At 33.7% G+C, this 72,089-nt stretch overlaps 5 protein-coding genes and 1 long non-coding RNA gene across 6 annotated transcripts; 3 read left to right on the plus strand and 3 right to left on the minus strand.

Moving 5' to 3' along the window:
* The first annotated feature begins 3,082 nt into the window (after positions 1-3,082).
* Positions 3,083-3,862, plus strand: LOC126691450 (UPF0481 protein At3g47200-like). Its single transcript, XM_050386496.1, has one exon. The coding sequence runs from the start codon at positions 3,083-3,085 to the stop codon at positions 3,860-3,862; it is 780 nt and encodes a 259-aa protein (XP_050242453.1).
* A 1,932-nt stretch (positions 3,863-5,794) lies between these two features.
* Positions 5,795-7,894, minus strand: LOC126693533 (lycopene beta cyclase, chloroplastic/chromoplastic-like). Its single transcript, XM_050389511.1, has one exon. It carries the CDS (start codon positions 7,373-7,375, stop codon positions 5,864-5,866), a length of 1,512 nt encoding a protein of 503 aa, XP_050245468.1. The 5' UTR covers positions 7,376-7,894; the 3' UTR covers positions 5,795-5,863.
* A 4,728-nt stretch (positions 7,895-12,622) lies between these two features.
* On the plus strand, positions 12,623-16,500 carry LOC126693534 (uncharacterized). The gene is made up of 3 exons (XM_050389512.1): positions 12,623-12,958; positions 14,811-15,075; positions 16,024-16,500. Exons 1-3 carry the CDS (start codon positions 12,703-12,705, stop codon positions 16,256-16,258), a joined length of 756 nt encoding a protein of 251 aa, XP_050245469.1. The 5' UTR covers positions 12,623-12,702; the 3' UTR covers positions 16,259-16,500.
* Positions 16,501-20,575: 4,075 nt separating this feature from the next.
* Positions 20,576-39,070, plus strand: LOC126693535 (L-galactono-1,4-lactone dehydrogenase, mitochondrial). Its single transcript, XM_050389513.1, has 7 exons — positions 20,576-21,346; positions 26,231-26,481; positions 27,010-27,195; positions 28,036-28,450; positions 30,516-30,656; positions 31,244-31,418; positions 38,678-39,070. The coding sequence occupies exons 1-6, from the start codon at positions 20,672-20,674 to the stop codon at positions 31,400-31,402; spliced, it is 1,827 nt and encodes a 608-aa protein (XP_050245470.1). The 5' UTR covers positions 20,576-20,671; the 3' UTR covers positions 31,403-31,418; positions 38,678-39,070.
* Positions 36,342-37,927, minus strand: LOC126693537 (uncharacterized). Its single transcript, XR_007645394.1, has 3 exons — positions 37,593-37,927; positions 37,400-37,487; positions 36,342-36,815 (listed from the first exon to the last, which is right to left on the minus strand). It is a non-coding gene; the product is annotated as an uncharacterized LOC126693537 (long non-coding RNA).
* A 20,551-nt stretch (positions 39,071-59,621) lies between the features above and the next one.
* LOC126693538 (BTB/POZ domain and ankyrin repeat-containing protein NOOT2) lies at positions 59,622-62,919 on the minus strand. Its single transcript, XM_050389514.1, has 2 exons — positions 62,129-62,919; positions 59,622-61,057 (listed from the first exon to the last, which is right to left on the minus strand). Exons 1-2 carry the CDS (start codon positions 62,594-62,596, stop codon positions 60,044-60,046), a joined length of 1,482 nt encoding a protein of 493 aa, XP_050245471.1. The 5' UTR covers positions 62,597-62,919; the 3' UTR covers positions 59,622-60,043.
* Positions 62,920-72,089: the final 9,170 nt, after the last annotated feature.

Below are 72,089 nucleotides of genomic sequence, written 5' to 3' on the forward strand. Positions count from 1 at the left end.
TCTGGTAAAACCGAAATAACCTGTAAAAACTGGTCAAGAACCGGGAAAAACCGAGAACCACACCCTTTCCCGATTCTTTAACCATTCCGATTTTTAAAACCATGGATATAGTTCTTAAAATGTTAGCAGCATAACAAACAGTCCTTTTTTGTCCATGAAGTAGGTCTCAAGAAATCAATTATGAAAAGACTTTGAAATTGTCTTTAGTTCTCTTCGTAATGGTGACATGTTTCATTCTGCTTTTAGTCATTTAGTAAAGATTAGTATGTCTTATGTCAACTCTTTATATAGCTTTTGTTTTTCTCATACCTAGGCAAGGTAATTCTGTTGCAGATGCCTTAGCAAAGAAAGCTAGGTTTTCTTCTCTGTTTTTAGTTTGGATGGAGTCTATTTCTCTTGACATTAGTAGTCTTGTAACAACTAATTTACCTATTTTTTTGGTTTATAAGACTTTGATATGTTTCTCCAAAAAAAAAAACACATAATACGCATCAAATTGGCATCTCAAGGGCAAAATAACCACTTCTTGCACTAAAATTATAAGTTTAGTTCAAAAAATACCAAGGTTATGTTTGGATTGGACTGAAAAACCCAGCGCGTCTGCATCTAGCGTTTTTCTTTTTTGCTTTTTTTTTTTTTTTTTCACGCATTTGTGAGACTTATATAGCTACTGTTCATGCACTCTTCATGAACAGTAGTTACAAAGTTTAACTTTTCTCACCATTTTCAGCGAATCACTGGGTCTGTGCACTATTTACGGGACCCACAAACCTCACTTTTCAACAACATTTTCATTAAAAATGGGTCTTATGGTACTATTCACACATTTAAAAATTATTTTATTACAATATTTTTCAGTTTTCAGCAGTATCCAAACGGACCTCAAGTCTCTTTTTATAATTCAATAACTAGTGGAGAATTTGAACTTTGACATCTCAATTGGTTGAAGAAGATCATTTAGATAGACTTGAGCCTACAATGATAATTGATTTTTTAGTAAAAGGCGAAAGAATAGTTCACTCTGTGCTCACCATGTGGTTGCGTCAATGTTAGTCATAGGAATGGCAACAGGTCGGGTTTGGGCCGGGTTTTTGCATATCCAGACCCGACCCGCAGGCCAAGACTCGCAACCCAAACCCAACCCATCTACTAAACAAATTTTTTCCTCGAGGCCCGAACCTGCCCCCGGGCCCCATTAAGCCCAACCAGAAAGGAAGCTTTTTTTTGAAACAAGCCCCAAACTCAACATCAAACCCACGGCCAAACAACCAATCCCAAAAACCCCTTCTTTTCAAATCTCCACAGCACACCCAAATTAGAAAAAAAAATCACATTTTCAATCCTCAAACCCAGAAATAACCAAACCAACGAAGGAGATTTCGGATCAAACAAAAAATAAATATAAAGAAGAAGATAAAAATAAAAATGGAGAGAGAAGAGAGTTTGGCCCTGAGTTGGAGATTAGAGAGAGAGAGAGCTTGAGGTCTTCGGCCTTGGGTTTTAGATCTAGAGATAGAGGGAAGAGTGTTTGGGTCCAGCCATGGAGGCTTAACCTGGGGCTGGCTATTGAGCGAGAGAAAGAGACAGAGCTGCCTCAGATGGTGGCTCGCGGCGGCTTGTGGTGGCATCAAGTGGGGACGGGACCAGCGGTGAGAGGAAGGGAGCTTGGGCGGCGCCACGGCGATGCTTGAGAGTGAGTGTGTAAGCTGTGAGACTGAGACGGAGTGACAGAGTGCTCTTGAGTGACTTACAGAGAGATTGAGCGTGTGAGGCGTCAGTTGAAATGAGAGGTAGGTGGGTTAGGGTTTACAATTATATATATAAGGGTTTTTTTTGTAATTTCAGAGAAACCGGGTCCGGGTTTCGGGCCGGATTGTTGATAAAACCTGGACACGGTTCGGGTTTTTTTTAAAAACTCATACCCGACCCTATTCTTTATCGGACCAGGTAAAATCCAGCCCATTAGGGTCGGACCGGGCAAGTATCCGCGGGTTGGATATAAATTGCCATCCCTAGTTAGTCACATTGTTGCGTCAATGTTAATTGATTTTAACGGGTATTTGATAAGAAAAATTTTAATGAATTAAAAATTTTAATTTTCAAAGGTCCAGACTCCAAATCAAGGAAAAGAAATAAACATGCATACACGTCGCATGCTATAGCAACCTAAACGATTTTTAGAAATTCACAATTATTAAATTTGTTTTTTCTTCTTAGATGAGTAATTAATTTGAAAAGTCAAAAATATAACTCTTTTTAGGGTTACCCAGTCTTTTGACTAGGGAAAACCGAAATCTTCTTTTCTAAATGAATCCTTACCAACGCATAATTGCCCCATACAGACACCCATATCCAATCAAATCCCCCAGCTCAGTTTTGATCTTATTGCAAAATTGTGTACAATATCAAACTTGCTATGCGTAAATATACTATGAAGGAACCAGCCTTTTTTTTATTGTATCATTTTTAAAATATATATATTTTGGGGTCTTTTATGGGAAAAAATTATCCCAGTAGGATTCATTTGGGACAGCTTATTTGTTATTTTCTTCAAAAATTAAGTTGAATAAAATTACAACCGCACATGAAACAAATATGGTTTTAAAAAGCTATAGTGAACTCTCTCTTTTATGGGAAAAAAACTATAATAAACTGACGGTGAAAATAAGTTAGATTTTTTATATTAGTACAAAAGCAAAGATTTACATGAAATCAAGCATGCTAAATACCTAGCTTGCTCAATAGATAATTAAGACATAAAGCTAGCCATTAGCAATAGTTTATTCATAAAAAATTGCGCAATGTAAATGAAAGCTATAAGCAAGTAACACTTTCTTTTATATTTTTGTTCTACATATCTTGTAAATTAAATTCCAAGCTTGCATGCTTACCAAGTTATAAAATATTGCTGCTTCAGAATAAAAGCAACCGTCCTAAATTTCTCAAACCAAAGTTTCGAAGTATCATCAAGCATGCATTAAATACTAGAACAAGAACTTAAGTTGCTTTGGAGGGAGATTGTTAGAAGAGAAGCTTGGTGAAACAAACAGCAGCCAAGACCAACCTGTCATTGCCGCTGACAATGCCCAGACGCAGAGCAGTTCAATACAAATCACTGCCCTCCTTGGAGGAAATGTTTAAAATGGTAAGGGAAGCAGGAGAAAATGCAAACAATAGATCTCCAACCGCAACACCAAAGATACAAACTATACAAAGGTTTGCATTCCTGCAGCGAGAGAACAAGGGTTTCAAGAAGTACTATGAGCCAAGAGCGCTATCACTTGGTCCTATCCATTATGGCAAGCCAAAATACCAGCTAGCAGAGAAGTACAAGCTTATATTGGCCTCTGAGTTCATCAAAAATTGCGGCAAGGTTATAGACGAATTATACAAGAAGATTGAGGACAACATCAGGGAACTGAGGGAATGCTATCAGGAGGAGGCGACGAAAGACTATCCGGATAAGGCCCTCACTTGGATTTTGTTTGTGGATGGCTGTGCAATACTACAATACATATACAGTGCTTCTACTAACAAGTTCAAAGATTTGAACATAAAAAACGACTGTGCAGCCCTTGGACAACAGGATTTGTTTTTGCTAGAGAACCAACTTCCTTATTGTCTCCTGAAATGGTTGATGAGGTTGAGTGTGAAGGAAAAAGAGTTGCAGGAATCGATTAAGTTTTTCATTGAAAGCTTGTCCCATCGACAATCAGAGGCACATCAAGCAGAAAGCAAGAAAGGGGAGAGCCTTCATTCAATGGAGATCCCGCATGAACAAAGATTGTCAATGGATGGAGAGTCAGAGCCCATCCATCTTCTCCACCTTCTGAGGACAACTCTCTTGGATAATCTAAAATAGGTTAATAACAGCAGCACAAACAATTCAAAGAAGCAGGATTGGCAATCCTATCACAACTTGAAGGACCTTAAAAATGCAGGGATCTGGTTGAAGCCTAAAACTACCTTCTTAAATGACATTTGTTATAATCCTTCATGTTTCATTGGATATCTTAACCTTCCTAAGATTTCAGTGGACAACTCAACAGGGCAAAAGTTCTTCAACTTGATGGCCTTTGAAATGTGTCTGGACTTTGACAGCAATTTTGAGATACATATGCTTCCTTAATTCACTCATGAATCATGCTGACCATGTTATGGAGCCAAGGAAAGCGGGAATACTCCACAACTTCCTTGGCAGCGACCAGGCAGTGGCTAAACTCTTCAATGAGCTTGGCACCAACTTGGTACCAAACCTCAACATATATTCAGCTGTAAGAGCAGACATCCACAAGCACCATCAAACATTGTTGAGTTGTACGTTTCAATTCTATCATGACTATTTCGATAGCCCCTGGTCGGTTCCAGCCTTTTTTGGCATATTATTAGAGCTCGTTTTAAGTGTCATCCAAGCTTGGTTCACAGTCAAGCCAACTTCACTCAGCTACTGAGGTAACTTATCCATAGTATCTTAATGATAAACATTACTGAAAATTTGTTGTGCTGCTGTTGCATGCACAGATTCTTATACCTCTTATACATGATTTCCAAATAAATGGTATCTGAAGAGTTTCTTCAGTCTTTTCTAATGACACTTAGGCATGGGATGCCTAAGGTACATCCAAAGCCATGTCATGCACTTTTTCTTGCTTTAATCTTGTGAGTCTAAATAAGTCAAGAGAATGTATGTAATTTCTTAAATTATGTAAGCGTGTCTAAGAAAAACAAGAGTTGGATTGTGTCATGCGTGGTATTTCTTTCTTATTTCATAGTTGTTATAGTTGTTTGAGTGATTGAAGTGATTGAAAGAGAGAAAAGAGAAAAGTGAAAGCAAATATTTGACATGGTTTGGCTTGACAGCCTACATCCACAGGAAAAAGCCCTTAACAACTAGTTGACTACATCTTTGCTATTCTTTTTTCTTCTTCTTTTTGATAGACATAATAGAATTTCAACTTATAGAGTCTACTTCATAATGATTGTTTTTTATCATCATGCCAAAATATCAACTGATTTTTGGTGTATGGTGCAGACGAAGTTCAAACCCCAAATCTTTTATTCAATAACAAAAAATTTTACAAGTTGACCTAATTATAACCCACGCATTTTTTCTATTCAAGTTGTATTATAATGAGTCCAATGTAAAGTTTATATACTAAAGAAATCTAGGCTTACCCTAGACTAACCTAAGATTAGTTTCATTGTTGTAGAGTACACGGGCCTACAATATGTATCTCCCCCCCCCCCCCCTCTTTTCTCTCTTCAACTTAAGATGAAACCTTGAGTTTGTAAGATCTTGAATGTATATTAAACATTAAAGAAACAGACTCTGGTTGTCTTTCTTATCTTGTTTGGTTGAACTACACAGTCAATAATGTGCTAAAAATATTATAATTAAGAAGCCAAGAAACAGAGGAGGCATGTAGGCTTTCCAGCAAAAAAGGTAAAAAAAATGAAGAGAAAAAATAAATGGTAAAAGCAATTGATTTTATTGACTTGTTTCCAATGCTGTTACTAAAATAATGTGATGGGCTTCAAATCGCATAACAGAACTTTTACTCAACAAAATGGGTATCCAAACAACAACAAATAAAAATAGCCTCATTTGATGTGAAGGCATCAAACATAAACAATGTTTGCTCACATGTATGAATACACTTAACAAAAAACAGACATTGGCTCATCTCGCACAAGGAACCACCACAAGCTAAGAAATGCACATGAGATAAGTAATAGCAATAGCACAGCAGCAGGTCATCATATTTACGGTATAGAGAATATAGGCAATGGAAAGTAAACTTTAAGGAGCAGCTACATCAATACAATTAGCATAGAATGTATGGATATCCAATTCCCAGTCATCTTAACTACTGTCCTTTACCAAGTTCTTGATCATGTTTACCAAAGGAACAGTTCCCTTTGCCATAATCTCTACTCTAGACATATTAGAAGCATGAGAGAATAGTGAAAGCCCAAAAACTAAAAGCTCAGGAAGAAACAGTCGAGATGATAAGAATCCATGCCAATAGTGAGGTTCTAGATCGAAAAATGCATTAAAAAACCTCCTTGTACCTGGTAAATCAAGCTTGAGGAGAATATCCATACCAAAACAGAAGAACTCCCTTTGTCTCCTCCTTTGTATGGGCCACAAATCTTTCCAAATTTCAGCAGACAAGTCATTTCCTGAAAGACCATCAGAACCAAGGTATTGAACTATGGCATTCGCTACAATTGGAGCTGCTGCTAAAGTCCTTGCTACCATATACCCAGTTGAGGGGTGCACCATCCCGGCAGTACCACCGATTCCAGCAACTCTTTGGGGGAGCACGGGAAGGGGCCCACCCATTGGAATGACACAACGCTCATCCTCTTCAATGCTTTTCACTTTTATGCCCAGGTGCCTTAATCTAGCCACCATTCTTTCCTGGATATCTTCCATAGGCACTCCAGGCCGAGCAACTAGGGAAGTTTCCTCAAGAAATATCCTGTCAGAGGAAAAGGGCATTGCATATAAAAAAGTGGGGATCCTACTATTTCTCTCTTTTAACTCCACATTGTTGTTCAGATGTGAATCTCTCCAGTCCATGAAAACCATTTTATCTACATCAAATGGGTGTTCTTCAACCTCGGCCAAAATCCCATAAGCCACTTGGTAACCAGGATTATAGGGCTTGTCATACTGAACAAGGCATCTAGAAAAGCCAGTCGCATCAAGAACTACGGCAGCCTGAACTGTGACACCATCATTGCAAATCAACAAAGATTTAGACTCCTCATGGATAACCTTAATAACTTTAGCTTGGTGAAACTTGACGCCATTTGATATGCATTTTTGCAGCATTTTCGACTTCAGCTGCTTCCTATTAACCCTTCCATAAGGTCTATCAAGGTCCTTCTTTGATTGATCATCAATGAACACAACAGCTCCAGACCAGGTAGTGTCAAGGCAATCAAGCAAGTCCATGGCCTCAAATTCATCCACCCAAACACCATAGTTATTGGGCCAAATCAATTTGGGCGACGGGTCAATCGCGCAAACTGAAAGCCCTGCCTCTGAAACTTGCTGTGCAACGGCTAACCCAGCAGGGCCACCCCCCACAACTGCTAGGTCCACCACAAGGCCCTTTGATGGGTCATACAAAGGAAGCTCAAAGTCAAGATTCTCCTTTTTAGTTTCAGGAACAAGCTCTAAGAGAGCACTACCACTAGCCTTAACACAACCACTCCTACCCCATCTCATATGAGACCTCTTGGGACCAAATCTAAACTCCAGGTTTTGAAGCTTTGAAGAGCTTGAATTGCTAACTTTTTCAGAAAAGCCATGAAGTGGGTTAAAAAATTCAAGCTTGTTAGGTGTTTTAAGTAAAGTATCCATGAAATTCCAATAAGGGTTCAAGATATCTCCTCAAAATCTTAACTGGGTCAGGAAAAAATCCTAAAAAGACAATCTGGGTCCAAGGAATATCACAATTCCAAGTAAGATCAAGCCCGGGTTTTGAAATTACATAAACATTAACTAGTTTGCAGTGGAACTCAATTCACTACTAAATAGTTGCAAGACTCCAAGCAATAAGGAAAGCAAAACGGGGTGAAACTGAAAAGGGTATACAGAGTTTCTGGACTTTTGTACAAAGCACAAGAACTTCTACAAAGAAGTGCAACAATTGAATCTATTAATCAAAAGAAACATAATACACAAAGCGGATGGCTTACCTTTGAGTTAAAGAGAGAGAGATCAGTCAGATAGAAAAGGAAGCATTTTTGAACTTCGGAGCCTAAACTTACAGAAGCTAATAAGAAGGGAATCTAAGAAGAGATCTGGTGATGGTAAAGCATATGTGGCCCGTTCTCAACGACAAACGGAAGTGGGTCTACGTGAATTCTCAAATAATACAGCTCCAAGCATAAAATAATTATCTGCTACTGTCAAAAAAATAAAAATAAAAATAAAAATAAATTTATCTGCTACCTAGAGAAAATATAAATTAATAAAAATGGATTAATGGTGTGACTTGTGACTCTTGACTGTGAGTGCGGCTTTGATGAGGCGGTCTCATTCCTCTTCTGTGAGTTCAATTTGGGAAAAAATTAAGCGTAAATTACTATTTTGCTCTTTCAATTTTGTCAAAAAAAAAAAAAAAAATTGGTCTTTAAACTTAAAAAAAAAAAAAAAAAATTATCTCTATACTGTGTAAAGAATTTTTTCAATAGTTTAGAGACAAAAATAGGGATAAAAAAATAATTTTTTTTCAATATTTTAAGGATGAAAAACAAATTTTTAATAAAATTTAAGGACATAAATAAAATAATTTCAATATTTTGGGAATGAAAACTGAACTTTTTAATAATTTAGAAATGAAAAATGAATTTCTTAAAGTTTAGAGATGAAAACCAAACTTTTGATAAAGTTTAGAAACCAAAATAACATTTTACCAAAAAATTAATAGATGTGTAAGAGTATTAGTTTAAGATATATTTAAAAAAAAAATTATAGAAAAAGAAAAAGTAATTTTTTTAATGATTTTTTATATTTCTCCTGATGTTAAAATTTTTCTAAAATTATTTATTAACAATTGTCTTAAAAGTACCTTTTAATCAAACCCAACATAAAACTCTATGGACATAACTTTTAAAGAAATAATATGTTCATAATATTTTTACAACAAATTATGGATTGTGGATGTAGCATTTCTCTAGCTTTTATCACCCCCAAAAAAAAAAAAGTCTAAATGTTGATACGTGTGATTATGAATAGGGAAAATGATATTCAAGCATGCTCTATGGTCTATACATAACAAAGATTAGCTGACAACTATATTGTTTTTTTTTTTTTTTTTTTTTTTTTTTTTTTTGTGAAGACAACTGTATTAATTTGAATCCTGAAGATCTCAAAATCAGGAATTCATCCTATTTTTAAAGTGTTGTAAAATAAAATATTAGAGACATTGCCAAGAAATTTAAAAATGACATGGTATATAAAATTAAATTCTTCAAGTGGTCATCTACAAAAATACTATAAATTTGATTGACACGAGTGTCTCAAAGTTTTACAACCTAGATTAAACGAGTGCTATAAGAGCATAAGAGGCTGATTTTTATTAGAAATAAATAGTTATTTCTTATACAATTGAAAATTAATGGTTAAAATCTTTTTAAATCACTTCTTAAAATTGTTTGTAATCGTAAGCCATTACGTGGATGTTTATGTGAGGATGTTTTGTGGGAGTAAAATTTGATAGATACTGAATAGTTTTAAAATTTTCAATTTTACTTTTGTATCTTTAATTAATTATTTTGTCTTGTTGATAAATAACTTTTACTTTGGTTTTTTTTTTTTTTTTTTTTGGGGGGGGGGTGTTGGAAAGTATAAAAAGTGGATAACATGACTTCTATTCTCTTGATAGAGAAAAGTTAACAGAAATCTTAAGATAATTAGTTTGGAAAATAATTTTAGAAATTTTTTATAAAAAAAAAGATTTTTTGACAACCTTTTATATTTCTTATAAAAATGTTATCAAAATTTTCTTAAAATTGTTCATTAACAAATAACTTATGGCTGTTAACTGAACCCCTCTTAATAATAGTATAAATATATAGTTACTCCAAGTTGAGTGGCAGACCTAATGTTTAACCCAAAACAAATATTGCTTGGTTGGGTGACACTCAATTGTTGTGTGAGACAATTGTGTCACCCAAGCTTCACAAGACTTCTCCTTAGATGACTATTGGCTAAGAATTTGTCCCATTAAAATTTTGAGAATAGGAAAAATTTAGTGGGAACTAAAATTTATGGCGAAGGGGTGGGGGGGGGGGGAAAGTACAATATGCCTTCACATCTCTCTCTCTCTCTCTCTCAACTAAAGCAATAGTCATGCTAAATTAAAGTAGCTATATATTATTTGTTACGTGAGATACAAAACTTGGATGTTTATAAACATATAGTTACAATATTATGGTAACCACATATACAACATATTATATTCTGAGAGGCCCAAATCGGTTGTAGGCTCATGTATTTGTAGAACAACAAAATTAACCTTTGGTTAGTTTATAGTTAGCCTATGATTATTTTGAGTTTTCTAGTATATAAATCATATATGGCCCAAACCATGTAAACCTTTTTGTTTACTCTTTTTTTCACGCTTTCACTCATCGTTCATGTTAAAAATATGTACAACATACAGCAAGGGGCCCATTTTCCCTAGGCCCAAACTTAAGTGGACCCATGAACAATACCTGCCCTTAGGGCCCACCATTTCTAATGGGTAACCCTTACGCGGCCCAAAAGCATCAGCTCATCATTTAGGAGTTCGGTGGACGACATGACGATTTTTGTGATTAGTAGGTACATCGATGATGCTTGGTTATACCTTGACAGACCAGAAGTGCTTTGGGGGACTCCGCTGCCGAGCAAATTTCGACGGCCAGCACTAGTCCCAATGTCATAGCTCCTATTCCCAACAAAGCATATTTTTGTCAAGAATAATCAAATTGGATCCCACTCACACGAGTGGTATCAAAGGGCAATCATAACTCAATCCACTATCTTCAAGCTATAAATAAAGGAAGAAAGGGAGGAAAAAGGGTTAGACATTGATGAGATAAGATAGAGAGAATAGTCGAGCATACGAAAGAGAGTTTTTAAAGAAAAAGAGAGAGGCTAGTTTCTGTATTAGACACTTCAACGAGCCTACCTAGGAATTACCCATTATAGGATACCCAAAACCCACTAAACAAGTAAATTGTGAGCTCAAACACAAGGCTCAATCTTTTGTGGAAAATTGGGCTCGCACAAGATATATTAGCACACAAGGGAGGATTGGGCTTCAATCACATAACAACATTAACGGTAACAATAATCAGGAGTCAGGATTAATTGTTTTGTAGGTTTCTTCTCATTCCATCCTTAGTCCCTTTTTTGGTAATCAAAGAAGTCCAAACTAATTAACAAACATGGCGAATTTTCCTTGTACAAATTGGAGGCTCATTCTAATGTCAACAAACAAACAATCTTCCAAAGAATTTAATGTGATAAAAATAAAATAATCGTGGATAGTCATGTGAGTTCCATTAAACTCTTCTTGACATTGCCAATTAAATAACTCTTTTAGATGTTGCTTGTGTGAATTCATCCTAAACATGAACCTAAGAATACACCACTAACTTAGAGGTTAGGGTGGAGAAATGAGTTGTCACATGGTTACAAGTCTAGGAACCAACTTTAACCTTTACACGAAGATCTAATATACCTAAACCATGTGTCACATGTCTTTATGTCAAAATTTATTTTTTAGAACTTCATTTCAGGGTTTTTCTTAAAGGGGGGGTTGGCTGCAAGTTGTGTCTGCAACCTTGAAGGTTGAGTACAGGGCCTTCATAGATGCAAAAACTCAATTTCCCCCAACTTTGAACAACTGTCTCTCACTAATTTCTCAACAAGAAGTTCAACACAATTTTGAATACATTTTGATTCCTATACAAATTACAATTAAGGGTGTACAGCCAACCTACCAATTTGTTAAAAGCAACCCAATTCAACCCAACGTAACTCGCGCTGGTTGGGTTGGTTTTTAGGAGTTGATGAGTTGGGTCGGATGCAAGTTAGCAAATTCAAAAATCTGCCTAACCCGATCCAACCCACCTATATTTAATATATATGATATGGTCTTATTGTTTAATTAGTATATGGTTCATTTACTAATAAAATAGTTTGTACACTCTCAAAAAAAAAAAAGTTTTGTATTGATTTGGTGCTATGCTTAAGTTTGTAAGGTTAAAAACCTGTTGTTATTTGTGTTGATTTAGTGCTATGCTCAGGTTTGATTAGTGCATCAAACCAGCACAAATAAGATTATAAATATGCTATTCTAATGCTCATATAAAAAAAAATTATGTATATTTTAGTATAAAAACCTACTTTTTCTATTTTATACAACCGGTTTTAAAAAACACTTATATTAGATAATCTATTTTACACGATATTTCAATTAAATTTTTTTTCATTATTATTTTTATTATTATTATTATCTTAAATGATCTCTTCCTATTTTGTGTATATGAATAAAGAAGTATAAAAAAAATAAATTTGCATGTAAATAGTAAATATGTAAATATATATAATTATTATAATAACAATGTAAATATACACATTTATAAATTAACTAATTTGAGTAGTTTTTAGGCTTTTTTTTTTCTTCCAGTTCAGAGGTAATTTTTAGACTTAAATGTATAAATTTAACAAATTTTTCTATCATACACACATTAATAGGAGTGTTTTTTTTTTTTTTTTTTTGATAGTTGATAGGAGTGCTTTTATGTTTTTTTTTTTTTTGGTAAACCATGGATAGATATACAAAAAGATAAAAGTCTCTAATAGTTGAATAAGAGATCTAGAGTTCAATCTCTATCTACACCAAAAACTATTTGGTATTTTTATCTGATGATAATGATGATAAATAGTTATCATTAAGAGCAAACTCTAAAGGTTAAAAGAAAAGTTATCGAGCTTTCGCTCTCAATATTTGGACTATTTCTCGACAGAATTCTCAGCCTAACCTACATCCACACGTGCAAATTCCACGTACGATTCTCAGCCTAACCTGCATCCACACGTGCAAATTCCACGTACGATTCGCCCACAATCCTATTCCTTCCCAAAACAAATTGCGAGAAAAAAAAGCGAGACAGTGAAAGAAAGCAGAAATGGCTGCCTCATCGGACGATTTCTCGGTGCTGGTCCTGGCTTCTGATCTTGGCGTAGATGCTCGACCCTTCTTGGCTCACGGTCAAGGAGACAAAGAAGAAGAAGAAGAGCAAGAGAACTGGCATGATTGCTCTGACCAGTACCTCTTTCCCGAGGAAGACTTCTCCGATCTCGATCTCCTCCAGTTCTTTCGCCTCCAAGGCTCAGACAAACACGGCAACCGCATTTTCCGTGTTGTGGGAAAATACTTTCCTGGTAAACAAACATGACTAAGACCTCTCTCGCTTGTTGCTTCACTTCGTTTTTGTGTTTTTGTTATCTGGTTTTGTTTAATTTGTGTATCCATTTTTTGTTTTTATATGATGATTGATATTGATTCTTATTGTTTTAAGCAATTTGAGCTAGATTGGCAACTGGGTTTTTGTTGGTTTTGAAAAAAAAAAAGCCTCTTTTTTTGTGGTGTTGTAATTTGATTCGAATTTAAGTGATGTTGGGAATAAATTTTAGTTTATTTGGCATCTGGGTTTGTTTTGTTTTCATGCTTTATACGGAAGATAGTTTATTTTTGCTTAAGTTCTGATTAATCAGGTAAGGGGTTTGTTTGGTTCTATCTGAATGATTCGTTAGTGAAATGGGTTCTATGTGGTCTTTTGTGGAAGCTGACTAATTTTGATTTGAGAGCTTTTTCTTTTGCAGCATTTGTGTGATTTCTGTTCAGTTCTCCATATTCCCGAGACACAAACAGTGTGTTTGATAGGTTCAATGTTGAAGTTTTCTAAACAAATGGTTATGGCATATGGAGATGGATCAACATTATAAGCTTATGAGAAACTCTAAACAATGGTGAAGGACTTGAGAGAGCACCTAGCGTTCTCTTGATAATGTTGAAAACTTTTCGTGTTTTGTTCTGTTAATTGCTTTAATGGCTGAAACTGGTACCTGGAAATTACTTTTCTTTACAGGAATTTGTCACCTAAGTTCAATATATTTTTACTTATGGAAAGGATTATCTGATGTTTCTATAATATTCAAATACTAGTTAAATAAAGTAATAAATTTCGAACAACTTGGGGACATCTGTATGAATTCTTTTCATTAAAAAAAAATAAAAATCTATATTGGGGGCTGCTGTACAGATTCTTTTCAGTCAAAAAAACTATCTTGGGGTGCAGCTGTATGATTTTCTCATCAATGTTTTCTAGATTAGTTGTAAGATATGAATCTATTCTCTACACCTCATTCTTTGTTTTTTTTCTCTTTCATTTTCCTCTCTTTTTTGTTTTGACCCCTTTGTTTCCATCTAATTTCTTGTGAGTTGTGACTTCTTCACATTGAACCTATAGCACTTCCTTTCTGTTGCAGTCTAAGTTCTTGATTATATATATATATATATATATATATATTTAATTTGTTTATTTATTATCATTTTGTTTCCAATTGATTTTTACCTTATTCAATGATTTTTTGTGTCACTGCTTATTTTTCTTATCATTCTCATTTACTGGTACTTACATTTAAACGCATGTTACATCTTGAATAATCAACATTCTTTGAATGTTTGGGCTTATAGCCATATTAATCTGATATTTTCATGATTTGTTCCCATTGTCTTACAATACTTTGAATGCAACTTTCCTGTTTATTTTTTGTTTCTAATCATATTAGCTGCAACCACCTCAACTTCTTCTTTGTGTATGTTACATTCAAGTTATAGAAACCATACTTATGGATATCTTTTGGTTATTAATTTTTGCTGTCCCCCCATGTCTACTAATTTATTTCTCCATAGCTTTTGTTTTTATACCTTAGCACTAATTTATCAGCTAAAATGATTTTGTTGATGAATACATACAGTGTGGGGGCAGTGTTGTAGATGTTTGTGGTGGTTCACATCGTACCATTCAAAACAAGGCTTTTTTTCATAAAATCAATTGTATGCCATGAGTGATGTAAGAGAGTATCTCCTGTTTCTATAAGAAGTTTAAAAACTTAAAATTTTCTTGTTTGGGCAGTTTTATCTCCTAATGTTGTTGGATAACCTTTTTCTAAATGACATATTTTAATTATTTGATACCCTAATGAGATGCCTCTTTCTTTTATGGAGCAGCTGTGGTTGTGAGTGGAGAGAGGCTGAAGAAGTATATTTTCCACAAAATATGCAGTGAAGTGCCAGAAGGGCCATTCTGCATTGTTTACATGCATAGTACTGTGCAAAAGGAGGACAACTCCCCTGGAATGACTATCTTGAGGTGGATTTATGAAGAACTTCCCTCAAACATCAAGGAGAGGCTTCAAACTGTTTATTTTATTCACCCTGGGCTTCGCTCAAGACTAGTTTTTGCCACTCTTGGCAGATTCTTCCTTAGTGGAGGGTGAGTGGTTTTGTTTTGTTTATGAATGTTATAAAATTATTTGGCAATGGGGATAGCTTAAAATTGGAATATCCGGATTTGGAACACAACCTTGTTTTATAAGTTGAGAGAAAAAGTTGAACAACTTATCCAAAAAATTCTGCATTATACTTAAATTTTCAGTAGGGCATGTTTTAAATAATTAGGAATGTTGACTTCTGATGGTCATCAGACTTAAGTATGCAATATGCTTATTGATATCAGGCCACAGTTGAATTAAAAGTTACAAGTTGCATGGGCATCGCCATGGTCTAATTCTTTAGCCAATTTTGTTAAAGTAAAAAGGTCTCATGTTAGAGATTGTGAAAAAAGTATGTTCTAAGCTAGACAATACTCCATATTCTTATACTTACAAAGGTCTCTGAAATTTTAAATTTATTATTTGAATGCAAAAAGTTTTGTTGTTTCTTTATTTATTTAATGCACGTAAATCAATAACTGCAAGTCATACAACAATGCTGATGTAATTTGTAAAGTAACAGTCCTAGAAAGTTGGGTGAGCTGCAGTTGATGATGATAGAATATGGAAAGGAAGTAATTCTGGGGGACTTATGTCTCTCAGGCCATTAGAAATCATTCAAATGCCTACCAGTATCCATTTTACTTGAAATTGATTTGAAATACATATTAAGCCTTAAACTAAAACTTTAGCATGTAGACAACAAGTGAATTGCTTTCTGATTTGGTAGTTAACATGTGAAATATGCATAAATAACTCTGGTGTTGCAAATGGCCTTAGAATTTCTAGTCCCAAATTATTATCAAATAAAATTAAACATGCATGGTTCCCTGGCCTTGATATCTTCAATGCATGTCACTGCTGTTTCCAAATTAGATCCGTGTTTGAGCTATGCCCATCAGTGGTTTTGGGTGCATTTTTTGTTTCATATTCTCTCCTTTTGTTTGTAGCTTATATTGGAAAATCAAGTATGTAAGCCGCCTGCAGTACCTTTGGGAAGATATTAAGAAGGCAGAGGTCGAGATTCCTGAATTTGTGAAAAACCATGATGACATTCTTGAGCATAGACCACTAACAGACTATGGCATTGAACCAGACCCTTCACACTTGGCTGAAATTCCTTCCATGGCCTACTCATTTGGGAGGTATGAAGAGAGATGGACAGCAAGGGAGTATATGTCATAGTTTAGTTATTCTAAGGAGTAGACAGTGAGGTCCATGAAATTGGATTGCCGTTGAGTTGTTGCAAATCTTATGTATATACACGCTCTCTGTACAGAATGCTCCCTTGTATTGTGTACCTCCTCTTGAAAAGCCTGTAGCTTTCTGTTTCTGATCAAAACTTATGTTGAGAGATATTTAGTAACTCTTCATGTTTGATTAAAACAGTTAAAATTTTCTATGATTACATGTTTGTTTAAACAACCCATCCTGGATTCAACCTAGGTAATCATAGTGCATCCATCATAAAACCATGGTAAAAAACATTCACCTGTTATAATTCTTTTGAACCTCTGGTTTTGATCTCAACCATAGATTTGAAATGATGGATTGGATGATTTACAGGATGATGCTTCACTAAACAGTAGCCATTTATTCTTTAATTAGTTCTCCGCAAAATTTGGTAAAATACAATGAATTCTGTCCAAATAATAGACAGTCATCATACAAAGTATGTTCTAAAAACCTTCCTGATTCTTGAAGTCTATGGCGCAAGTTGTGGTGGAGGGAGGGGTTGGGGAGAGGAGGATGAGGTTGTGGGAGTGGGGAGTGTTTCAGTGTTTGGGGAATCTGGACTCTGGAGGGTTTGGGATGTAGGGAGGAGAGGAGGTGCTTGGAGGGAGAGAAGGAAACTGTGGCTGAGATTTTAGGAGACAGGATGGTGAAGATGGACTAGAAGTGTAGTGTTTGATGAGTTTTTGTGCTTGTTAAATGTTAATATGGATGACTCGCTGTTTTTGCTCGCCCCTTGTAACAGGTGCTGGGATTGGGAAGTGAGAACAAATAACATACACAAAGGATTTGTTGAAATGGGGGTGTCTTAATGGTCTCTGGAGTGTGGAAGCCACGGATGGCAGAGGTTTTTCCTTGGTTTTGTCACCTACAATGAGTATAATATAGAGAGAAATAATATTAAAGGGGGAATGTTAACACCTACAAATTAATGAGTATAATAAAGAGAGAAATAATATTAAAGGGGGAATGTTAACAGGCAGTTTGTGGTGTACGTTAAGGACGATTTATTATGGGGTTTATCTAATAAAAAAATTAGTATAAATGGATGAAATGATTGAAAATAATATTGAAATGAAAGTGAAGTTTAAAAAGTTGACTTTACTGGCTCTATATCCTATAAAATTGGTCAAAAATTTGATAAAAAGTTGATTTTATTGACATAAAGTTGTTTCTTAACGGATACCTTGCGATGTCTGTTGACACTACCCATATTAAAATTTGACAAAATTATCCTATCATAATTAAATTTCAAATTTCAGGCTAAAGTACTATACGCAAAATGTAATACACCATTAAGATCATTATGAGCAATACCACCTCGTACCTTTGGTGTAGTGGTCACTTCATAAGTATAAATACTTGTGAGATGTGGGGTGTAGGGCTGGGGTTCAAGTCTCCATGAAAGAGCTTCACATATATATACACTTAGATTAGGCTAGGTAATAAATTTTATCTTGTAAAATAAATAAATAAATAAATAAAATAAAATCACAAAAATATCCCTATGTTATCCTCAAATTTAAAAGTTTAGTGACAAATAAAACAAAAAATTTAAAACTAAGGTATAATATGCTTATGCACATTTCCAGATAGCTAATTTTCTAAGGTACTGTTAATTTTAACCACTGTAATCCAAGCGTTCGATCTCTCTTCATGTGCATAGCACGTCCAGGTGTGCATGAAATATGAATCAATAAATTTGCCTAATTGGATTTGTGAATGCCACTGATCATATTCATATCATTACCCTAGGGAAAGTACCATATCAAGAACCAACCTCTATTTAAAGCTCCAATCACTATTTGGGTGTACTTGTGTGTCTATCTCTTAGAGAGAGAGTCATGGGCTGCGGCAAATCAAAGAACACTGGTCAAGGTAATTGGCTATTTATAATTTTTTTTTTCTTTTCTCTTAAAATTTGTTTCTCTTATTTTGCATGCACATCTTCAAATAATTGCAAGTGCTCCTGCTGCCTAATAGTAATAACACGATGTCTCCTATTATTTTCTTCAGTTTTGCACCAAAATAATGTCATCAGAAAAAAAAGTAAAGACGAGAAGAATGGTTCATTTGAGAAAGAGATGCCTCCTGGAGATAAGGAAGAGAGTGTAACAAAGGAACATGATGCAGAGGAGCCTATGTCAGATAAAGAAAAGCCTATTGCAATGGAGAAGTCTGATTCAGATGATGAACTTTTCTTTTCAGCAGATGAGGAATCAGAATCTGAACCAGAGGATGTAGATCCAACTCTGTGAATTTGAGAATTCCTAGGATCCTATAGCATAATCTTGTTGCTAGGTGGTGATCTATAGCAGTTCTTATGACAGTTGTACCTAGGAAATTTACCATTTTCATGGGGTTGATCAATATGGCATGGATCATGTAAATTTCCAATGTTGTTATGTTACATTATGGAATTGGATTCTTAACAATATCCAATAAATGTGACCAAAGAAATATTAGGAAATGTATGTTGTTTGAACTGGATTATTTTGTCTAAGCTGTGTGTGGACTTGGATTTGTGATTGATAAGGATATCCTTAAGATTTATTTTGAGAATAAATGCTCTAGTACTAAATATGACATAGGTTACTATCATCTTCTTCTATGATAAAAGGTACGTTTATATAAACTGTTGCAAAACTATATTTTTGGTTTAAAATGAGTGTTTGTAAAAAAGTTATTAAGAGTTGTTGTTACAAAATAGAATTTTGAGTTTTCAAAACTCGTTTTTAAAGCTTCCAAAACACCCAATGAAACGGACCCAAAGTTTCCTATTTTTTCTAATTGAGATATTTAAGATTCAAATCTTTATTCTATTGTCAAATTATTATATAATAATTTTTTTAAAGAAAAAACCCACAACTACACGTGATTATCAAGAGACTTGTTAACAAATACAAAAATGCACGCTATGAAGGTTATAATAATTGTTATTAAGAATCTTTTAAGATTCAATAAATTGACAATGTGACCTTCCCTCAGTGTCTCCTTCCTCTAAATAAATTATAACAACAAAAATTTATTTAAAGAGAGAGAGAGAGAGAGAGAAAAGATATAAGCTGCCAAGTTGAAGAAAAAGGCATTTACGCTTTTCTTTTTACTTCCAATAATTATATCGTAAATAAATCTTCTCAAAAATATATATATATATATATATATATGTCGTAAATAAATGATCGCAAACTTTTTCTTGGTATAAAAAATAACAGCAACCTGGCAAAAAGTTCGAAAATTTCTTCCTTCTTTACTCCCTTCGTTAGGTATACTAATGATGAAAGAAAGAGGAGAGCATATTAAAAACACAAATATATTGCAACACCGAAATTTCCTTTTTTCAAATATATTAGGAAGATTTAGTACACATTTATAGTTTATGAATTACCAACTAGTGAGTTTAAGGAATTTTCTAAGTGATATTGCATTTTTGAATGGAAATTTTTTAAATATTTATAGCAATAATTCTTTTTTAATTTTATAAATTTCTTTAATAATAAAATTTTGATGAAAATAATATTTTTAAAAATTTTGAAACTTTAATAATAAAGTACATTTATAGCAATACAAATTTATTTTATTTTATAAATATTCTTAGTAATAAAATTTTAATATTTTAAAATTTGTTTTGACTTCGTTAGGAAGAGGTATATCATGCATCAGATGTATATTTCTTCCCTTTCATATGAAGATGAACCTCATATATGGTGTATTTCCTCCTTCATTAGGCCCTCATGACTTTGCTTCTCTCCTTACTTGACCATGGAAGGAAAAACAAGTAGTTACAATAAAGGGTGACATCTCTCCATATGAACCAAACTCGGGACACTCACTTAAGTAACATAGGATTCAACTTCATTAGGACTAAAAAGGGTTTTTAAGTCCATGATCAAATTCTCTATTTTTTTTTTTTTTTAGAAATAATTACAATATACTGCTAATCTCGCAACTCGAATATTTTTCCTCTTAGAACTCTAAGTACTTAGTACATGAAAATGTGTCAATTCAGCTATAAAGCATTCGGCTATTTATTTATAAATTTTAGAAAGGAAGCTCTTTTTAGTATTACTTGAAAAAAAAAAAAAAAAATCTCAACTCTTTCAGTTTTCCAAAAACAAAATCCAAAATTTTTTTTTTTTTTTGTGGAGAAATACAAATTTAAAGCTTTAAGAGACACTATTTAATATTTATTAGTGTAATATACCAAATAAAACACTACACAAATTTAAACAAATGCTAAACGGTCACTGCACAATTTTTACAGGAATCTCTCAACAAAAGAAAATGATAAAAACCCATCTCCCCTTCTCCTGAAGCCACTCCTAAACCCCACACACACACACACACACACACTCACTCACAAAAATGCTCAGAGCTCTCATTCTCAAACGCTCCCACCCTTCTTCTCTCCACCACCACCACCTCCTCAAACCCCTCACCTCCACCACCGTCACCACCACCACCACCACCGCCACCACATCCAGACGCCCCTTCTGCACCACCACCCCAACCCCAACCCCAACCCCAACACCCATCGCATCCTCCACCACCTCAGAGCTCCGCAGATACCTCGGCTACACAGCTCTCGTCCTCTTCTGCGGCGTCGCCACCTACTACTCTTTCCCATTCCCCGAAAACGCCAAGCACAAAAAAGCCCAATTCTTCCGCTACGCCCCATTGCCCGACGATCTCCACACTGTCTCCAACTGGAGCGGGACCCACGAGGTCCAAACCCGGGTTTTTCACCAACCCGAGAATCTCCAGCAGTTGGAGAATGTGGTTAAGGAAGCTCATAAAGCTAAGACCCGGATTAGGCCGGTCGGGTCGGGGCTTTCCCCGAATGGGATCGGGTTATCCAGAGCTGGGATGGTGAACTTGGCGTTGATGGATAAGGTTTTGGAAGTGGATAAAGGGAAGAAGACTGTGAGAGTTGAAGCTGGGATAAGGGTTCAGCAATTGGTTGATGGGATTAAGGATTCTGGGCTTACTTTGCAGAATTTTGCTTCCATTAGAGAGCAGCAGATTGGTGGCATTGTTCAGGTGGGATTGTTTTTGGTTTTTTGGGTTTATCTGGGATCAAGGTTTTTTGGGTTTGTTTCATATATTTTTGCTTGTTGGGTTTGCTGGTAAATGAGTGTTTTTGTGGTTTCAATTCATTTATATATTGCTTTCTTGAGATTGATTGAAGGTAGCCTTTTAAAAAAAAAAGTTTGCTGTTTTCTTATGCTTTTCCTATTTGGTTTGTGTTAGTTTTTGCATGTTGGTTTTGGTGAGAAATGAGTGTTTTTGAGGTTTCATTATTTTGCAGGTGGGCTTGTTTATGGTATTGGGTTTGTGTTTGTGTTGGTTTTGATTTATTTGCGTGTTGGGTTTGGTGGGAAATGAGTGTTTTTTTTAATGTTTCAATTCATTTATATAGTACTTGCTTGAGATTGAAGGCAATTCAAAAAAAATTAAAGGTTGCTACTTTCTTATGTTTCACCTATTGGGTTTGTGTTGGTTTCATTCATCTGCATGTTTGGTGGGAGATCGTGTCTCTGTTTGGCTACATTTTTTTTTTTTTTGGCTTTCTATCTTATAGTTTTAAAGCCTCACTTTCTTCTAAGTATAACTATACTTTAATTAACATTTCCTAAAATCAGCTTTCAGAAAAAGCTACATCCCAGGATTGACTTATATGGTGCTTGAAATTGAAGGATTTATTTATTTATTTAAAAAAAAAAAAAGATTGCTCGTTGTATATCTTTTCTTGTTGTGGTAGGAAGAATGTATTCAAGTTGACCAGATTCTCAACTTGTACAATCTCTCGTTAGCAGCTGTTTACTTTTAGTATTGGCACATGTGTATTAGCAAATGCATGTTGAGGGTGAGAATGAGGAAATGGAGGTATTAGCAAATGCATGTTGAAGGTGAGAATGAGGAAATGTATTGGAAAATGTATTGGCACATTCTATTAATATAATGGAAGGTTTGGGAAAGAAATGGATCTCCTATTAGAAAAGCTGGGTTATCAGCGTAGGAATGTGTTTTAGTCATCAACTCTGGAAACACACTGATGTGATGTTAGTGCCCCTTTTCACTTATGGAACTATTCATGTTTAAAAAGAATGATTGATCGTGTGAAGAGCATTAGCTGTGTTGTAGAGCGTGTGAGAACTAGGAGCATTAGTTTCCTGTTTGCTGTTCTATTTGTTTTATGTTTGTGCTTTGCTGTTGTTCATTCTCATGAACACATTGTATGTTACTTTTTTATTATTTCATCAATAATAGTACTCATAGTACCTATCAAAAAAAGAAGAAGAAGAGAAGCCTTTGAATTTATAGTAAAATAAATTTTTGATAAGTAATAAGTTTTATTGTTATCAACAAATGGAACACCCTAGTACACAGGGACTGCACAAGGGGTCAAACAAATCAAGAACAAAAATTACAAGAATCTAGGAAATCAAGAAAAGAAAAGAATGATTGGTTTCGCATAGCAGCCCACCAATTCAATAAAGTTCTAAAGAAAAATAACTTGAGGTCTGGTATGGATCTCTCATTATCTTCAAAACACCTTTTATTTCTCTCCCTCCAAAGACACCACAATAAGCAATGGGGAACAATCAACCATTTATACCCATTTCGATGACGACCAAACCTACCTTGCCAACAAGCTAGAAGCACCACAAGGCATAACCAAACTTACTCCAAATAAACCAAACGCCATAGACCACAAATCCATATCAACCGGACAATGAAGAAAGAGATGGTCAACTGATTCACCATTACACTTGCACATGTAGCACTAATCCAATATCCAAACCTTCCTTTTTCGTAAATTGTCAATTGTTAAGCATTTCCCTAAAGCAGCAGTCCAAACAAAGAAAGCCACTCGAGAAGGAATCTTCTGTTTTCAAATACTTTTTCAAGGAAAATAGTAGTCATTAGATACCACTAAAATACTATAATAATCCTTAACCATGAACCCCTTATCTCTATCAGGTTTCCAACATATCTTATTCTCACCAAACCCCCTTATTGAAGAACCGTATATGGTATCCATGAAACCTGACATAGCCTCTCTCGAGCATGCACACCCCTAAAGAAACTTACATCCCAAAAGAGGACTCCATTAATGGACTTCATAAGCTTAGCCACACTTGCCTCTTTATCTCAGCAAAATCTAAACAATTCTGGATAGCTGACTGCAAGAGATGTCTCACCACACCAACGGTCTTGCCAAAACTTCACCCTAGAACCATCCCCAATATCATATAGAATGTGACAAGAAAAAGAAGGCCATTCCCGACTGATATTTTTCCACAAACCAACACCACATGGACCATTAACAGACCTAGTACACCAGCCACCCCATATGCTGCCATATTTCTCCTCTATCACTTGCCTCCAAAGGGCAGCCTTCTCAATCCCAAATCTCCATAGCCACTTCCCAAGAAAAGTTTCATTAAAAAGTCTTACCTTCCTTATCCCGAAGCCACCCGAAGAAATGGGAGAACAAGCAGTAGCCTATTTAACCAAATGAAATTTGGGTTCATCACCAATGCCACCCCATAAGAAATTCTGCTGAAATTTCTCAATTCGGTTAGCCACAATAGCAAGAATAAGAAATGAAGATAGAAAATAAGTGGGTAAATTAGATAGAGTGCTTTTAATTGAAGTGACTCTACCTCCCTTGAATAAGTACAAACGTTTCCATCCCGCTAATCTCCGTTCCATCTTCTCCAGAATTGGGTTCCATATTGTCTTATCCTTGAATTTAGCTCTCAAAGGAAAACCTAAATATTTCATTGGAAGAGTACCTTGCTTGCAGCCAAGGACATTCAACAGTAAGTCAAAATTATGCACCACACCAACAGGAACCAACTCTGACTTGCCCAAATTTATCTTTAGACCAGAGACCGCCTCAAACCAAATAAGGATCATACGGAGAAACAAAATCTGATCTAGATCAGCATCACAAAAAATTAGAGTGTCGTCCTAAAAAAGGAGATGAGACACTGCCAAGTATCTTCCCTCTAAATTACCCACACTAAAGCTTCTTATCAAAATAAAAAATAAAAAAAATAAAAAAAATTACCCACACTAAAGCCTGACATGTGACCTTCATGGACAACTTTATCCAACATTTTTCCAAGGGCTTCCATAACCAAGACAAATAGCAAAGAAGACAATGGGTCACCTTGTCTCAACCCTTAGGAGCTCTCAAAAAACCCGCAAGGAGAGCCATTAATTAGAATAGAGAAGTGAACTGTAGATAGTCAAAAGAAAATCCACAGCCTCCACTTAGCAGAGAACCCACCCTGTTCTAGCAATTGCATAAGAAATTTCCAGTTTACATGATCAAAAGCCTTCTCAACATCTAGTTTGCAAAGTAGCCCTAGAAAACTGATAAAAACGTATACAGAAAGTATACTAAAAGTTAAAAAAAATAAAAAAGCAGATTGAAAACAAGAACATAGCAAGAAATATGACAGCCTTTGTATCAATGACAAATGCATAAAGGACCAAGAAACTCCATTAAAGAGTACATAGAGAGGGTAAGAGACTGTGATGCCCCTTCGAATAGAGTCTTTGAAAAGAGAAACTTGAGATTTGACAGAGATAGCTTCTTTCCCTCAAACGTGTGACTATTTCGTTCCCTCCAAATACACCACTATGACATGCCGGAACTTCCCTCCAATTTTTCACACATCTTTGACCTCCCCTTACTCCATCCTAAGATTTCAGCATGGCGGCAACAGAATTTGGCATGACCCAATCAATCCCAACTAGATAAAAAATGATCACCCTCAAATCAGAAACAAAAGGACAATGCAGCAATAGATGACTAACAGATTCCCTATCAGATTTACATAAACAACACTAATCTGCAATAACAAAACCCCTCTTCCAGAAGTGGTTAGTCACCAAAATTTTTCTTAGGGTTGCCTCCCAAACCAAAAAAGGAAACTCTAGGAGGGGATATAGACTTCCATACACACTTCGAAGGAAATGGGGAAGTGACCTCAGCACCTGCTTGAAGCACCCTGTAATAGCTCTTTGTCTGAAATCCTTCTTTGGAAGAAGAAATTGAAACCAATTTATCATAAGCATTAGCAGTAACCTGTGCAGCATACAGATCATCCAAGAATTGAACCATTGACTCCAACTCCCAGTCTTGTGACTCTCTTGTAAACATAGGTTTCCAATGTACTTTATCATTTACCCACTCCATATAATCTGAAACCCAAGCATCTCTTATCTCTAAAAAATCTGAATAACTCCAGATATCTGCCTTGAAATGTTTTACTTCCATCCCAATGATGTTTCCAGAATAGAATTTGGGAACCATTTCCCACCTCAAACTGAATGAAAAACACAAAATGGCTCCATCCCATCCTGATGTGCTTCCAAAGCCCCACCCCATGTGGCTACCTAACCACACCAGAGTGCGATTCACATCTGTCTGTGCATATATTTTAGCCCTGGTTCTGATACAGACTGGGTTTATCTTCTTACAGTAGTGTGTGTGTGTGTGTATGTTATTCTCAGGAAACTTTCGTATACCGTCTATTTCTTGAAAATGCAAATCCAAGAACGTGAGCCTATGGTGACTTTATTTTTCATAGGAATCTTGTAGTTGTCTTTCATCATTAAGAATGTACTTGTGTTTTGAACATCAGAGTTTGAAACTAATGAGCAGTTATAATTTTGTGGCACTGCTATGCAGAATAGAGTTTGAGATTGTCAACATCATACTTGCAATTTCTGGTGATAAAACAAGGAAGAAAAGAAAAAAAAATATAAAAATAAAAAAGGGGGTGAAGACAGAATTTAGTTGACAAGTAGTTAGTCTATAAAAGCATATTGCAGTAAGGTATGTCCTTTTTTTTTTTTTTAGTAGTTTGGTTCTAAGCTTTTTAAAAATTTACATGTCATTAGGTTGGGGCACATGGTACTGGTGCAAGACTGCCTCCCATTGATGAGCAGGTCATCAGCATGAAACTGGTAACTCCTGCCAAGGGGACAATAGAGGTTTCAAAAGAGAAAGATCCGGAGCTGTTTTATTTAGCTCGTTGTGGTCTAGGCGCTCTTGGTGTGGTAGCTGAAGTCACAATCCAATGTGTTGAGAGACAGGAGCTTGTGGAGCACACAATTGTCTCAAATGTGAAAGAAATCAAGAAAAACCACAAGTAATCACCATCCTGTTTAATGTGCAAATTCTTTCTTTCATTCATTGTAAGAACATTATAGTTTGTGGATATAGCTTGCAACTAGCAACTAAATGATTGAGACCTAGCAGTACTTTGAATAATTAATCTAGTACTTTTGAGCATATGACTTTACCATGATGTATTGAAAGGTGAAATAATCTGGAGCAAGTGTTGGAGAAATGCTTTGTTCAATTAGTACAAGATTATATTATTGTGATGACTTGTGAAATGAGAATTTTGAAGTGCACCTAGGGTTTAGTTGTGCATCACAAAATTGAATTATTATGATGGCTGTGGGCTGGTGCTAAACAACCTCTATTTCTGTGATAAGGTTCAGAGGCATTATGCTCTCTTATTTCATCTTTCTTTATGGAATATTCTCTCTCTCTCTCTCTCTCTGCCTTTTTTTTGTGTGTGTGTGTGTGTGTGTGTGTGTAGCATAATTTATAATCAATTAATTAAATTTGTTACTCTCCAACTAATATTCCCGCTTCTTTCCTTTTGCAGGAAATTGCTATCTGACAATAAGCATGTGAAGTACCTACATATTCCATATACTGACACTGTTGTGGTTGTGACGTGCAATCCTGTTTCAAAGTGGAGAGGTCCCCCAAAGTTCACACCCAAATATAGTAGTGATGAAGCCATACAGCATGTTCGTGATCTCTATAAGGAATCCCTCCAGAAATACAGGTAAAGCTGGTGTCTGCTTTTGTTAATGTGTAATAAAGAAAACTTATTCTAGCTTGTTGAGTCTGAATCATAAGTGATGATTTTACTGCTTCTCTCCTTTTATTTTGATGTGATCTTTTCTACTTGCTGAGATTTAATATAGTCCTTAGTGAATGGCTTAGAGAGAGTAGTTGATCATATATGTGGGAAGAGTGCTGAAGTTATTTGGCTTAGTCAGAGAAAATAGGAATTTTTAGAATTTCTTATATGGATGATTGCTTGTTTCCTTCCTTTGTGAGTTTGCGTTAAAATTTTTCTTGATCACATTGGTTAAGTTTGCTAACCTTGAATCACTACCTACTATGATTTGGGTTAAGAGTGTAAACTAAATTGCAATCAATTTTATAACTTATCTTTTTTTTTTTTTTTTTTTTTTTTTTTTTTTTTTTTTTTCACTTATCAATTTTTTTTAGTAACTTCTCATTTAACTATCCTGGTAAGGTTGGCAACTAAGTCTCTAAGAATTCATGACAATTTGAAGAAAACACTTCAGAGATATATAGATATATTGCTATCTAATATTTGAAAGCTTGGCTTGAAAAAATAATTAGAAAGGATTTCTGTTCAAGTTCAGCTTGATTAATATAGAAGCGAGCAGCTAGACAAGCCAATCACAATCTGAACTAGAAGAGCATAGATCAGTTTGCAGCTTTATTGGTTTGTCTGTTTAAAAAAAGCTTGAGCTAAGCTGTTCTATATGTTTATATTGTCATCTTTTTGTCAATTTTATTTACATGTTAGCATTGCTATTGTGTGCTACTTGGATTCTGTCAATTAATTGCTTACGTTAGTTACTTGCAGAAAAATTACAACTGAATCTCCAGACGGCAATGAACCAGACATAAATGAGCTATCATTTACAGAGTTGAGAGATAAACTACTTGCGATGGATCCTCTCAACAAGGACTATGTTATAAAGATCAATCAAGCCGAGGCTGAGTTCTGGAGGAAGTCAGAGGGATACAGAGTGGGATGGAGTGATGAAATATTAGGCTTTGATTGTGGTGGCCAACAGTGGGTTTCTGAAACATGTTTCCCTGCAGGAACGCTAGCCAAGCCAAGCATGAAAGACCTTGAATTCTTAGAAGATCTGAAGCAGCTCATAGAGAAGCAAGATATACCTGCACCTGCACCAATAGAGCAGCGTTGGACAGCTCGCAGCAAGAGTTCCATGAGTCCTGCTTCAAGCTCTGGAGAGGATGATATATTCTCATGGGTAAAATTTCAATTGCATCTTTGCTTTAACCCCATTTGTTTCTATCTTTCTTAATTTTGAATGTTGGTTTTATGTTAATATGGAACTGTTTTTTTTTTTTTTTTTGGGGGGGGGGGGGGGGGTGTGGGGGGGTTCATTTAAAATTTTGTGAAGTAAATGTATGTACTTGGTATGGTGTGGTTAATGTTTGAATTGTAGAATTTTTTTCCTGAAAAATCATACAAAAGGAGGGCTTTGGGGTGGCCGTTGCTCTCTTAAAATCCGTGCCTAAATGTTCCAGTTTGATTTTGTAATATTTTGAAATTTTGACTCTTCTTGAACATACCCTCAGCACAATTTGAGATTTTTTTGAGGTTTTGGGCAGCGTTGCAATTTATATGATGATGCATAAATTGGTGATATAATGTCATGTAGTTGTAGTCTGTTGCATATATTACTATATTTTCATACCTCTTAGATGTCTTACTGGTGAGTGACTGGGAACTGAAAGCTAAATTTTACATTGTTTAAATATTTTGACAGTCTGCTCTGTCTAGAATGACTCCAATTTCTTGACAAGCTGAGATTTTGACCCTTCTGCAATAGAAAATTTTAAGAGTTTGAACAGTAAGTTGAATCCAAGAGTCTTCTTGATCTTATCTGGGTGAGGATTATTTGTCAAAATATTATGACATTGCTTAGACATGAAGTTCACTTGTGGTAAACCATAAACTGGCCTTGTTCAAAATTACAATAGATTGTAAATATTTCTGGAATCAATCAAATGGACAAATTACACTTCCAGTTCCTTCTCTCCTTCTGAAATTTAGTACTTATGAAATAAACCTAAAATATTATTGAACTTTCAGGTCTCCAAATTTAACGAAGAAATAGGTTTTTTTTTTTTTGATAAGCAATAAAAATATATTAAAATAAAAGGGGTGTCACCCGAGTATACAAGAAGTAAACATCAAGGACAAAAACAAATCAAGTGCATAAAGTACAAAAGTGCATGAAACCATGGACTAAAGAAAAAGAACGAAAGCCAAACACTATAACCCAATCCAGAAGAGTCTTAAGGAAGAAGAGTTTAAGATCAGAAACTAATCACTCTAAATCCTCAAAACGCCGGTTATTCCTCTCCCTCCAAATGCACCACATTAAACAATGGGGCACAGCCATCCAAATAGCAGAATTCCAATGCCTCCCAAACTTTCCTTGCCAACAAGCCAACAGTTCCACCACTGTTTTCGGCATAACCCAATGAATGCCAAACAGAGTAAACACCATTGACCATACATCAAAAGCAATAGAGCAATGGATGAGGAGGTGGTCAACTGATTCCCCATTTCTTTTACACGTACAACACCAATCCAAAATCAAAATCTTCCGTTTCCTAAGATTATCAATAGTCAAAATATTCCCCAAAGCTGCAGTCCACACAAAAAAAGCAACTCTAGTGGGGACCTTAGACTTCCAAATAGTCTTCCAAGGGAAAGACTGGTCGAAACTTTTTGTCAGCACCTAGTAATAAGAACGAACGGCAAAACCTTTTCTCATAGCAGGTTTCCAACACATCTTATCGTCCCCAACTCCTTTCAAAGAAGCTCCATAAATTCTAGACATTAAACTGTAGAAAGATTCCAAATCCCAATCTTCGCTATATCTTCTAAAAGTTAGATCCCAAAAAAGAACACCATTTGGGAACTTCATCAACTCAGCCACCGAGGCCTCCTTATTTCGACTTAAAGAAAAAAGTCTTGGATGGAGCACACACAAAGATACAAAGAAGGTTACACTATCAAATTCAAATTATATAGTAATTCTAAGAAAGAAGAACAAGTAACTTTTCAAAAAAAGAAAGAACAGTAAGTAATATTTTCTAAAGCAGCCATCCAATCATACAGAAATCTTAAGTCTTAACATTCTTTGTTATAATATACTTAATTGTTACTAAATTTGTGGGGTTAAACTGACCGATAAAAAAAGTGGTGTTTAAGTGATGTTTCATCCTGTTTAATATAGTGGCATGAAACTTTACTTTTTATAAACAAAAATAGTCAATGTACTTTTGATTGTGCATCAGGTTGGAATTATCATGTACCTGCCTACAATGGATGCCCGCCAGAGAAAGGAAATAACAGAAGAGTTCTTCCTCTACCGGCATCTGACCCAGTCACGATTGTGGGATCGGTATTCTGCTTATGAACATTGGGCTAAGATTGAGGTACTAAATAGATCATGGAAAAACTGCACTTTTGACTTATTTAAAATAATGAAGAGTCACCCACATGGTAACTAGGAAGGAAATGAGCTTTTTGTCTGGCTTAAATTTATTTCAAACTTTTTGATATTCCACCAAGTCTAGTAGTGTGAACCAACTTAAAATGTATAAAACATGATACCTTTGAGTAGCTCATCAAGTTTGATTCTTCAAAGGATTGCACTGATTTAATCTTGGTGAACCAACTGTCGAAACAAGAGGGTGTTAAATTACAAGGATTTTTCTTCTTTTTTGATAAGTAAATAAGCTTCATTGATAGAAAAAATCAATACAAAAAGCCAAGGCACACAGGACATGGACTAAGGTAAGTGAGAGAACGAACATAACTAAAAAGTATAAAAACTACATCTATCAAGCATATCAGTCAAATAAGTAAAATAGAAACACTCGATGCATTTGTCCACCCAAACAAAGTCTGGAAGAAATACATCTTTAAATCTTGAATTGATCTTTTGGTTCCTACAAAAATCCTAGCATTCCTCTCCCTACAAGGATTTGCTTCTTAATTCAAATATCCACACACAATACAGGTTCCAAAGGACAAAGAAGAGCTTGCAGCTCTCCAAGCAAGGCTAAGGAAGCGTTTTCCAGTGGATGCATACAATAAAGCACGAAGGGAATTGGACCCCAACAAGATCCTTTCTAATAACAAGCTGGAGAAGCTGTTTCCATCATCAGACACCGTTTGAGAAGCATGCTATGATGGTTAGTTATTAATCTGTAGTTTTTGTTATTTATTCAAATATATCTTATTTTTGTTTTTCCTTGTGTCTGCTCATTGCTGCGAGGATCTTTGGCAATCCTGTATTGATTGTACATTAAATTAAGGGGAATTTTGAGATATAAGGATGTTTTCTGTTAGGTTTGTCTATGATAACAAAGAAGCAAGCATTTGGTCTTTGGTGCTTTCCTGCTTTATTGACAATATATTCTTTCTAAATTCTGTATAAAAATGCAGTTACCAACTAGTACTAGTTGTGCTGGTTTTTTGTTTTTTTGCTATAATTTGCCACCTGTTAATTTTTCTAAATAAAAAATAAATAAAATTAAATGCAACTTTGGTTGAGTTCTGATGTGGCACCATATAGAGATTTTTACTCTAGAGATGCAAAATGTATATTTATTTTGCATATTGTTTTAGATAAGGCTCTACCCAAGTCACCATAAATTGGTGAATTAAATTCATATTCATCGATCAAGTGAAGTTAAAAAATTCAGCAAGTATTTAGTTGCTGATTAAGGGTGAGATTTTTAGAAAAGGGATAATTACACTTTACCCACCTGTGGTTTGCCTCTAATTCTATATGCCCACCCATGGTTTAAATTTTGACACTTTGCCCACCTGTGATTCTTACCGTTACCTAGTCGTAACCCACCTCTCCAATTTCCGTTACTCTAACACAGAAAAGGTAAAAAACAGAACTCCACATGGATCAAAACTCACTCTCCCAAAACTCACTCACTCCCATCCAACCCAACGAAGATCCTACATAATGCAATGCAATGCTAGTATGTGTCAAGTGCTTCTTCAAACAACTTAGTAAATCTGAAGCAACAAAGCCAAATTAAATCCAAGAAAGAAAAAAAAAAACCCAATAACCAGGAAGTGAGAATCAGACCCAAAAATGAAAAAACATCCAAATTTCTGAATTTCAAATTGATTTTCTAATTTAAGCAAATACCCACAAAAAATAAAAAAAAGAAACTTTAGGTTATTAATCCTCCTGCACAATTTACAAACCATTTGAAGTGGTTTTTAATTTAAGCCAAAAATAACCAATAAGTAAGAAACTGACCCAGAAATAAAATAAATGAAAGAAATGTAATGTATATGGATAGACGGTCAGTGTCCGTTTGTGGAAGATGATGAGGAAGTGTTCGAGGAAAACGAGGAGTTTGAGTTCGTGCCCGTTTGTAAAGCTGAGGACGACGTGGTCGTGTTGGACGGTTAGATCAGTCCGGTTTTCCCGGTCTTCAATCGCGACCTCCTTCTATCTGATTGGAACCCCACCAAAAGTCAACAAATTACCGATGGCCAACATTTGAAGAACAGAGAAGGAGAAGAAGAAGAAGAAGAAGAAGAAGAAGAAGAAGAAGATGAGAATGTATGGTGTCAGTTTTAATTTGAAGAAGGTTAAATTCAAATTATTAACCTTCATACACAATTTAGACGCATTTGAAGTGATTTTTCTCATCAAAATTAGAGGGTTTGAAATTTAAATTTCAAAACAAAAACCTGGAGGTGCAAGTCAAGAGATTGGGCCTGATGCTGTGTATATGACTACCCAAGAAATGAATAGGGAAAACACAAATTTGGATTCAGGGTTTAACATCACTTGGAATTTTCCAGTGGGTTCAGGTGGTGCTCAATACTTGGTTCGATTGCATTTCTGTGATATTGTTAGTTGTGCACTTAACTTGTTGTACTTCAATGTATATCTCAATGGGTACCTTGCTTATGAGGATCTTGATTTGTCAATACTTGCGTCCCATGTGCTTGCATCTCCGATCTATGTGGATTTTGTTGTGGATCTTCGTTGGGTTGGATGGGAGTGAGTGAGTTTTGGGAGAGAGTGAGTTTTGATCCGTGTGGGGTTCTGTTTTTACCTTTTCTGTGTTGGAGTAACGGAAATTGGAGAGGTGGGTTACGGTTGGGTAACAGTGAGAATCATAGGTGGACAAAGTGTCAAAATTTAAACCACGGGTGGGTACATAGAATTAGAGGCAAACCACAGGTGGGCAAAGTGTAATTATCCCTTTAGAAAATTATTTAACAGTTTTTATTGAGTATTCCTATTTATTAATGTATAAAAGTTAGGTGACACAATCCCATTAAATACATGACACTAGTACTTTTTCAAGTGAATGTGAGGTGGTGACAAGAACTTTGGTCTAGCCTAGAAGAAGGGTTTAATAGGATTGAAGTTGGAACAATCAAATATCAATTTCTAGTTTCTAGGCTTAAAGAGCTCAAGAAATATTTAAATCTGAAATTTTATGAAAGGCTCAAAAGAGTATTCATAGTATCTGTTATTAACCCTAGAATCCTAGCCCTTCACTTACATTTAACAATTAGATCCTAATTGTCCAACTTCATTAAAAGTCACATGCTGGTCACATAACCTTTTAAATTACTCAAGACATAATAATGACTAAATCATGACATATAAAATAAAAGACAGTGGATTTATGGCCGCCTTTTTTGGGCTTAAATTTTCCAACATCAGATTTCTGTGTTGGAGACGAACACGTTTTAGAGATGAAACCATTCTTACCTTGATCTCTTGGATATCCAACTAATCCTTTTCATACTATTCTCCTAAGCAAGACAAGAAGAATCAATATGCTATTTATCAGTCTTTTCTCACTCATAATAAATCTTGCTGAAGTGGGATTTTGATCTTGAAGAGAAGAGTAGAAAAACAGGGTCAAGAAAAGTTTTAAAAGTCTATTTTTGAAGCAACAGGAATTCGTTCCTTATGAAAGGGTCACAACTTCGAATGATTAAGTGAATATAAGTGGGATATGAGACAAATGGGCCAGTTCATTTGAGTATCACGATTGAACCGGTTTTAAATGTCATCATTGCCATTGGATAGCTGCCTTTGTCATTATAGACATCTCCATTTGGAAGTTCGATCTCAATTGGAGAGCCTCCTAATCTGAGTGCCCAACTTTCTGCCCTTCTTACTGATCCCTTGTGAACCTAACTGATCACTATATCAACGGGCCAGGATTAGTCAAAGATTTTCATCGCTATTATATATAACCCATCCCTCTTAAGAGGCTTTCAGTGAACCCAGATCCTATAGATCATCACAAGTTTATTTTCAGGAATGCTGCATATTACCTTACATAATTTATCACCAAGGACATAAGAGTAATTCACCCAGCTAGGAAGAGCAGTTATGTTTTCCAATTTGCACGTATGCCTTCCCGTGAATAATAGGGGTAATCAAGTATTTCTTTAAATTATCAGTGGGAGCAATATCAAGGACAGAGGAAAGTTCTTCCCTTTTGTTGTAGTCTAAATTCTTACACTTACACTACGTTTGGATTGGAAGAAATAGAGGGAAGAGAAGAGAAGGGATTTAGTTTCCTTAGTTTGATTAGATGGGAGAAGAGAAAAGAGAGGGTTGATTTGGAGTGATATAATTTCTGTGGGGGCAACCCTTTTGCTATCAGCCCAAATTGGGTGGAAAGAGAGGGGAAAGGAGAGGGATTTTGGGGTTATTTTAACTTTTATTATAAAATTACAATATGCCTTGTATTCTTCTTACTAGTTATATATTCAAGGTATAAAAGTAAAATACTTATTTTACTCTCCATTTTTTTGAAAACCAAACAAGGGAAAGAATTTGTTTCCGTTCCTTTTGTTCCTACATCCAAACACACATAGAGGAAGATTTTTCCTTTTTCCTTTCCTTTCCTTTCGTTTCTCTTTCTCTTCCCTTTCCCTAGGTGCAACCAAACAGTGTTAAATTTGACATCCGGATGGAAATTGGCAAAAAACAAACACCCGAGTTATTTTTAGTGGTGGCACAAGCTTTGCCAATGGCCTTTCTAGAAACTCTAGCCAGTGGGGAAGGAAAGGATGTTATATTGAAAACTCAACCTTGTGGTTACTACAAAGAATCTAGTTCTACTTGTCGCATGATGGTTCAAATTTTTGCTTGGTTTTACCTAGTGTGCCCTGTTAAGTCAGATTTTACACGAATCTGTCCAAGTGGGATTGGTTTTGTACTCTACAATGGAAATCATATGCCTTTTACATTAAGTCAGATTAGAATTCTGCCCAAATAGAATTGATTTTGTGCTCTACAATGGAAATAATATGCCTTCTTATTTAATTTCTTGGTTTAGGATAATTTGACATTGTAAATAAATTTAGTAAAATCAGTCATCAATATATATAAAAAGAGAGACCTCATGTGAGGGAGCATAAGGTTCGGCCATGTGACGCATTCTTTGCAAATTAAATATTGATTTCTTGTTTCATTTGATTCAATGTTTTAAGACTTTTCAAATTAAAAAAATAAATATTCATTGTTTTCTTTGGTTTATTGTTTCAAGACTTTTCCTTCCTCATATGTAAAAACAAAACTCTTTGCATTTCAATTCATTATTTTCACCTCTTGCACTTCTACTCTTTTATATACACCTACCCATAGCCCTTCATATCTTTTCTTGTCAAATACACAGACAAAAAACAATGTCATTTACCTTTAATCTCTCGACATCACCTACCTAGCTCCAACATTGTTGTCCCATCTAATATTTAACCCATATAGAGTTGGTTACAACTAGGGAAGGAGGCTTGCATTTTATATTAAGTGACAGCGGCAATTACAATTTGTTTGATGTTGAGGTCGAACATTGCGGACTAGTGGGTTTTTTAAAGGCTGTGATTGATTGTGGATGTTTTGGATTTTGATGTGGGAAAGCCATAAGTGTATTTGTTTTAGAAGAAAGAAGAAAGAGAAAGGCACATGTTATATTAAGTTTTATTCTACAATATTCCTCTAAAGTTGTTTTTTATTGCTCATTATTTGAACTACATAATTATAATGGATATGTATATGCAGTTTATAATTGTTGCTTCTTATGAAGAGCTCATTACTAACAAAGTTGTATAACAATTATGCTATAATATATGTAAAACATTCTTCAAGACCATCTTACATAAAACATTATAACACTATACCATCTTACATAAAATATTACAACATTATGCACCCATCTTACATAAAACGTTACAACATTATGCACGGGAAACTTACTAATATGAAAGAATGAAGGAAGAAAAGGGAGTGATGAGAGTAGAGAAATATGTTTCTGCAATCAACATCAAGTAGCTGATGTAGGATCATATGTAGGTCTCAACTCACATGTTATTATAATATATAATTACCTATAAAAAAAAAAGTTATTATAATATATAATCATAGAGAAAAATAGTCAGAAAACCAACGAAAAACAAAAGACAGATCAACACTGGTAAGCTGACATAATAGCTTTGCTTGATTGAAATCCTCTTTTACAACAAGAAGCGTCAATTAGAAGCATTCTTCACAGAGCCAACAGCAGCAGAGAGCGAAAAGGCTGCACCAATAAGAATTAAATGAAACAAGATTAGTTTACGTGGAGATTGAGAAAAAAAAGTGGACTAAAAGAAAAAAAAAATTTTGGTAGGGCTGCAGCTTTTCAAGTCATCATTGGAAAAATGGCTTCCAAACCTGATGCTTTCTGGTACTCAATTGCTGTGTAAGCCAAAACTATTAATGGGAAGAATATCCAGGACTTTTCATTGTAGTTAATGATACAAGTTAAAAACATTTTTGTTTACTATAATCTCCCACCCCCCCCCCCCTCTCTTTTTTTTTTTTCTCATAATTCAATAGTTATAATAGGGAGGGAGGATTTGAACTCTGGATATCTCCATTGGAAACACCAGGAAGTGCCAAGCTACAAGACTCTTGACACTATACTCTCTTCCTCTTACTCCAAGGTGGTAGCATAATTGGCTGACTACGCCTCATGAAGTGGTCATTAGTTCCAATGATCATCTATAAAAATTATCTAGTTAGAAAAGCCAACTTTGTCCTCTGATTTTAATTTTTTTGGGGGGTTGTGTATGTGACTGCTTCCATCTCATTACTTAAATTGCTAAAAAAGATGTTACTTACCATCCCTCTATGAAGCCTCTGTCTCCTTTCTTCTTGCTACCCCGAGTGCAGCATTTATTTCCTTTGGGGGGATTCCCATTTGGGTATCCTTTCAACAACCAAGATAAAAGTAAGTTCTCTAATTGTATCCCTTGATGAATAAGAATCAATGTGAGAGAGAGAGAGAGAGAGAGAGAGATGTATTAGGAGGAACCTGCAGGTGGAGTCTCTTGTTGTGTCTCTGACTTTGGCATTTGGGAAGAGAAACAGCTGCTAGCTAGTGATGAGTCTTATTCACTGGTATCAACCTTTATGTAGTGCTTAAATGGTAATCAGAGTCATTGTATATATACACACTAGCTCGTATCTAATTTTGGAAGGGGCAATTGAATATGAAGGTAGATTTGTACTTTAGCCAGTTGGCACTTAAATAATGTCTTATACGTTGGATTTTTCTAGGGGAGTTAGCTAATGGTTTCACGGTTGGCCTTTCAGGTTTTGTTACATGTATTGCATTAGCGTGGTTCACTTAGCTAGTACAAGCCTGTTCAGTTTGTTGTTCTTTGTGAACACGATTTAGCCTTTATTCCTTTTGCTTTAAACTTGTTGAGTTGAAATAGCTTATGTTGACACTTGCACCCCCTTAGCTTTTTTCAATCTTAGTACTTTTTTTATTTTTTAGAACTGGATTCTATTTATGAATGATAAAGCTTATTGCATTGCACGCAAGCATGAGTTCTCTACCTCATAAATTACAAAGTAAAAGGAAAGCCTAATTTAAAGGTTTGAGATAAAAAAAAGTGTATAAATCCGGCAGACGTAGACACTGCTTTTTTATTTGGGTTCTTTACTTAGTGAAGAGGGAATATGTAGCTTTGAAAGCATGAAAGTTAATGAGAATGTTCTGCCATTAAGTTTGCTTCTTTGTCCAAAGAATATGTGCTTTGATTCCAACGTTGTCAAACAAACACACTTAACGAACGCACTATTGGTGATACTTTTGTCAACTATTACATGAATGTTAGAAAGCAGGATTAGAATTCTGCATATTATGCTGCATATGAACGCCACCTTGGAAGCGTATCAATCTGTTAAGAATATAAAAATCTTCACTTTTTGTTTGTGGAGGATGTCATATTCGAAAAGCAATTATTCTGAGGATGTGTTTGCTTGCAAATATTCTTGGTTCTGATTTTCAAAACTATTATGTTTTGGAAAAATGGATGGACTCATCTGAGATTATCCTTATCTATAACATATTGTAAAAGAGTGTTCATTTTTCATTTTCTTTTTTGATAGGTGGAAAAGAGTATTCATTAGATCACAAAAGGAGCATGGCATTATCTAGCTAAATTGGCCCCTCTACTGGAGTGGCTTTACGTTGCTTCATTCCCAGTTAATAACGCATTACCAGAAAAGTGTTTTGACAACTTCGCTAAATGGCTTTAAGAGGGTTCCTTAAAACTGAATTTTGAAGTTTTAGGAAAAATTTTACAATTCATTGTTCATGCTTTATAAATCTATAATTTTAAAGCATTATCCACTATAGTTTGTCAAATACTTGAAATGCTAAAGATCTTTTCAGTTAAAAGTTTTATATTGTAAAAACTATACTACTAAACTCTACAATCCAAAGCTCTACTTATTACAGCAATGTAAGGAGCAGTAAGAAGATTCCCAGGTTTCACATTCCATACTCTAGTTTGGTCCTATAGCAAAATTTTCTTTTCAGTCAAAAAATGAAGTACGGATTAGAGCATCAACAGTGGGCTTCTCAAATGCCAAATTGTAAAGTATATCTGGCATTTGGGCCCAAATTACCCCAGCAATTGGATTGCTAAACCTGGGACCGGCCAAAATTTTTTGGCATACTGCTACAGTGCGATCTCACATATGAGATCGCACTGTAGCGCTATGCCATCCAAAAAAAATTTATTTTAATAGCACACAGTCGTTCAACCTCTCTCTCTCTCTTCCTACACTACTGGGTTTTGCTCTCTCTCGCGCCATCAAGCTTTTCTCTTTCCCTCGCTTTTCTCTCCGATCACCAAGCCTTGCTTTTCTCTCCGATCACCAAGCCATCGCTGTCACCGAGCCTCGCTTTTCTCTCCGATCAACAAGCCGCTGTCCGAATCACTAAGCCTTTGCCTCTGCCAATTCACCCTCACCCATCTCCAAATCCGTTTTCACTGCCACCAAGCCTCGCTTTTCTCTCCGATCACCAAGCCGCTGTCACCAAGCCTCGCTTTTCTCTCCGATCAACAAGCCGCTGTCCGAATCACCAAGCCTCTGCCTCTGCCGATTCACCCTCACCCATCTCCAAATCCGTTTCACTGTCACCGAGCTTTGCTTTTCTCTCCGATCACCAAGCCGTTGTCCCCAAGCCTCGCTTTTCTCTCCGATCACCAAGCCGCTGTCCGAATCACCAAGCCTCTGCCTCTGTCTCTGTCGATTCACTGAAGCTCCGTCGGTCTCTCAAATAAAATCAAAGCAATTTACTAGGTGGGTTTTGATCCATTTTGTGTTTGTGTTTCTTTTCTCTTTCTGCAAGAATAGGTGGATTCAGCTTGTGTTTGTGTTTGGATTTGGATCTAAGAATTGCTGTTGATGTTTGGTAGATTCTTTCTAAAAAAAAAAAAAAAATTTGGCAATTGTTGAAATAGTTGGAAATAAATTGAAATTGAAAAGAAACTGAAAAGAAAAAAAATGGGTAGGATGACCGTTGGAAATACAAGCATTTGAAAAAGCTGGGAATAGTTGATTTTGAAAAAAGAAAAAGACAGTTGGAAAAGTAATAATAAAAAAAGATTAAAAAAATAATATTTTAATAAGATGGTAAAATAATAGAGTTTTGGGATGTTGGGTGTATTGTAAAATGGTATGGTATAATTGATAAAGTAACTTTTTGAGATGGTAAAATAAGATGAGATATAAGATCCGGATGTGGATGTTCTTAAGGCAATTTTTTTTTTGAGAGAGTTTCAACCTATGGCGTCACTCCTGATGATAGTTCTTTATCATTAGACCAAGACATCAATCAATTTTTAGTGTAGGCGGGAATTAAGGCAAAATTAAGTACAAAATAATATAGGAATGTAATGTTCCAAGCACTCACCAAAAGTTGACTTACAACAAAATTAAAGGGATTAGAGTACAACACAAAAGCATCCCAACTATTAATTCCTGCCTTAGCTTGCAAATCTACATAATTGTTCTTTTTTATGGTGAGCATGTTGGAGTCGAGCCCTCCTTAAAAATTTTGAAGTAGAAATCTGCAATAAGATATTCTGGCATTGTACAAGTGGCAATTAAACGCATGTTACTACAAGAAGTTAGGATGTCCACTATAAATTTGGCATCGACTTCTATAATGATTTTGAGAATGATCAATTTGAATTTTAGTGTAAGAGCCCAAAATTTTGCCATTAGTGTGTTTGTGTGACCTATGTTTCTAGAGAAGTCACTGAACCAAGCTATCCTAATAAGTCTTGGATTTCCTAACATATAGCCATGATACCCAGTCGACAAGTCTAAGGCTTTTGTGTTTGTTTCCTTTGGGAGTTAGAGAGCAGTAGAGAAATCTATGGTTAGTGCTTTGATTCTTTTGAAACTGTCATGGGCTCAAAAACATGGTTTTCAAGGACATCTATCTTTAAAAAAAAATTTATTGTATCAGGTTGTTTAGATTTGCCACAAGACTATGGACCCCCTGATAATTGATGAAGGTTGATGAATCAGAGTTGGAGAGTTTATTCCATTTTGTCCACGAATTGGAGGAAGAAGTTCGATAGACCCACCCACAAGGCACCCAATCCTTTCTAGCACAGGAAGGGGAGTCTTGAAGTATATGGAGCAAAATCTTAGGAGCATTCTTACACACAGGGCAAACATGTATACTCTTCTCTGTTTTAAGAAGCCATTAGTTTGAGAGACTTTCATGACAAACTAGCAATTTATGATTAGTTTGATTAGGTCGAGGAAGGGTGATTTGGTAGGTCGATGCTATCTCGGGATATTTTTTTAGGACCTAATTCAAATTGTGTCCAAGGAAAATAAAACTTGGCCCTACCTTCATAGATTAGCCCAAACAACTTCACAATTAAACCCAAATAATATCACAAATTAGCCGAACAACAATAATTGAGATCATCAACCCAAAAATTTAACAAAAACTTATTACAAAGATTATTAAAAGAAAAGGTAAAAATGACAATCAATAATCAGCCCATAATTGTTTTTGATTATACTTTGCCCCCTTAACTTAAAATTCTAGCTTTGTCATTGGATGGGGCCCAAGTTAAACATTCCTATTGGTTTGAGATTAGAGGTTTTGAACAACGCTAATGATTTTTATGAGTTGAAAATTTAAACTAAGAGAAGTTTTTTCAAGACTTCGGTTTCCTTAGGCATCCTAGACATATATGAGTTTGAGTTTATCCTCCTCGTTGAATAGGCCCTTAATGACCCTTGTAGGGGTCCAATGCTAGTCCAATTGCCATTCCAAAAGCTAAAGGACATGTCATTTTTTATCACCTAAGAATAAGAGCATTAGTATTGGTAGTGCTAAAAAGTTATATTGCTATTTTTAGCATCATTAAATACAAAAATATGGCTACATTGGTGGAGCCAAAGCCAAATAATTTGGCTCCACAGCTACAATGTATAACTACTTTTGGCTAGCTCATAGGTAATATATATATATATATATATTTTTTTTTCACGTGTTCTCTTTTTCTTTTGCCAGTGTTCACGTGTTCACACTGCTAGCTACTTTTATTCACTACATAGGTCAGATTATTTATTGTAGTAGATATATTATTTTATTATGTTGAAAACTAAAATAAAACCACTAATGTTGAGTGTTTTGTAAAGTGAGAAGGTAAAATAGATAAAGTAGTTTTTTGTGAAGCTATATTGCTAAATTTATGGCTCCACCAATGTGGATGCTCTTAGAGCTCTTAGTGCAAATATTTTTTGCTTTGCATTACTTATGCATGGGTGCATACAATTTGCCAACCTAACAAAGACCGATCCAACCCAATGCCTCGGGTTGGTTTTTGTGAGATAGTGGGTTGACTTGAGTTGGAAGTTTATTTTAAGTCTTAGGTCGAGTTAGATTCGAATTGATAGTTTTTTCAACCAATCTGATCCAGCCTGATGTATCATATGTATAGATTTGTTTTATTACCTTATTTTAGTTTGTTTAGTTTGATTTATTTTGGCCTTTTAATTTTTTTTTTTGATGAATTTGGGAATTTGCAATATAATTTAGGAATATTATATGAATTTTAATAATTTATTAAAAAAATTAAATAGTTAATGAAAATCCAAATTTTTACAAGACATGAAATATACAAGCACAACCTACCAACCCATCCCAACCTACTTGGGTTGGGTTGGTTTTTACACATGCGATGAGTTTGGTTGAGTTAGAAATTTATCAACATGACAAGTTTGAGTTTGGTTGAAAAAACCTTTTAACCTTATCTATACACACCCCTATTTATGGAGAAATTTCTTCTTTAGTGTTGAGGCCCAGATCTCCTCCAATTCTTGCCACAAGGCCCAAGCTCTTTGGGAAAGGAGGGCCTTGTTACGCCAATTGGACCTTTGATTCCTATAGACCCCTTTGAACCTTTAGTTTGGTAACTATCTCATCCAATTCAGTGTAGTTTTTATTTTTTTTTACTCTCTGGTGCGTCTCCCTAAAGAAAGGAAGTTCCTTTTGAGTTTATCAATCTTTTTTACAGGCTGTACTTGGGAGGACACAATGCATGGATATTGCTGTTGTGACGAAATTAATGAGAACGATTCTGCCTGCTATAAGAGCGTTCTAGTTTTCCAGCCTAAAAAGCCTATACCTAATTGCTGGAAACTAGTATAGGATCTTGTCCCTCTATCTTTAATAATGGGAACTCCTAGTTATTTTCCAAATTCAAGAAAAGATTTGAAATCTAGTTCTGTCTTGAGCACACAAATCTAGCTACGTGCATTGACACATGAAGGAACTTTGAACAAAAGTCTCTTAATAATAATGTGTTAAACTAGCTTGTATCCTAATTTACTTGGCATCTTGAGGACCTTATTATATTCTAGTTGCTGAGCTCTGTGCATAATATCTCTATGCACAAAAGCCTCTCGAATTGCACCCTAACTTGTTTCCTATAGTTTTGCAGAATCAGCACAGCTAGTGAATCTGAGGTCTGGTACAATACACTGAAGTGCACTTCGTGGGGTCAAGTCATGGACTCATGGGGTGGCACAACTTTTGGAGCCTGGTGCTGCCTGTAAAAGGTTCGTGTCATTGTTAAAGCAAATCATTCTTCAATAATTGCATGCTTATATACAAGGGCGTGTTATTTCTTTTCATGATATAATTGCTAACACAAATTTAATGACTCTGTGTGGGAAATGTTACTTTTATCATACGTGGTCTCAGAGTCCAGACCGTATGAGTAGGAAGTAAATTAAGAAGTGAAGTACTAGTTTTACAACAAATCCGAGTGGGACAGAACAGAAAAAAGGACCCTCAACTCACAATTTTTTAACGCCTTCCAAGAGCTGAAGATGATGAGACTAATGCCTAATAGCTCTGTGCTATGCCCGTTTATTTGCAGAATGTAAAAGAACTTTGCCGGCCTGTCTCTCCATTGGCATACAATAGCTATTTTATCACTTGACTTTGGAACTCCAATTACTTCAGAAAGTAAGGCAAATGGGGTCAATGAGATGGGCATACTTGCCTAACTGACACTTCCAGTACTACTTTATCAGTTTCAACTTGCATACCCACTTACAAAACAAAACAAAAACAAAAACAAAACAAAAACAAAAAAACAAAAAAATAAAATAAAATAAAATAAAACCAAAAAACTTAAGTACCCAAAAAAAGAAGAAGCTTTCCCAATCTCTTTTTGTTAACAGGTGCTTTTAAGCATTTGATAAGGTAGCATCGATTGGGTCTCATATACATTAGGAATTAGAAGCAGTAAAAGAAGCAAAAGTTAGTTAAAATTTGGGCTTTTTAATTGAAAGATGTAAAAGTTAATTAAAATTTAAACTTTTATCAATTGTCTATAAAAAGTAACCTGATTGCATTGGTTTTCCCATCCTTGGAGCATTTGATAAACAGATTCATATGAATGATTTTTGTTAATTGGTGAATGATTTGTAATATGTAGCTTGATTGAATTGGGGTCCCTATTTTAGGGCATTTGTTAATTAACCAGACCCTTTATTTTCCTTTTTTTTTACCCATTTTATTTTACTTTGTAAAATTTGAGGAGAGAGGCATCCTTCCAATTTATATACGTATCTTTTTCCCCTCTCTTTTATTATTTGACACATTTTCTCTTTTAAGCATCCATTTTGTCTCACTCACATGTATTGGGAAATAGCAAAATGAGCAAAAGTTAATTAAAATTTGAGTTTTTTAATTGAAAGTGACTGATTGTCAATAAAATGTAGCTTGATTGCATTAAATTTTTCATCTTTAGGACATTTATTAACATGATCCTTTTATTTCATATATTTTTAATTGCTCTCTCTCTCTCTCTCTCTCTTAATCTAACATATTTTATCTTTTTATCATATATCCCTCGGAATCCCATTTTATATTTCTATCCTTACCTCCCTCCCAACTTCCATTCTAAATAACCTCTTCTTTTTCCAAGCTTAATTTTTTGGTAAGTAAATTATTGCTACAACCCGTTTGAGATAGGTCGTACCACTAGGCCTGGCCCCCTCTTGATATGCCTTGTGGGCCCATATTTTGGGCCTTTGAAAATTCAGGCTTGTCTTGGTCCTCTTGGGCCCCGCTAAGATAAACTACATATTAAAATTTCTCTTTCTTGGGTAAAAATAATCATCTACTATTAACACCCCAATAAAAATTAAAAAAAAAACTCCAAATTCAACAAAATTTTGAAATGATTTTTTTTTTAATAACTTGGCAATAACAGACTTTACATAAAAATTTTATGTACTAGTTGCGACCTCATTTTTTTTTTTTTTTTTTTTTTATATTTATTTAACAATAGCGTTTTAAAAAAAAAGTATTCAAGAAGTCGTGGCTTTCACTTTACTTTGAAAATCTTTATTACGTGGTTATAATAATTATAACAATGGTAAACTGATTTAAGCAGTTGATCGATAGTTCATTAAAAATGGGATTGTGATTTTAATTAAGTAAACTTTTTACTAAGTTTACATTTATTTCAACATAAAATTATTTAAGGGAAATGACTTGTGTTGCCTTGTTCGGCTACTATCACAAAATTTTTGATGTGATTCCAAATTATATAAAAAAAAATTTTCATTCACAACATAAACCCCAAAAACCCAATTTTAAAAAAGAAAATAAAGCCAAATTTCCAAATTTCAAAGAGAAATCAAACCAAAATTACCAAATTTATCGTGCTATGATTAACCTAGAGGATGGTGTTACCAAACCCGAAAGGTCTGACAGTTAATGCAATGACTAGGGAATCTAGTCTTGAATTGTAAGATGTTTTGGCAAGACAAGCTCATCTCGAGGTCGAGGTTGTTTCTCATCTTGGGTGTGGCGATGAAATGACACTGAATTCAGGAGCAAAAGACTACAGAGTGTAGCGTAGCATCTAGCAATGCGATGTAGGCATTGGAGCAATCCACACGAACCTTGGATGGAGAGTTGAGCATCAATGGTTAGGGTTGATAATCCAATCAACGTGATGCGATGGTACTAGGGAGAGACTATCAATGGGATGCAAAATCGTGTATCACGGAAATGTAAGACATTTTACAACCTTTTTGTGGGACTTTAAAAAAAAAATAAATAAATAAATTTCAGGTTGATTAGGATTATCAATTACACTGAATGCCGTGGATTTTAATTAACTTAATTGGTAATTTTTTTTGTCATCGGGTAAGAGAAAACTTAAGCCTTGTCTGAGAAACCAATTGGTGTTAGACTTTTCAAAACGTTTGTGACCATAATCCGTAGCCTACATCTGACCATGTCATCACCTCCAAACCAAAGAATTTTAATCCACTACGTTTGTTTCGTGGAGTTTTTTTAATCAACCATCAAGTAAAGACAATTCTAATATGTTATCATTTAGTTAATTTAAAATTCATATAATAAATGTATCGTATTGAGAAAATATCAACAAAAGAGTAAATAACTTAAATATTAGTATTTTCATTAAGCTAGCTGAAAGTCTTGCTTAAATTGATAAGCTTGTGAGTCAAGGAAGACTCAACTTAGTCCATTTTTTCTAATCCTTTTGTTTTTATCTTAAATTTGATTAGATGTGTACGGGAGGAGGTATCTTGTACATCTGTAGAATGCAACTGGTGTTATGAGACACCCGCGCCATATAATGGGATTGGGGTACACAAAATAATTGGTCTTTGATGGTTTCATATCCAATAATTCCTACATTCTTTCATGTTATGTATAAAATGTGAATATTGTGTGGGTATTTCACAATCAAAAGTATGAAACATTAATTAGTCAAAATAATTATAACTTGCATCGTGGCCTTTTCATTGTCTCAATGTGTCACAATCTAAATTTTAACTTGCACATGATTAATTATGTTCTTTTAACACTAATGGTGGACTTCAAAATTGTCTTCTTACAATCACTTTCTCTCCCAATAGATGCTTCTTAGTTTTATGGTGACAGATTGCAGTGGCACGGATCAACATAGTGAAATTTTCGTTTTTGATATCATTATTGTAAGGACCTTATGGTGTGACATTGGAATAAATTCAAGGAGTAAATGTTTTTGACAGCCATTAGAAGTACATTGTGTAAAAGTGTTTGACCTTTCATAGTCTGGTATTATGACATTACTTTATGGACAAGATTAATTAAGGCAAGGAATCTATGTATATTTTCCAAAGATCTTATTCTCAATCATGATGTTTTTAACTTTGCTATTTTTAATTACGATAAATTCCACAAAGATTCCATATTTAATTCATGCAAATACTTCATTCTGACTAGGAAAATGCTACCGACGGTAGGACTGCAAAAAATTATTATTATTATTATCTATTTATATATATATATATATATATATAAAACCGAAGGTTTTGAAACTCCCACAATTTTCCACATCATCACTTTTTTCTTTTTCTTTTATTTTAGATTCTTTTTATTTTTGGTTTTATATCTTATCAAGTATTACAATAGTTTAAATAAAACTCTATTAGATATATGTTTCAAAAGCTTGAAAATTCTATTTCAACTAAAATTCTATAACAAAAATTTTCACAAATATAAACTTCTGCCAAGGTTGAAACCCTTCATACTCACTCAAATTTTCACAAAGAAAACACACATATCAAATTGAAGCCATAGTAGGAAGCAAGTTGATTCTTCAACGAGAACAAATCCTGAAGTACAAAGGCCACCTAATCGCTTTTAGTTTTGAACTCAATTGTCTTATTAAGAACAAAGTCTATGAATTGCAGTGATGGACAGCCGTCCACAAATAACATCTACGCAAGGGCTTGATGTTCTTCTTAATTATCTCATATAATTCTAGGAATTATTTTATTTAAAAACAATTTTCTGTCATTTATGTTGCCTTCTGCATAACCCTAAATCAATGTTGAAAGGTTGTGTTTTACAACCATCTGATCTTGGTAACCAAACCCTGCACCTATGATTGTTTATGATTATTTTTGTTCATTGTTTGTAGTTTAAACCCATTAAAACTTATTGCTTAATGGTATTTCATGGTTTTTTTCCCCTTTACTTTTTCTTTCAAGGTTGCTAGGAACACAACCTAACATGTGAATTTTTTTCATTGTTTAAAGTTTAGACCCATTAAAATTTAAAACTTATTACTTTATAGGTTCAAACAATGACTTCTTTATCAAATTGTAACACAAATTGAAGTTATACAAGAGAAATTCATGCAATAATGTAGTTTCTTAATCAATTTAAAATTTTATAAAATCATTTTAGTTTATCACATAAATAGATAGGTTCTCGTGCATAGCACAGGTTAGCGACTAGTTATTATTATTATTGTTGTTGTTGTTGTTGTTATCACTTAAGGTGTGCTACTGGATAAAAAAAGAACAGAATTTTAATCATTGAGACATTGGTCTATAAAATATTTTTAAAAACTTGGAAAAAAAAAGTGGTAGTAACAAATATTCTAAGTGCACTTGCAGTGGCGAAGCCACTTGATGACCAAGGGAGGCCTGGGCCCTCCCAAAATTTTTGAAAAAAAAATATTCTTTTTTGAAAATATCCTAAAAATTTTGTAAATTTTTAAATAACCTTATCATTTTGACTCCTCATACCTAATAATATACATATATATTTAAGAAAGTCTAAAAATAAACTTAATTTTCATTTAAATAAAATACAATCCATAAATACATATGTCAACAAATTATAATAATTAAACATTCATCATCTTTAAAATGAATACATAAGTATTTTAACAATTATCTCAATAAATAAAAGGGAAAAAAATTGAGTTATGAAGTATTGTATATTAATATTTTACATTTCACACACACACACACACACAAAAATTTATATATGGCCCCCCCCCAAAAATAAATTCCTAGCTCCGCCACTGTGCACTTGTTAATTAAACCATTTTTTTAATTGATAATGGAGGGATGAGAGATTTAACCTTAAATTGAATGTCTTTATAGTAAAAATTAAAAGATGCTAATCAATTAAGTTTTAAGTCTCTTGACAAATGGATCACAAATTTGATACCTTATAAAAGTTTCAAGTCAATAAATTGTCATATGACCAACAAATGTGTATTTCGAAAATTAATTTAGAGATAACGTTCAAAGTTGTTAATTGAATGCTGTAAGGACTCAATTTGTAACGACCCCAAAATAGTATTGGGTTCGTACGTTAAGGGCCCAAACAATATAATTTGTAGAGCGTGGGTTGAAAGGCTAGGTCTTGGTCACCGGACAGTGGGTGGTCATGGTACTTATACAGAGGTGAACCTTGTTTGCTTAAGAAGTCTTTCTCCTTGGCATGGCCTAGGAGGCTCTGGTTCTTGGCCTTTTTTCCCAGCCTCTTTTCTGGATTGCTTACTTCTCTTTTTATATTAGCCTTTACCCTTCCTCCAACGTCTACGTGTAGGTTCAGCTTTTCGGGGCTGATACTTATCCCATCAACCCATACCCAAAGTGGTTGAGGGTGGTTGTAAAAACTGAAAAGCATTGCTCTGTTTGGCGCAGAGTATTTCATTGCAGTAATGACAGCCTTTCATTTGTCTCTTGATGCCATATTGTCCAGAGGTCCTTTCTCCATCAATGTGGTAGTGTTCAGCTTTTCCTTAAACTGTCCCTATACCGTACTTGCCTTTTCTTTCAGGATCGCGAAAGGGTGCCGAGGACAGAATCATCCTCGGCTATATCTCTAGGTCATTTGGACTTTCACTGTATGTCCTCGACAATATCCCTCCTCGGCTTGGGCCTTGGGTCCTAAAGCAAAGTGGGCCGGGGCCACAAGTTCTCTGGCCCCACAAATGCTATTAAGGATATTACAAATTTTATAATATACCGTAAGTCTTATATAAATTGTTGAATAGGTTGTAAAATTTAATTTAGTATTTTCAAAATAGATAGATAAGATTTAAAAATTTTCATCCTAAAATTTCTTTACAAATTCTAGAGGATTTTAATCCAATATTTTTTATCCTTACATATAGTGTGTTTTACGGTTCTTATTAAAATTTATAAGAATGTATCACATGTCACGAGGGAGGAAGGGAAACTCTATTCTAAAATCATGTTGTGAACGGGTGGACTATCACCTTAGTATCCTTCTTATTTTTTAATGCTATTTGATTATAAGTATTAATTATCAGATTCTATCTAATCCATATCCATAAAAATAAAATTTTTTTATCCAAATATAATTTTAATAATATCAATTTGCCAAACAATATTTTTAAAGTCAACAATTCAACTAAGCTCAACGGCCGAGTAAGTAAGAAAATAAACTTGAATACTCATGTATGAACGCCATCTAAGATTTAAAAATTATACTGTTTTTTTTTTTTTTTTTTTAAATTTTTAGGGAGCAGCAGAGTTGTAATCTAGCTACAAGAGACTTGAGTCGAGTATTAAAAGATTTATCAAATTTTTTTTTTATTTGTTAGAGATATATTAAATATATTAGCCCTATGTAATAGGTCCAAGTCCATACTTACTATGTATTAGTAGTCAAGGGTTTAGTCACCTATATATACACATGTTATGGTTTATTGTAATACTTTATTGTACTACATTCTTACCTAATAAAGATGTAGCTCTTAATGGTTTTTTCTGTGGATGTAGGCTGATAAGGCTAAACTATGTAACCTTCATATTCTAGATATTCCTATTCTATTCTTCTCCTTTCGTATCCACTCTAGAATATACAACATAATATAACACATCATGTTGGTAATATATTTAACAATATTTAATTTTATTTGAACATGAATCATTAAACTATATTATATATGTTAAAGTTTAGTTTATTATTTTTTTCTAAAAAAAAGTTTTTAAATAAATTCAAATTTGCTTATGAGCTAATTTATTAACTTATGTGTGTATTTTTTTTCATATATAGTAAATAGTACTGTACCACTAAAGTTTTGCTCTTTCACATAATTATATTAACTTATAATTAATAAAAATTATAATTTTTTTTTGAGAAAAAATTATAATTAATATTATATTATTTGAATTATTTAGGTAATATTGTTTTTGTCTATTAAATTATAAAAATTAGATTGGTTAATCTTGTATTGTTAAATATTATATAAGTTTTACTATGAAATTGACTAATTATATTGTCAATAAAATTATTCTCAAAAAAATATTACCAATAAATTATAACTAATAAGTTTGATATCCTACGAACTTAACTTTAAACTCAACACAATCTTATTTCAAGTCTATAGATATATTTTGTACACGTATCACTGTATCATATAAACATATAATTTTTTTACATGTATACTCAATTAGAATCTCATACTTAGAGCTTGTTTGCGAATATTACACTATTATGTTTGAGCTTGAAATAGGTTTATCTGCTAAATAAACAAATATAAACAATCTTTTTCCAAATTGTTCTCAAGTTATTTATGAGCCGCTTGATTTATTTACAGTCATCTAGTAAAATTAAAGTTGGCATACTCACTCCCTTTTTCCTCATTTCTTGTATTTTCTGTCTATATTATCTAAAAAAAAAGTAGGCCTACTCATTTTTGGCTAATATCGTTACTGATTGCGGCATTTTCCCCCTTCACCATGCGCCCACTCATATGGTGTTTCTTTCTTTGTATTTTTTTTTTTTTCAACTTACATTATTCATTGGATGGAAGGATTGAAGCAACCTCTTCATTTTGAGGTTGAGCTGAATTCATGATAGCATAAGAGTTAAATTTTGTACATTTAATCCCAAAATTCACCCACATCAGTATATGAAAATTTGTGTAAAATAAAATGTGAGTTACAGTAATCGTGTAAAAATTGATTACTCAGAGTGAGTTACGTTTACTCAGAGTGTGTGTAATAAAAATTGATTAGGTTTGTGTCGGGTTTGTGTCGTGTCGATACATGAGTATTCGACTATATGGGTTGACTTGAGCCTAAATTATTGAGTAAACGTATCAAGAATTCTCAACCCTAACTTGACATGCTTATTAAACAGGTCAGCCTGACACGACTTGTTTAACCTATTTAATTAATAAGTTATATAAAGGTCAATAGAAATGACACGTTTAATAACTTGTTTGATTAATAGGTCATACCTAACCTAAATAATCTATTATCAATTCTCATATATCTAAAATTAAAATACAATTACAACCATAAATATAGTAATAAACATGTAATTATAACAAAAAATTAAGCAACAATAATAAAAAATAATAATAGCAAAAGCTAATACATTTATAAACTAAACAAATCAGACATGTTCACATGTTGAACATGAACACAACCCGTTTATTAAACGAGTTAGTCATGTCAACTTGAATATAACCTGAACACGTTTAACCTCAACTCATAATCTATTTATAAACGACTTAGTTGTGTTGGGTTCACAAGTCGTGTTAGATTTTGCCACACCTATAGACAAGCTTAAAAAAAAGGTACATAAATGTTTGTATATACAAATATAAGTATGTATTACCTATTGAGTTTAAATAGAAGAATATATTCAAGATTTAATTTTCTTTCTAAAAAAAGGATTTAATTTAAACAAATATATTTATATAGGGTTTATGCATGACAAATAAATTATAAAAGAATGCTTAGTTAATAAATTACATGAACCATAAGTAATAAACTATAGTAAAAAGTTTTATAATTCAACCGATAGTTTCTAGTAATTTTAAAGAAGATTTTTAGGATTTAAATTCCCTTACCTTATTGTAAGCATCAACTATAAAAATTAAGAAAGTAATAAGGAAGGCTAAAGTCAAATTTTGGTAGAAATCCGATGTTCTAGTTATAATGTCTAATCATTTGTCATTGACATTAAGGGAAATACTAAATGAATTAAGCTAGTGACAACAATTAGAACTAGTTAAAAAATTTAATGAACTTAGTTTTCAAAGTTGTGCTAATTGTCAAGCTAAACCTTAACTCGTACTCTATTCATATAAAATTTATTAAAAATGAATCTTAAATAAGAAGTGTCTGCAGTTTCAGGGACAGAGAGATAGAGAAGGTGGATAAAGAGGTGTGCTTAGAAGCAAAATGTGACAATCCATGTGTTCTGAGTTGCAGACAAAATTAAAATTCAAAATTATGAGTTTTTAAGAATGTGAAACGTCCAAATCTCTACCCCTCTCTTTCGGGTACGTACATCTGGCAGACCATAAGAGATTCTTGCAGCATGTCTTTTTCTGGGTATTGGTTTTTATTTTATTTTATTTATATATAAAAAAAATAATAAAAAAAAAAACTATTCTCCATTTTAAAGCTTCAAAGAAAAATAGAACCAAAATAATAATAATAATAATAATTTGTGCCAAAGAATCGGAGGTTGAAGCCCCATACATTTTTGATTGTATGAAATTATTACTGAAATAAATAATGCCTAAATGATGAACCAAGCATATTGATATTGGATAAAATATGAGGTTAATTTTTATATATGATATAATTTTAGGTATTTTAAAAACTTTCTTAGTTAATTTAGAATTCTATTATGATACTTTATTAATTAAGATCTATTCAGGATTTTTTTTTTTTTTTTTGAGAGAAAAGATAGAAATTCAGGAATGTTTTAGTTGTGAAATAAAGGGATTTTTTTTTTTTTTTCGCCTTTAAATAGGCGCACCTTCATAAAATGAAAATAACAATTCACTTACAATATGATACCAGAGTTCTTTCATTGTGGTTTTAAGGAATTTAATTACGGATTTAAGGATTTGTGTCTAGCCTTTTCTTGTCTCCTGTTTTGCATTAATTGGTATTAGAGCCCATTATCATCTTGATATATATGGTAGAAGGCAATGATGAAAGTAATCACTTTGCTAAAGATGATCATAGCTAGGCTAGCCCTTAGAACAGTGATTCAAACTAATGATGAGAAAATAACTAGTGAATTCTACGAGATTCGGGACATGCTTATCAAGTTAGAGGGATAACTGTTGCAAAGATCTTGTTCACAATCAACCTATTGATAAGAATGATTCCTTTCATGTTATTCATGAGGATTATATTTTATAAAAGAATTGCAAAATTTAATTGTTGTTTTTATAATTAGGAAGTTTTTCTCAATTAGCTACTAGATAAAAAGGATTTCTTTTTTAATTATATGGATATTTTTGAGGAGAGAAAGGTTAAATTTGCTTTGTATAAGCTTAGTTGGTATGCCATAGATTGGTGGAGACAAAAATAGTTGCATAGTTGTGTATATAAGGTTAAGACAAAATTTGTTTATGGTCAAGGATGTAAAACAAAAATGCTTGTAATTGAATTTTTTTGCCTTGGATTATGCAATATGGTGTAATATTGTCATATCAAAATTATTGGTAAAAAAGTTTATACCCTAGAAATTATCTTGATGAATTCTATATTCAAGCATCAAGAGAATTTATAACATTGGGGATCATAATATAGAGTCCAATTTGAACGAAAATCATGAAGTGGTTAGAAAATATCAATTCTTTCAACAAGTTGATGTATTAAAGCTTGAAAATTATACTTTTCAAGAAATTGATGATGAGATCAAAGAGAAGAAGATTGAGTTCATTTAGGAGAATGTGTGAAAATAATAAAAAGGATATTCTTGAGAATATTGTGGAAGATCCAATTGAAGTCAAATATGACAATGAGTCTATAACCCATAATTCCTAAGATCAAGTTGATTTGCTTAAGACTACGGTAACACAATCTATATTGATTCTATGGAAATTGGAAAGTTTAAATATTTTCTTTAATCCTTTGTTTTTGTTAGTTAATGTTGCACATCAGTAGAAAAGTGAAAGGCAAAATTTTTGGTTATGCGAGTGTAAAATAATTCCAAACAAGTTTCAAAGATTGTCAAGTATTCGAAGTATATTTTTATTTAGAGTGAAGGAATTGAATTTTCAAACAAAAATTTGAGGTTCAGTTTCATTTAAGTGAATGGATTTGATGATTTGATCTCTTTCGCTTCAAGACATGATCATATCCTAGGGCATACATCATATCTGCATGGCATGTGAAAAAAAATAATCACAAGAAGCATTCATTGTAATTGCTTATAATAAGCTCAAAAACATTCACACGATATGTGAAAAAATAATCACAAGAAGCATTCATTGTAAATGCTTATAATAAGCTCATAAACATTCACACATAGACTTTACAATCTATATTTATTTTAGGATTTCATTGTGCTGTTGTGCCCCTTAAGATAATGATTATCTTAAGAACTAAACCTCCATTTCATTTTCTTTCCCCTTAATTCTTTTCACTTTCTTTCATAATACTGAATGAGTCCAGAAAGATGGTGGGTGAAGATGGACGAAAGTGCAAGAGGGTAGTTTTCATTTGGGTTTACATCTTGTCACTTTGTGCCAAATCCACATTACTCATCAAATAATGGAGTAGATAATTGTCTACTTTCGATGACTCCATGCATGTGTCAGTTTCTTTTTCCCTCAGATATTGCATGGTCGCATATCGTCATTTTCAATCCCGTGGAAATTCTCACACACGCCAAAGGCAATATACCTTTTTTATTTTATTTATTAATTTGATGGTTATTGGCTAGTTGAAAAATTGATTTCAGTCTAGAGGGGAAAATTCGCCTAAAGCCTCCAAAATAGGGTACGCTCTCTCATACTTGAATGTCGAGAACACAAACAAAGTGTCTTAAATCAATCACATGACAGGTCCAAATGTCCAATACTTCATTGTCAAACAACTGGAAGCAGTCAAGAAATCTTCTATTTCAAATTTCACTCGTGTAAGTTAGGACTTGCGTCAAATCCATTCATTGAGGATCATACTCTCTCTCTCTCTCTCTCTCACAGCAAGTCAGCATTGTTGATTTTTTTTTGCTGAAAGCATTGTTGATTTGGAAGATATGGTTTATTTTGAACAACAAACTTGACCATATCATGTATGAATGGACTTGAGATGACCCAAGTGCTGATTTGCAATAAGGTGTCATTCTACATAAATATATATATATATATATAAATATATATATATATATATATATATATTCAAATGAATAAAAGGTTTTATCAAAAACCAAGAGAGAAGGATATTCTTATAAAAATAAAAAATAAATAAAGAGAGAGAGAAGGATATTGAAAAGAGTAAATGGAAAAATCTCATCACCATTATTCAACCTCAAGTAGTTATATATAAAATCCAATACCTTTATGTGACAGTAATGACATCAACATATATTAGGTTTGCCTCATTTCCTACCATAACTTTGTTTCCTTCTATAGCAAGACAAGGCTAAATGCAACAGTTGTTAGCTTTAATTTTTGCAAGTTATTTAAGATGCTAGCTAGCTAGTCAAACTCTTATTGGCAAAATGTAGCACTATTCTATAGCAAAAATGCGTACAATGGAATACCTATATTTGCAACCGTGAAAATAGTTGAGGTAGAAATCACATAATTCTACTACTAATTAAGGTGAGCCACGAAAATTACTAACTTATGAGTTATAACATTCACATGTAAGAATGGAATACTCCAATCTTTTATAGATGAGAACCTAATTTTCAATCCAAGAAATGATAACCATCTTATCTAAAAGAAATTTTAATACATAAAACAAGACTAAGACGACGGCAATCCCAAAAAAGAAAAAAAGAAAAAGAGAAGGAAATTAATTAATATTTAATAGACAGCAAAACAATCACCAATGTCAGGGGTGTTTGATACACACACTTAAAAATTGAAAACATATATTTGAAAACATGTGTGCTAATATATGTGGATGAAAAAATGTGTAAAAATATATGTAATATTATTTAAAAACTGAAAATATGTACTTGAGTGGATATACCATATAGGATCTAAATTGCTATTTTTTTGTCTTCTTCCTCTTATTTCCTTTTATAAATATATATATATATATATATATATATAATTTTTTAAGAATTAACCCGGTGCAGAGAAAACAGTCATCTCAAGACAGCTGCTGATTGCTTAATTAATTAATGACCTTAACAAAAGTAATAGTACTTGAAATTATTATTCAACAAAGCAATTACTGAATAGACTTATTTGGGAAGCAACATCAAGTCAACTTCAAACCATTTTGATTAAATTAGCATAAAAATTCCATTTTACACTCATTACATACTTATAGTTCAAAGAACACTTAATGTATATGATATTATTATAGAGTGATATTAAGGAAACTATAAATTTTACTACATAAACTTTAAGTTGATATATCAATTTAAAAAAAAAAAAAAAGTAACTAAGAAATTAATTTATTATAAATGTTGTTGATGTCACATTAATCATATATATATATATATATATATATTGTCAAATGTATTAATAATCATTTAATAGTAAAAGTGGTAGTAAGGACCATAGCCACTCCACATCATATGGTTGCACTAGCTAGAAACCATGCACAACATTCACTTTAAGCATGTCTAGCAAACGAAGTTGCCACAATATCAACAAAATGTGACAAAAGAAGATAACATTGAGGAAAGTGAGGATTTTAGATGCATCATCTTCTTCAAAACCATTAATGTTGCATGAAATGGCTCCTACAGATAAATTATCGTAGCAAAGGCATATCTAGTCAAGCAAGCAAAATAGAGAGAGAGAGAGAGAGAGAGAGGATATAATATACATATCAAGTGTTAGTATTGCCTCCTTAAAAAAAAAAGTGTTAGTATTGCCATGGCTAGAATCATTTCTTGATGAAATCCATATATAAAGTTCTGTATTCCAAGCTAATATTACATATTAGAAAAGTGAGTACAGATGGGATGAACATCTATGACCACTATATCAACTTACCAAAATGAAGTTAAGGCAATTAAGTAAACTAGGATGAAACAACAATTAACCAAGCATAATCAATAAAGTGGAAGCTTGGCTTAGATGCGTGCCTGCCTGTACATAACACTTCAATGGCTTTCCCAGGAGAAGAAGCTTTTAGACAATTATGAACAAGTTGGAGAACACATTTTACCAAGTGTAACTCATTAGAACTCCTATATATTATGGGATCGGAATCTATTTAGAGACTAAGATATATGACTAAATCACAATTACTTGTTTTCATATAACTACCATGAACTTGACAAATTTCTCCTTAGGGTTTTTCAAAAGGCACTCAAGCATAATCAAGTAAATCAAAATTTCTCTGGTTATCATGGTTGAAGACAACCACACCAATTAAAAGAGTGTTGGTTATTCATTTATGACATGCTCTAAAAAAAGAATCTTGAGCCAAGAAAAATGAACAATTTGCATTAGTGATGATCATGATAAAATTATCATGCATTTATAGTAAGTATATGCGATTAAAGACTTCCTCCATAAATTCTCAATGAGAAGTGATTATATTATTTCATAAATTCACTTATTTACCTTAATAAGAACTTCAAAGAGAGAGAGAGAGAGAGAGAGACCATGCTCTTTATGCTAAAACACATCATGAAGATTCAAGATAAATTAGAAACAATACTTTAAAAGGCTTGGGGCTCCTTTTTCGGCTTATATACTATATTTTAAAGTTTTACTTTTTCTATCTACAATAATACTTTCTCCAACTTATTTTTTAAGCCCAATCAATCAATGAAATTAAACTCACAAAATCAGTCCCTTGGTACCATTAATCTGCCCATTAATGGCTACGCCATCACGGCAAGATAGATTTACAAGTGCTAATTTCATGCAATAAGCAAAAATGGAACATTTTTGGACTAATGAATTCCATTGACTCGATAAATGTGAAGTGAAACTTTAATAATTTCAACTCAATGTTGCTTTCATTTAAAATATCATAAGATTACATAAGGATTCTGAGCGAATAGGCCAGGTCTGACCTACTGTACATGAAATAAGATGAAGACAGTGTTCTCCGAGTGGGCAGCAGAGACTAGTGAACAAAATGCATGCCGCATTTGCTCATTATGGTTTATATGGTTTATATTAAGTTAACGAAGCCTCATCAAGTCAAAGAAAGAAGAAAAGAAGATCAAGATACACTGGAAAATAGACAATCTCAAGGATCAACAACATTTGTACCCACAGAGGTTAAGTGAAAAATGCATTAGAAAACCTAGGGTTTTAACAGAGATTTTGGAAGTCTTAAGATCTGGCACAAAGTGGCAAGGGGGACAAAAAAGAGGATTGCATGGAGTAAATTCAGAATTAGATAGTAACAAATATTTATAAGATGTCGTGTGTAGTCACACTCAATGTTGCATTCATGCAAGACAACCAATCAATTAGTCCATAGACATATTTTATTAAAATGATATAATAAGGAAAAAAAAAAAAAAGACTCAGCCAAAACAATAGCCAATGAAGTTTCTCCAAAAGCCTATGGGTGCTATATAGAAAAGAAATAGGTAAAAAAATAGCAGAGACAGCTCATTTGCTTGATTAGAATATAAAGCACACCCATATCCAAACAAAAACCTTGAAAAAGGAATAACAACTAGAAACCCCCCCTTGCAAAAGAAACCAAAGATTTTTCCTGTGTATAAAAATATATATAATGGGGGCAGCAAGGAAGGTGGGTGGGGGGACAAGAAGTGAAATAATCACAATAAATAGGCCATGATATTAGATATTGATCAATAAATACAAAAGGAGTTTTGACAGGCCGGGGTGTGAAAAGATTGACCTGCGTCTCTCCTCTCCATCATGTACATCCTAAGCTTAGTGCAAAAAATCTCAGATTCTCCCTTGTCTCATCTCCTATCTCCAATGAAACTGCACTTCATATGATGATCATTGAAAAGCCTACAAAAAACCAAAAAAAACAACCCCACAGAACATAACATAGAGGGAATGAAAAAGAAAAGCAAGTAACTGACAAAGCTAGCTTCTAGCTAAACGGAAAATATATAATCCAATAATCCCCATGAGTAGTTTTCATGAACTTCATTCCTTCACCTCCTCCTTCACCATCCATGGCTATATAATAATAATAGATTAATAAATATTATGTGAATTCAGCTTAATAGTCATGAGAGTGGTGGTACATTGTTGAGTCACAACCACCTTGTGACCCATGCCTATTCATAGCAAGATGATGATGATGATGATCCCTTTGGCTATTGTGGCTGCTATCATCTTCTCCATCCATTCTTGATCCCATTTGAGCTGAAGCTGTAGCACCCAGATTGAGATAAACCAACCTTGAATCAAGGTTAAGGTTTCCCATGTTGTTCCCACTGCTACCACTGCTATGATCATCACTCATGGGTGGATATATAGTGGTGGAATTAGAAGGAGCATTTGCATTATTCCCTTCTTCACGTGAAAGAACAAGCGCAGCTGATTGAACAAGCTCCAAACAAAGCCTAAGCTTGTTAGGTTCAATGTGTGTTAGTCCTGGTACAGCTCCTTTGAAGAGAAAATCTGATGTTAGGGTTCTGAGTACGTCAAGTGGAGTAACCCCATCAACGGTTCGAACATTTGGGTCAGCATGGTGGTCGAGAAGGACTGCCACCATGTCTGGAGACACCATTTCAGCTGCAATATGAAGCGGGGTTTTCCCAGCCGGGCCAGCTGGGTAGTTAACATCGGCTGCACCGAGTTCAAGTAAGGCTTTCACAACTTCTCGGCTACAATTCTCAACAGCGTAGTGTAAAGCCAATGCTTCATCTAGATTGAGCCCTTCACCCATGACCATGAGCTTGACAAGTTCAACATCGGAAGAGTCTAGTGCCCTTCTCATTCGACGAATCTTTTGGTCTTCAAGATCAGCTGCTGCACCAAGATCATGGTGATGGTGGTGATGAGGCATGAGTGAACGACGAGCAAGTGAGGATTTGAGACGAAGCTCTTCAATTTTGGCTACAACATCAATAGGAAGGTGCTTGGCTAAGACTTCTGGAGGGAGACCAGACTTTGCAACGAGGTGAGAACAAGTAGTCCAAAGTTGGTGCATGTCTTGCTTTCTTGAAGCTAATAGTACTTTCATGACATCTTCAATGGAGGCCTTCTCAACCATGCTTGCCAATTGTTTCTGTGATCCAAAAAGCCAAAAAAAGACGAACAAAATTGGTAAGTTGAATTTACATCAAAATGAGAAATATTTGGGAAGGTTTTGGTTTTGCGTAGTTGAAAAAAATGAAATAAAATGATGGGGTGTTTGTGCTAAATTTGAGCCTAAGTCGTGGTTCTGTTGTAGTTTGTTCTCTTTTTCAATTTAAACCCAAATGAGGAAAGTGAATGTTTGGGAAAGATTTGGTGTGCTTACTGTTGAAGACAAGACTGGATATCGTGATCTAAATATAGAAACTCTTGGGTTTGCAGCATAAAGAAAAGAGGGAACCAATTTGAGAAACTTGAAAATGGTACATGAAATCAAGATAAGGCTTATTAAATGTCACACGAACATGTATTTTACATTTACCCGGAGGAAAAGAAAAAGAAAAAAAGAAAAGTTGTTCTTTTTCTTTTTCTTTTTAAATGTGAAACTGTAGAAGTAAAAGAAGACAAGGAAGAGGATGAGGTTGATAGAAAAGAAGAAGAGTTGTACAGGAAAATTGAAACAATAATTGGATGAGAGTCTTCAGAGACAAACTGAATAACAGATATTCAGTTACTCAGAGGAGAAAGCACTAATTAAAATGTGATAAGAAAAAAAGTAAATGCATGTGGTGGAGATCAAACCCAAGTTTTGTTAGTGGAAAAGATTAAGACAATTTGGAGAAAAGAAAGAGTTGAATTTTATAGAAGAGAATCCAATCTCACCCACTTCACCATAAGATAATGGAAATCCCAAAATAGTAATAAACAAAAACATTATTAAAAAAGAAGAAAAGAAAAAAAACAAGCACAAAGTAAAAATCAAAACTCAACCCACATCCCAAAAACCAAAACTGTGAATTGTTTGTCCAAATTCCCAAAACCCACAAAACATATGACTCCTCACACACTAACACACTGACCAAGAGATGAGATGAGAGACAAGTGAGAGACAGAACTCACAGAAGAGATAGAAGAGAAACACATCATCATCACCACCATCATCATATTACTGTAGGTTAGTACAGAACTAGAAAAAAATTCAAGAATTCAAGAAAGCAAAAACCTGAGTGAGCAATGCGAGCTGTTCAACACCAAAAGATCTAGCGGCAGCAAGAGTGTCAAGAGCAAGATCAACGGCTGAGGTGCAATGCGTGTGCCAACACCCTCTCTCCCCACAATTAGGCCTAGGCTCATGTTTCTGAGGCACAATAGAGACTTGTCCACTGTACAAGAACTGTAACAGCAACAAGAAAACTTCGTACCCCACAGAGTTCACCGGAATAACACCGGGTCTTGAGCCTTGAGCTGAGCCACCAGAGTTGATTCTGGACCCAGCTGGGTCCAAACCCGAAGGTGGGTCTGGTCCACAAAAGAATTTCCTAAAGAACAGACTCCTCGCTGCTAAGATGCATCGATGAGCATGGACTAAGCGACCCTCTACGCTGAAGGTTACGTCGCTGAAAGCTTGGCCGTTGATCAGCAAGTTCAGGTAGTCTAGGGAAAGAGATCTTAAAGACTCATCAAGAGTCATGGTTTATGCTTTTTTTTTTTTTCTTTTTTTTTTCTCTTAGTTTTTTTTTAGGGTTGAGTTTCTCTCTTAGTTTGAGTGAGAAGGGTTAGTAAGAAGTGGTGTAAGAAAAGATTAAGTAGAAAAGGAGGAGGATTGGGTTCATTTGAAAGCTATTCTTCTTTGCTCTTTGTTGTTGTTTTTGTTTGTTGATGATGATGGTTACTATTTGAGCGAGTTTTTGTTTGAGATTCTTTTGTGTGAAATGGAGTGGTGTGGTGTGTGTGTGAAGAGGTGGTGGTGTTTTTGTGTTGGTAGATATTTTGAGAGAGAGAGAGAGAGAGAGAGAGAGCAATATGGGTGGCTGTTCTGGGCGGCTGAGGTATTTAAAAAAAGAAAATCTAGAATTAATGAATAAATTATTGACAATTAAAAAAAGATGGGGGAGAGGGAGAAAATGATGGGAGGGATATGAGACGTTTGATTATATTACTTTTTTTTTTTTGTTAATTTAAAAAGTTTGATAAGATAATTATTTTAATGATTATCCTGTTCATAAATGTATAATACTAAATAATTACCCTAACTATACTTGAGTAAGTTTAGAGAAAGGAATTGAGGGGAAATTAATATGTACTTTATGACTTGGATGCGTTGACTAGCTAGGAAAACTAATATGGTCTTGACAATATATTCTCAAGGTTTCATAGTTTATATGGAGGTTTTGTGGGGGTAATCACAATATCCCTATAAGAAACAAATTTTATCTGGCTTAAACCTTTTAGAATTTCATGTCCTTCAGGCAAATACTGTTTGGGATAACTACTGTGCATTCTCTTTAAGCTCAAAAGAAAAGTTGAATCTGGGAAAAAGAAAACAAAGAAGGACAACTTCTTTGTCATGAAACATTAAAGAATAAACAATAAACCTTTCACTTTTTTGGTTTATAATTTTGGAAACAATTTTCTTCTAAATGTGTTTTCAACAAATGTCAAAGACTAGCTTCTTCTGAAAAATAATCTATTTCCAAATATCATAAAAGATGGTGCATTTTATTTCTGGTTTCTGTTTTTAGTTTAGGAAAAAAAATCATTGAAAATGTTATGTATTAGAGTTTTTTTTAATGAAAATTAAATAGTCTTTAAACTCTATTTTTTTAAAAATACAACAAGCTCTTAAAATCATTGAGCTTTCACCATGATCCAGTGGATTTATCATTGAATGGATTTTTCATTTTATAAGTTCAATTTTATGTAATGGCCAAATAGAAAAGTTTTAGAGAACTTTTTGCTTTCTGCCAAACTCTTCTTCCATCACTTTCTAGCCACTATCTTGCTCCATGGAATGTAACTTGCCATGCTTACTGAACAAGACTAAATCTGATTTAACATATGGTTGATATATATGACACCGCAAATAGATTGGATAAATGCAAATTATGAGTGCATTTGATTCTCATATCGAGCATTTATCAAGTCGATATGAGTTATATAAGTGATTATGAAGAATCTTAATCATTATATAACTTTTTTTTAGGCACAATGTAAATGTAACTAACATTTTTCTCAAAATATAACAAGTCTCAGAGTTAACCTAAACGCTTTACAGCTCCAAAACATTGTAATGTTGGGGATGATGAGGATGTCAAAGATTTAATTATTTTTGCATTCATTTTAAGATGCCTAACCTCAAGTATATACCCAAGATAAACAAAACCTGAGAAAAGCCCAACCACTTGGATGTATATTAAAATTAGAAACTAGAAGAAATTTTTTTCCCATGAGAAAAGATTCTTTTGCAGCTGGGCTTGACTTCCTTACAAATTTACCTTTATCGATGTTAGAGGTGTTCAATAGTTTCGGTCCTTGTTAATAAACAAGAAATTAATTGTGACCAACCATTTTATGAGTTGTGTTCATGTATAAAGTATTATAATGCTTGCAAGTACATTTCTTTTCCCTTCCTGTTAATTTTCTAGATACCCGTTATAGAGAATCAAACTTGGGACCAACCTAAACCTACATACTTATCCCTCTTTATTTTTATAAGTACCACACTCTCAGCTTTTTTCATTGCAATTTGCTGGCCAAATAGAAAAAAGAAGAGCAGAAAATTAAGAGAAATAAATAATAAAAGAAGCCCATATATGATACCACTGTACAACTAGTACTATACAGCTCATTAATAATTGTGGAGATAGAACCACCATCCATTTTGGATGAGATTCATTATAAATTAATTTCAATTACAAATAGCTGAATTGGGTACTATATATTTGTAAGCAATCAGGGTTCAAACACGTCATATGCATAGTTATTTAAATTACCTACTGAAAATTTAATATAATCATTGATGTATATGAATACACTACTAGCAATTGTTTATACAGACCAAAATTCTGTACTTTAATATTTCCTTTTGGCTGTAATATATATATATTAATCTCTGTTTTCAGATTTGGATGATTGGCTTCCATGATGTAATGCTACACGGCAAGTTTTCATCTCCTTTTCCTTCTATATAATTCGATATGTTAAAGGAGATAAATATTTATATTATTGTTGAGATTAAGGGTTTGATTTGTGAGTGTCGGAATCACAGAGTTGAATTAGTAAAATATTTTGACATCATATTACAAATTTAGCTCACACGAGAGATGCAGGACTAAAAAGAAGGTGGACAACTATCCTGTTATAGAATCAATCATTAGATTTATTATTTTTTTCCTGAAAAGAAGGTTTTGATTTCAACTGGTCATTGGTCAATAGCGTGAGTCTAATGCAAGAGATTCTAAAATCAAATATAGGATAAACTCGAAGAATTTAATAATAGCACAGCAGAGAAACACACAAAGAATTTAGTGGATATATATGTCAATGCAAATTTTGAGATGCATCTCAATTCAATTCCTATGTTTCCATACAAATTAACAACTTAAAATATTTTCATTACAAAATTAAAAAAAAAAAAAAAGAAACTTAAATATTAAAAAAATAATAACTTTCTTAATCTAAACTTTAAAAATTACTGTTTATAAACTCCATTAAATCAATTCCTTGGTGAATTTATAGTTAAGTTTAACACTTTTGGTTTAACTCTTAAAGCATCTCGAATAGATTAATGAAACATTATGCATGGAAGAGAGAGAGAGAGAGAGAGAGAATAAGTACATACATAGTACTAAGATTTAAATGAAGCAAAAACAACAAGATAGAAATTTAGAATGGAACTGAAAACAGTAGGGGTAGGGGGCTCGAGCTGAGTTTGAGAGCCTAGGGAAGCGTGTCGGCCGGGTCTAGGGGGTTCAAGATTCATATTATTGGGACTGGAGCCCAACAAAAACATGATAGGAGGGTTCAAATTAATTAATTTTAGCAATTTTTGTTTCTGTGGGGGACAATTATTCAAGCCGGGTGTGCACGTGAGACAAGACTTTGCACGTGTAGAAGGAGGTATTGCCTTTTTGATACATACGAAATCTATTGTGTCTGTTCTACTATGATATGCAATACACTATTTATTATCATATTAAGATACTTAACGAGGTTACTTTTAGCTTTTATATACTGTTTTTGGCCTAATTATAAATATTTTATTTTATGATAAAGCTCACTGTCTTTTTCTTGTGTTAATTTTTTTTGTAGAGGTGAGTAAAAATTAAGAAAAAACAAAGAAAAAAGAAAAAAAGAATGGCTGTTGTTTTGCCCCCTTTCAAAAAAAATTGAAAGAAATGAAAAAAAGAAAAGAAAAATCCCATTGATTGACAGCACATCCCACTGACTGTCTTATGATTTCAAAGACCCTCGATTTGACGTTTGACTTGTCTTTTCACTCTCTATCTTACTCCTTCCACCCCAACCCAAGAACCCACCCACCCTTTATATTCTCTCTCTCTGTATGACAGGCATGGTTGTGCATAAATACACACAATAATTTGACATCTCATAAGTTTTTAGCCAATTCTGTACAGTTAAAGAAAAACAAAGATGAAAGAACTTTTACATGTACCAAATTGAATGTATTAATATATATTTAATACTATACTCTTGCAGACACACGTGCTTCATGGCAGTGTGTGATTTCACTTCCATTGTAATCAGCTTCAGAAGATGTTATGATTTGCCCGTTGAAAAGGCTACGATTGCTTACCATAAATAAAAGGCTACGGTCAGTTGTCTTTTTTTATGAACTTCTTCGGCCTTTTTTTTTTTCATAAATATATAATGATGATAATAAGTAATTATAGCGATTTGTCAAAGATTTTCCAGGGAGGTCAAAACATGCTTCTAATGGTTAAATAGAGGGCATAAAAGCAATCTTGTTTGCGGAGGATTAGATCAATTTTTTTTTTCTTTAATGGGTATAATAGGAATTGATTTCATGATGTATGGTTTATGATAATTAGGTTCTAAGTCGTGTTTATATACGAAAATATTTAACAATAGTAATGATGAGATGGTTTTGTTTAGGTGAGAGGTGGTCATTTCAATTTTTGCATTCCGTATTATGAATTGGTCATTTGATACCAAAATTAAAAAAATTAAAAATAAATACTTTGAATTACGATTGTGCTTAGACTTTAATATATTATATATTATTGCTTTTATCAATACTTTTTAGGCAAGATTTCATCCCAAATTATATTTATATATATATACACACCATTTAGACTAATTGAAACCCACAAAATTTTAATATTATATATCTCAAGAAGAATTTGATAACTATCAGTATACACTTTTGTTGGGTTTAGAGTTGACACCAAACTAATTAAGCAATTATTTAAGTTGATTAATTAAGTAAATTATGCAAAAGATTAGTTCAATTAATTGAGGCATAACCTCATCACCAATTTAGAGTATAATGTAGAGGAAAAATAAAATTGACAAAAAGTTGATATGGTCACGATGAGAAAACCCTAACAAAAGAACCTCAATAAGTGATATATAGGTCACCACTCGAAACAACAATAAGAAATATCCCGATCTCAAAATTGCTACCTATAGTAGAACTTACTAAACTATCCAGGTGTATCCCCAACCTAATTGGATTACTCTTTGTGTGAATCTCTTCAGTAAACAAATATCTAATATGTGACTCATTTCACACAATCACACTTTGATTGTTGAAAGTGCAATAATCTTCAACTATAACACACTAAACTTTCCAGCTCTGAAAACTCAGATTGGTGCAAAACCCTAGGTGTACAAGGTTGAAATCGGTTCCTTAGTGTAACATTCTCCTGGATCTTGAAATCATTCACTATGAGGTCACACATGAGTTCTCTTAGATCTCAAATGAGGACGCTCCCAAAAAGTATGTACTATTAAAGTCGTCCTGGAACCTTAGTACATAAATCCCAAGGTTGCCACATCATCTAAAACATAACAGAAAATTCAGAATTCTCGAAACTTTATTGATTGACTAGAGTTGATGTATAAGTTACCTCAATCGATCAGCTGGTGTCGAGACAGCAAATTCTTCACATATTTGAGTAGATTTCATGTATTTTCGGGTGTACTTCTTTACTAATTTCCAAACACTAAAAACTTATATAAAATACATCAAAAAGTGTGTTTTAACTCAGATATACTAACAAAACAATATTTGACCCTAACACACTTCAAATTCATTCTAAAAAGATGCACAAACTTTCAATATATTTTAGATGTCGGCCATTGTCGAGATAACAGATTCTTCTCATATTTGTGCAAAACATTGAGCAGTTTTCTTGTGTTTTCAAGTTTCAAGTTTACTTCTTTTCCAACTTTTAGACACTAAAAACTTAGACTCAAATTCATTAAAAAAATGATTTTGAATTGAATGTACTAACACAACAATATTTCACCCTCACACTTCAAATTAATTCGAAAAAGATGCTCAAGCTTTCAATATATTTTAGATGTTTTCGGCCATTAGTTATCCTTCATTATTCCTTCTCCATATGAATGCAAGCATATTCTTATTGTCAAATGTATTGTTTGTGAAAAAGAAGGTGAGAGAGAATAGGAAGGACAGAGGATGTAAGAGAATATGGGTCCATGTGATGACTATTTTACGGTATCATTATTGGTGGATTACTTTATTATATTTTTTATTTTTATTTTTGGTGTCTTTATAAGGTGGAAAAAGTAGAAGTGCAGGTGCATGTAACATTATCTAATTTATGATAGAGTTTTAATTGACCGGGTAACACATCTTTTTCAAGAGCAACCAAATTAATTAATTTTGTAGCTACTCACTTTGACGAAAAAAAAAATCAAGCTTGTAGCTATAGAGTCATAGACTTGTAATACCAACGGCTTTGTGGTAAACTAAGAAAGCCTCCATAGATTTGTCTTTGGAAAATTCTGTTAATGATAACGATTGGGATGGGATCACTCAGCTTGAGTGGATTTTTTTATTTTTATATTTTGCTTTTGAAGACGAACAAGGACCTGGTGGGTAGAGTAACTAGAGTTTGAGAAGAGTTAAAATATATTCACTTGTTTCTTTGAAAACAAAATTACCCAAATGTAAAAGGAAAAAATATAAAAGAAAAGAAAAAGAAAGGAAATAAAGAGACGTGCAAAAATCAACGTGAATTTCTCCTAATAAAGAAAGTCAAAATGCTTTTCAGCTTCTTACTACATTACAGTGCAAAACAATAGTGACCTAATTCAAATTGATACAAAGAGTATGAAAAACATTCTATTCCGTGAGAGAAATATATCTTTTTATATAGTAGTTATTCTTTTAATGACATCAAGTTACTGCAATTTCCCTCTCAACAAAATTTTTTTTTTTTTTTTTTTTGCCTCGTATTAGTGGTCAAATTTATTTCTGAATAACCATTTCTGATTTATTCCTCAAGACTTACCCTTTATTTTATTTGTGATGCCTATAAATACCACATTACTAAGTCCAAATTCTTGTTGGTCTAATTACACGAACTCTCCTTTAATTTAGAAGAGATTCATTATGTATCGAACATATATAATCATTCTTTTCCATAAGGATCACTCCTATATAAGAAAAAAAAAAATTATATATATTGGATACACCCTATACCATCTCTTTAACTTGTAGATGTGTAGTTAGGTTCTTTGAACCCCGTCACCAAATCTGTAGAATGAACTTTACTTCTTTTTTTCCCCCCCTTTCCTTTGTCTAATGGGAGACATAATATACTACCTTTCCTACAAGATTTTTGATAGTAACCCTCTAAAGTAAAATGCTCAGTACTTAACAATCTTTTTTGTTAGTTAAAGCCATGATTCTTGTGTTTGGAGGGTGCTTTCAAGGTTGAACTACATGGATTGGCGTGTTGGAGAAGAGGTCCAACGTACCCCGAAATAGATAATCCAAGCTAGCAGTTTATATGTCTCTACGCATTCTTTATGGCTAGGCATCTTCAAGGTGCTGTAAAATTAGGGTGTTAAATCCTAAAATTACATGGGCATCACCAAAAGCAGATGTGATTTGGTCCTTTTTGTCTACCGAGGAGTCATTTCAAGCTTTATTAGCTAGTTTCTTACTTTATCCATGCTTAACTTATTGTGGATCCAGAATCGAACTGCCAGTGTTTGTTGTTGCCAAAAAAAAAAAAGACTGTCTACAATTAAATGGCAGCCTTGGATTTGTTTCACTGTAACCTTTCAACCTTTGCGCTCTCCCCACGTTGTGCTTGACCCATATTTGTCGTGATTTTCTTGACATTAGTTTTGCATCCATGATACACAAAATCTATCTTTATCTTTCACCCAATTCTTTTGAAAATTTTGAAACTCTAACTAATAAGTCTTATTTTTTTTTTCCTCATTTAATGAAGTTCACATTTTCATGCCTTTATCAACTATCAATCTTGTGTGTTTGAACGAACTTCTTTTCGACGGTTGAAAAATATATTACTACTTCAAAACAAACCATTATTTTTCGAGGTGAAAATAAGCTCTTCCAAATTAAAAGGTGACCCGTATCACTCTAAGTACATGCGGATGTACTTGTATTTGTGAATATTGAAAAAATTTCATAGATAACCTTGGCTAAGAACAATGACTTTGAACTATTTGAAAGAAATACAGCCGCGGGAAACTGCCTTCATTGCATATCACAGTCATCTTTATAGTTCAGTTTCAAAATGTGTGTACGGGTGGTGGTAATGTAATTTTCTTTCTTTTTGGAAACTATTGATTAAAATGAATGTAGTACAGAAAGATTAGACCATGGCATAGAACTATTTTTCAACAGTGAAAGAACTGGCAATTAAATAACAAACAAGGAATTAAATGCAGTAACACAACAGTGATTTTGGCTCAAAAGCATGGGGGTAAAATAAACACAATTTTCAGAAGGTTTCAGGTTTCGTGATTAAAAGTTACTGTGTTAGGCTGAGGAGTAATTGTCACAATAAATTAAAGGAGCCCCCTGGCAAGGAACTATTGACACTGGATTATATTATGTTATATGGCTAGCAAAGACTCGTGCTTTGTTTGACACAGAGTTAGGTTTTAGGTTTGGATTTGAATGAAATTTGACTCCCTGTCCTATAGGAGAACATGAAACGAGGCTGGCTTCATTCTATTCTATTCTATCCATCTAGTGGTTGAGCCACATATAGACCGCAGTAACCGTGGGTCCAACCCAATTCTTTTGAAATTCTTTATAGCCCTACTATTCTACTCATATTCACATGGTAGACCTAGGAAAGTTAATACCTGATCCCCAAAATATTTTATTATTATGCACTTTTTACAGGTTATTTATAGACAATATCCAAGCAAATGAAGTCAAAACTTCTCAAAATACATGCCAAGTGGTGAACATCTATGGATCATATAATAAGAACACATGTTTTTCCTATTACAATCATTTAAATACTATAAGAAGTATTTTATTTTGCTGGAAAAATATTGTATGAATTATTAATTTGTAATGAATAAGCACTATAACTTTTTTAGCTAAATAATATACTCATATAGTTTAATATAGTTAGTTCCAAAACAAAACTTACTATATTAAAAATTAATTTTGTAATTTTGTGATCTTTTTCCTCTTATTTATTTATATATGAAACAATCTTTCTCATCTTTTTAATTAGATACAAAGGATTAGGATTGATTTATACTGTTATGTATTTATGGAGTTTAATCATGTTGCTGGATCTACCACTTATATAAAATGGATCCAAACTGTCAAACATAAATTACTGTTTGGGATAAGATCCTCTCCTATTGAATTCTCCAATTTCCTCCGATTTTATTTAGATATAATATATATTACATTTAAAATCATATAAATATCACATGTTTCACATTCAGTTAAAAGGAAATTGAAGGGGATCATTTCCCGCACTGTTTTCATGTAATAACAAATCGAGTGGTTCAAAATGTAGCAATGTTTTCATGTACTGACAAAGTTTGTATGAACTTATGCAATGTCCACTTCTCTCATATGTTACTAAGAAATTGAAAAAAAAAAACCTACATACTATGAACTATGGTTATGTTTTACAATCTTAAAATATTATAAATTTTTG

The sequence above is a fragment of the Quercus robur genome, chromosome 7 (assembly GCF_932294415.1).
Source record: "Quercus robur chromosome 7, dhQueRobu3.1, whole genome shotgun sequence".
NCBI lineage: Eukaryota > Viridiplantae > Streptophyta > Magnoliopsida > Fagales > Fagaceae > Quercus > Quercus robur.

Coding starts and splice junctions, on each gene's coding strand:
- LOC126691450 (XM_050386496.1), top strand. CDS start 3,083: ATGCCCAGACGCAGAGCAGTTCAATACAAATCACTGCCCTCCTTGGAG.
- LOC126693533 (XM_050389511.1), bottom strand. CDS start 7,375: ATGGATACTTTACTTAAAACACCTAACAAGCTTGAATTTTTTAACCCA.
- LOC126693534 (XM_050389512.1), top strand. CDS start 12,703: ATGGCTGCCTCATCGGACGATTTCTCGGTGCTGGTCCTGGCTTCTGAT. Junction 12,959..14,810: donor TGTGGGAAAATACTTTCCTG/GTAAACAAACAT, acceptor TTTATGGAGCAG/CTGTGGTTGTGAGTGGAGAG. Junction 15,076..16,023: donor AGATTCTTCCTTAGTGGAGG/GTGAGTGGTTTT, acceptor TTTTGTTTGTAG/CTTATATTGGAAAATCAAGT.
- LOC126693535 (XM_050389513.1), top strand. CDS start 20,672: ATGCTCAGAGCTCTCATTCTCAAACGCTCCCACCCTTCTTCTCTCCAC. Junction 21,347..26,230: donor AGATTGGTGGCATTGTTCAG/GTGGGATTGTTT, acceptor ACATGTCATTAG/GTTGGGGCACATGGTACTGG. Junction 26,482..27,009: donor GAAATCAAGAAAAACCACAA/GTAATCACCATC, acceptor TTCCTTTTGCAG/GAAATTGCTATCTGACAATA.
- LOC126693538 (XM_050389514.1), bottom strand. CDS start 62,596: ATGACTCTTGATGAGTCTTTAAGATCTCTTTCCCTAGACTACCTGAAC. Junction 61,058..62,128: donor AGCTCGCATTGCTCACTCAG/GTTTTTGCTTTC, acceptor TTTGGATCACAG/AAACAATTGGCAAGCATGGT.